At 40.3% G+C, this 72,089-nt stretch overlaps 1 protein-coding gene across 1 annotated transcript; it reads right to left on the reverse strand.

Moving 5' to 3' along the window:
* Window positions 1-10,301: 10,301 nt before the first annotated feature.
* MASP1 (MBL associated serine protease 1) lies at window positions 10,302-59,824 on the reverse strand. Its single transcript, XM_075268513.1, has 11 exons — window positions 59,730-59,824; window positions 48,848-49,070; window positions 39,265-39,442; window positions 37,072-37,203; window positions 34,033-34,229; window positions 29,849-29,996; window positions 29,471-29,589; window positions 27,818-27,896; window positions 18,532-18,669; window positions 17,626-17,700; window positions 10,302-11,158 (listed from the first exon to the last, which is right to left on the reverse strand). Exons 1-11 carry the CDS (start codon window positions 59,732-59,734, stop codon window positions 10,302-10,304), a joined length of 2,151 nt encoding a protein of 716 aa, XP_075124614.1. The 5' UTR covers window positions 59,735-59,824.
* Window positions 59,825-72,089: the final 12,265 nt, after the last annotated feature.

Genomic DNA, 72,089 nt, shown 5'->3' on the forward strand with positions numbered 1-72,089 from the left:
GCAGCATCATGCGGTATGCTAGGATAAAGCGCCTCTATGTCACAAGTAATCCAACTATAGTCGGATCTCCATATAAATTTTTGAAAAAACTGAAGAACCATCTTTGAGTCTTTTAAGTAACCTGGAGTTCGCTGTACTAATGGTTGTATGAGTGAGTCCAACCATATGCATAATTTTTCATTTAAAGAGCCTATACCTGCTACTATTGGCCTCAATGGAGGAGGAATCCTCCCTTTATGAGTTTTGGGAACTCCATGTAGTATAGGCATAATAGGATGTTCCGGTATTAGGTGTTTCGATTGGGATTCCGAAAAGATGCCCAATGTAACACCTTTATTGACAAGTTGTTGTAACTTCACCTGAAAAACAACAGATGGATCTTTGTCAAGTGGTCTATAGGTGGTACCATCTCGCAAGATCTCCAGACAACCAGTGGTTGGGTATACCCTGATTTCAAACCTGTTTTCTATATTACTAGTATGTACTTTGATAGTTCATCTTTTTCCTTTTTTGGTTTTGTGGACACTGTTTTTCATCTACTTGCGACCTCTTCCTCCCCCAGTAGGGATCACTGTGGCAGGTTCACGTGTGAGATTAATGCTAAAACTCCCTCTACTTTCTTTCTCTTACACTCTTCCTCCCATCTGTCTTCTCCCCTTCCAATCACTCCCTAATGGAGCTTACTATTGCCACCCTTAAAGAGGACCTTTTTATGACTTTGGGCACAGGCAATTCTATATACTGCTGGAAAGTCGACAGTGTGCTGAATTCAACACACTGTCGGCTTTCCCGATCTGTGCCCCGGGTAAAGAGCTAGCGGTGCTGGTACTGTAGCACTTTACAGTCAGAAGGGCGTTTCTGACAGTCTGTCAGGAACGTCCTTATCCACAGCAGCGCCTATCGTGCTGTACAGTGTGAACGGGGAGGAACACCCCCTCCCTCTGCTCACAGTGCTTGTCCATAGACGAGTACTATCAGGAGGGGAGGGGGGCACAGATCGGGAAAGCTGACAGTGCCCAAAGTCATGAAAGGCCCTCTTTAACATAAAAGGTTTTAATATCTCAGAGAAGAGGTCCTACTTACTCTACTCCCTTCGTAGACACACAGTTCATACTGCATGTTTTCAGGAAACCTATTTCCACACTGGTCACATCCCTCCCTTTTAGGAACCATTACTATCCAAAATGTGCACTATGACCGCTGTGTCTTCACCAACCCTCTTGTCCGATCCACGATAGGCCAAACCCCAACACCCGGAAGACAACAAATTGTTCAATAGTCCGAGTCTTTGTGGTAGATTGGCCTATCTGTACCCCTAATAATTGAATTTCCCTCTACCATCACCTATCTGGTCTTTCCTACACTCCCATTTCCCTTATACTGGAGCAGACATCTCTGGTTGCTGGCGAGGAAGTGTCCTGATGATACTCATCCACCAACTTGGCAAACTTATTGTGGTTTTCCAAGGTCAGGAGTAGCATCAATGACACTGTTCATTCTATTCCTCTTGCTCTCTGCTCTTCATCTGTCCATACCAAACCTCTATGCCTCTCTCCCCATCTGCCCCAGTGAGTGTCTGCTCAGTGAACAGCTGACTTTCTCCATGTTGAGATTTGCTCATTTATATTCAGATTTTGGGCTTCCAGATGAGCAATTCTTTTACACCCGGAACACCAATATACCCCTCACACAACTGTAAACTGATCGTGATGGGAAGACTAAGGGTGTTTCAGATTATTTTCATGAATCTCTCCCACATAAGATTTTGGAATCCCACTCTGACCCGGGGGCACACTAACTAATGTGAAATATACAGCCATATTTATACAATTGCCACTCTATATACCCCCAATACCAACCAGATTTCCTTTTTCACTAGGATTCTAGACAACCTTTTAATTTCCTTGAGAGATGCTCTCATCTTTAGATTTCAACCTCACCCTTAACTTGTTAGATGATACATCCTCGGGCCAATCCTCAATTGCTTAAAACAAACTCAAAATGAGGAAGGTATTCAAGGTAGCCAAATTATGCGATGTTTGGAGTTTGGAGCATCCTAGCAACAAAGATTATATCTTTTTCTCACACCTACCTTCTACATACAGTAGAATAGATTATGTTGTCCTTCATCATAGCATGGTCCCTTGGGTGTCTTCTACAGACATAGGTAACATTCTCCTTTCTGATCCTTTTATATGACACAGCACTCCAGATATGAGTTTATTTGGAGGCCTAATGAGTCTCTTTTACAGAACTCTCAATGTCTAGAACACCTTGTGAAAACTATTGTGAACTTTCATTTAGATCATGTTTCTAACCACACCAATCCCATACTTCAATGGGAAGCTTTAAAATATGTGCTTCGTGGTGTGTTGGTAATGGGGCATGTATCAAGGTGAGAATAGATCCAAGCTGATGTCCCTATTTGATTCCCTGGCATGACTTGAAAACCAGAATCGAGCTTGCAATCTCTTCCATAGTAATATAAAAATATGAATGGGACAATAAGTTGGGTTGCTTCTTGGCTTGGGCTCTTAGGGATAGGAGAATGGCCACCTATGTGTCTGTGATTAAGGATGCTAGGGGAACCATTCAGTATTGTACCTTGGAAATTGCATCCATATTTACTGATTACTACCAGGCACTATATCAACTTCCCAACTATATTTGGTTGTTCCTTTTCCCACTTACCCAATTTTCATTGTCTCAATAAGTCTGTAACATTTGGACATCCTGAGTTACCTAATAGCATTATAGGATCTCTCAAAGCCCCTTTTACCTCTGAAGAAATTGAGTTACCAATTGACCCTTTACCTTCAGGGAAAAGCCAGGGCCCCGATAGTGCACCACCAACTTTTTTAAGCAATTCATAGCCGACCTTCTCCCATCTATCTTGCTTGTCTTTAATTCTGTCACCAAGGGTACTGCCTTCTCTCCATCCTTTCTGCGCGCTCATATTACCCTTATACCGAAAGAGCGAGGGGATCCTCAGCTCTGATCAAACTATCGTTCCATCTCCTTAATAAATACAGATGCCAAACTTGCTTTACAACTGAGCCCCCTCTTGGGTTGCCTGGTCCACCCTGATCAGATGGGCTTTGTCCCCCACCGTGAAGGTCTCCTGTATTATTTACTATGCTAGGCATCAACAAATTTCTCTATTCCTACTTTCGCTGGATTCTGAGAAGGCCTTTAATCGGGTGGACGGAGGTTTCCTGGAGGGCTTTCTTTGGCAGATTGGATTCGGTGACAGAATGTTAAGTAGCAAACTTGCTAGGGGCCTTGCAGCGCTGGAGTACCGGTGTTCAAATCCCGCCAAGGGCAAAAAACCATCTGCAAGGAGTTTGTATGTTCTCCCTGTGTTTGCATGGATTTCTATCCCATACTCCAAAAAGACATACTGATAGGGAAAAATGTACATTGTGAGCTCTATGTGGGGCTCACGATCTATATTAAAAAAAAAAAAAAAAAAAAAAAGAATGTTAAGTAGCATTCTAGCTTTGTATCATTCTGCGTGCACACTACATCATATGCCTGTCTATTATGGGCACCATGAGTGAGTGCTTGTTTGCAGTGCACATGCGTGCTATTGCACAGGTGATGTTAGTAAAAACAAATATGAAAATAAAGTGAAAACCAGATACATTTCCCCTTCTCTTTTTGTTTACATTTTCTTGGATATTAAAATAAAGAAAAAACATGGTAGAATAAAACAACATAAAAAGCCCTATTTACCAATGGAAAAAAAGTCTCAAAAATTATTTGAAAAACCTGAAGGAAATTATTTTTTTATAGCCCTCAAAACTGCACGTATGGTTCTAAACCAGGGAAAATGTCTTAGCACTAAAATGGTTAAAATATGTAGTCAAATTAAACAATTTGTTAATATACGTCATTTAACATTTTGCTAAATTTTAAAGATTTTCTCTAAACATCTTAGTGGTGACATTCTGCTGTCTTGATCGGTTGACAATGTACTGGTATACGACCATAAATGTAGGAAGTTTCTATGGTCTGGGACTGGTCAGAAAACCAGGCCTGATTTCCTTCAGTGGACAGGTTGTCAGGCAGGACTCTACATATATGATAAGATAACAGATATGAGATTCTGACCTGGAGTGAATCTATATCTGGCCCAGTTGACTGTTAGTCTGTACAACATATTGGGTACTTGTACAGTCTCCAGTGTCACTTACATGCAGTGTTGCTTCCTTCAGTCGCTACCATAGGGAAATGGATTTTACAAACATTATAGAGTACTGTAAAATAAACACTTATTTTGTAACAAGAGATGTAAATAATATACATATCTCAGAGAATTGACTTCACTCTCTCAAGCCTCTATGCCTCTCTACCTCAGTAAAATTCACCAGACACCAGATCTTGAGGTGGAAATATCTAAAGCAGATACTTGAGGGATGGAGCTGCTGTGTCCCACTCACAGGTCAAGGAGGGGCTGCAACCGCTGCAGGAGGTCAGTAAGGGTCTCTGCGCAGAGAGAGAAAAGTGCTCCTCATGATTTATACTTAATGTACATGTTTTCTTTGTGGACAGGGGTCGGAATTTCAAGTATACTAACACATCTGTGAAGACAATATTCATTATAAGCAGAATTTAAATAATACATGGGGTTAGAAGTTAAATATATGGCCAGTCCTCCGCTTGTCCAAATCTAATCACATGTCTCTTTGTGACAGCACATCCTGTAGTTTGTGTGACTATATGCTTCATAGTCCTAGGCATTTCTAGAGTATACTTAACTGGTGCACTATGGCCGCATTTGCCTTATTTACCGCAGACTGATCATTGGCTTTTCAATACATTAGACATTTCTGTCATTCTACTGACTAATGTGAATAATGTTCTCCATTTAGGAGATTTTCTGACTTTGTTTTGCTGCACACAGTGTTTGCATACCTCCCAAATTTTGAAGAACTGAAAGAGGGACAAAATGTGCGGCGCACGTAGCGCGCCGCAGCAAATTTAGCTCCACCCACTTTTATGTTGACTCCGCCCATTCTCATTCATTTTTCATGTACCCCCACACAGTATAATCCTCCTAGTCACCCGTAAATTATATGTCCCCCCTCTATCTCTCCCCCAGTTTCATATACACCCTTCATCTGCCCCCAGTTTCATGTCCCCCATCTCTGCCTCCAGATTCATGTCCGCCCATCTCTGCCCCCAGATTAATGCCCCCATCTATGCCCCTAGATTCATGTCCCCCCATCTATGCCCCCAGATTCATGTCCCCCCATCTCTGCCCCAGATTCATATCCCCACATCTCTGCCCCCAGATTCATGTCCCCCCATCTCTGCCCCCAGATTCAAGTCCCCCCATCTCTGCCCCCAGATTCATGTCCCCCCATCTCTGCCCCAGATTCATGTCCTCTCCATCTCTTCCCCCAGATTCATGTTCCCTCCATCTCTGCCCCCAGATTCATGTCCTCTCCATCTCTTCCCCCAGATTCATGTTCCCTCCATCTCTGCCCCCAGATTCATGTCCTCCCATCTCTGCCCCCAGATTCATGTCCCCCCATCTCTGCCCCCAGATTCATGTCCCCTCCTTCATCTGCCCCCAGTTTCATGTCCCACCTCAATGTCTACACACAAAAACCACTTAAACTCACCTTTTCCCTGCTCCCCCGCTGCTCTCTCACTAATACTGTTGTAGGCGCGATGTGACGTCATCACATCGCGTCTACACAGCCACTAGCCAGAGTACAGCGGCAAAGCAAGGAGCTGAGCTGTGACAGCTCCTTGCTTTAGTCGCGTATGTATTCAACTCAGATCTGTGTCCTCCAGACGCAGATCTGAGTTGAAATCGGGACACACCTCCCTCCAACCGGGACTGCGGGACACGTCACCGAAATCGTGAATGTCCCGCGGAAATCGGGACGGTTGGGAGGTATGTGTTTGACAGTGGTTCCTTGGACCCACTATAGGAAATGATTGCCCACCTCCACCTATACCAAACATGTACACATCCCCCATTCCTTTATAGAAATCTTTGTTGTTGGAGCTATACACACAGGATACCATTAACTGTTTACTGGACAATTGAAACCAGAATTCTAAATGAAAATTATACCCATACCTTCTGAAAGAAGACATAGGTCACATTCTGGTCCGGACAAATAGCACTTTATAATTATAGATGCTATAGCAGCATTATGAAAAATGCATAAAAATTCATGTCTGTGGGTAAAAAGGTCTGACACTGGTATCTATGATTCTAAACACCTCCCGAAAAAATCAAGATGTCTTCATATTCACCCGAACTAAACAGATAAAAAACCTTGCTGATCCAGATGCTGGTAAACATTTTAGTCACAAAGTCAACAAGTGTACAAAGTGATGCTCATTCATCCCTACAATAGAAATAAATATGACCAACAGAGAGCACATATCCTCTGGTAAGGGAGGTGATGACATGAAGAATCGCTCCTGTACCTTGGCTCACTATATTGTAGCTGTGCCAATCATGCCAATGACATATTTCCTTGACGGCAAAGGAAGGGTTAATGTAATTACTCTTCTTAAATCTTTAAATAGAGTATAATAAAATGTACTTTATTTCTCTGTTTTACATCCTTTATTTAAAGTGATATAAAAGAAGTTACACACTAGCTTTATGGGACATGATAGACAACAGAAAATGAATTTTTTTTTATCAGATCTCTTAGCTATTGGCACTTTTACCTTCATATGTTTGACCTTTTATTTTACATAATGAAACAATAATAAAAATGAATAAATAGAAGCATTAATTATATATAAGTACAAAAACATACAAAATTGGAACACCACTATAGTACATTGCACTATAACAAGCTGCAGGCACTAGCGCCTTTTGGTACTAATGGTTACAAGTGTATTAATGGTGCATGGATAATTATATTGTAAACAGTGGTGAAGGACGTCACTACTTTTTGTGACAATATACTCTACTTTTCTTATGCTAATCATAGACAATAAAAAAAATGGCACTGCCTCTATTCAGCTATATGAATCAGTCACAAGCTATACCAAGAAGTGAGACACTTATAGAAACTGGCACTTTGTGCAATGGTCTTATTCCACATGATATGCCACAATTATTAGGAGTCTCTGGTCAGTTTCTGTATAAGTTATGGTAAATCTGATGCACCTTGGCCCGCCTACATTCTTGCGCCATTCTGGACAAGCAGGAGAGTTAATTCTGATTTTCTTATGCCAGAAAGACATGATACATCAGATCCATTGTCCGCTTTAGTAAAAGTCGTTCCTGTAAATAATGTAAATCTTATTTATTTCTTAGTACCCCATCTATTTCCACCTGAAACCTGTCTGACATAAGATACATCAATGTAATAACAGACATAACATTGTTATAATTATATTTTATGATAACATCCTGGTACCCTGAGATATGCATTGCAAGTTTTTTAGTCATACATCTCTAATGGTTGTCTGTGATGGTGTCACAAGATTATCAGCAATTATTTATGTAATGTAAATAAATTAGCGGTGTACAGTCTTGGCAAAGTGGATGGGATTCTAACCTCTGCAAACTTTCTGTCTAAAGCGTTGTGGGAAGAATCACGATGCATTTTTTCTCACAACGCTTTTTTGCTGCAGGACGCCACACGGGGCCTTGGCCTTAAAGAGGATTTAAGGCGCCCTTACATGGGGTGCCCCAGTTGATGGGACGCACCTACATTTTATATTAGAAGCAGTAACAAGTACAGATGATGCTCAACAATTAACAGTAATTACAGGCGTTCACTAATTCCTCAGCTGCCTCTGTATTGTTGCTGTTGCTTCAAATGGAAAGTCCAGGAACACCATAGGAAAGATCACCATTTCATACTACACGTGCTTGTTTACAGTGAATGAAGAATCTCACTGGTTCCCTTCACGGCTAAAGCCCCTTTTTGTGGAGATACAGAAGAATATAAATGCTATAGAACCAGCAAAGTGAATGAGATTCTGGCTAATCCAATTCCTATATTGCGGAAAAGAAACGCTGCGGAAAAGCTACATTTTCAAAAACGCATGCGTTTTCGAAAACTGCAGCATGTCAATTTTACCTGCAGAAATGCTCTCAACCATGAATGCAGGAACTTTCTATGATCTTACACTTGTCATTATTGCGGCTGGGTTATTTTGTCATTCACGTAGTGTGTCTACCTGCATCTGTGGAAGAACATTTGTCATCTTAAATCTCTCAACCCTTCACTTCCATATTTCTTTAATAACAAAATGTGCTTGTGACCATGTGACCCTTCTGTTAATTCCACTTCTGAGTTTGGCTCAAAAAAATGCAAGAAATTCTGCAACAAAAAAACGCTGCATTTCTGCAATGTAAGGCCTTAGCCTTAAAGCAAAACTGTCTCTGTTGCACATTACAGCACAGTTTTAATTTTCGAGAGCACTATAAGAAGCAAAAACTGTACTGATATTGGATGACATTGGCAACATTGACTGTTTTTTTTTTTATGTTAGGCCTGGTTCACATTTGCGCATGGGTTTCAGTTCGGGGAGTCCGCTTGGGGACCCTCTGAATGGAAACCTAATGCGCATAAAAAAACGGTTACCTAAGGAAACCCGCAGACCCCATAGACTATAATAGTTGTTTCCGCTCGAAAAATGCAGAGAGAAAGGTGCTGCTTGCAGGACTTTTCTCTCCGCATTTTTCATGTGGAGAGGGGAAAGGAATGGCCCGAACGCAAATGTGAACTGGTCCTTACATTTCATAAATCCCTTCCCCTGTTGTCTATGTGTGAAAATGACAACTGAAACCAGTGGTTGTAATGGGCAGAACATTCAGTTTTATTTGCAATGCATAGTGGTAAACTCCATTGTGCTCTTACAGATAACACCTTTGACAAACACTGGACAAAAGATTCTGTTTTGTTTTGTTTTAAATTTATTTCTAATGACAAACTAAATTTTTGCAAATAAAAATAGTAAATCTGGCAAATCTTGTTAAGACTGTCAGATTTCATTTACTGGAGTCAGCACCACATTCCACATTACATTTGCGGGCAATTATATTCCTATTTATTCTGTCTATTCTAAATATTTCAGACACATAAAAAATAGAAGGAAATTATTAATGTTGAGTTGTCCAATAAAGGTTGAACGCCTTCAATAATCCCTACATCACAATTGAAAACATAAAATATAGCAGATTCGGAAATTAGGTTAAAATGAATGCGTTTTTCCAGATTTGTGGTGTGACAGCGTTCAGACAACATAATGTACAATAATGGAATGAAAATCAATTATATATGTAGGATAATTTTGCTTGTGTACAGTACAATAGGATTAAGAGTACTTACTTTATACATAGTTTAGATATCATATAGTGAGACTTACTGATCGAAGAACTGAAAACTAAAACATTAGTCATTATTCTGATGACATTTTTCCTTACTACTATTTCATTGGAATTATGTTATGTTATGGAATTAACTTTTTCTTCACTGAAGGAGAAGAGGAAAGTGAATCACAAAGAAATGAGGAATGAGAATGGTAGGGTCTAGGCTGGAATCGCACATACAGTTTTTCTGTTGGGGATTTTAATGCAGTTTTGGTGTCATCTTGGTTTTGGTAATGTAGTAATGAGCATTTGTCATTCAGTCAACAACAGACACAAGTGTGGTCAGTGACTAGCAGCCATGTCCATGAGGTGAATGTAAGTCACATTCAGCATTGTAAAGAGGACTGGTGGGACCATCTGCATGGACGCAGTGTGGAATTAGAAATGGAAGCAAATCTTTTTTATTTTTAACATAAATGCAGCTTATTTTTTAAAAAACCTTAAAAATGCAGTAAGTCACCAATATTAAATCAATATTGTGATTGTAGGAGCAAAGGCAGGGCTGGAGAAAATACAGCTCTGTCTAGTGTAAGGCCCGGGACCCCTGTGGTATAAATGCTGCAAAGGTCTAGGAAATTCCATCCACACATTGCAGAAAAATTGGTTGCATTTTTGGAAATTGCAGCATGTCAGTTATACCTATGGAAGCACTGAGGAAACCTCTGTGGACTTTCTGTAAAAAGCATTGCAGGAACAATCACACCAGCTACATGGGGCCTTGACCTCAATGTGAGAAACATCAATAGGTACTTGAATAACTGTATAGCAATGTACAGGTATAGGGCCAAAACAAAGAGTTCCCATGTGGCACTTACTTGTAGTATCCACAATATAATGTAATCAGATGGTTGACCCATGTTTTTATAAATGGGATGGAGGCCTTCTAATGTGGACATTTTTTTAGCAAATTTTACATTACACGATAACATGTTCTTTATGCATTGAGTTGATTATCCAACCAATTCACATAATTTGACACTTTGGTATATACACCATATACTTGTTTGCTTCCACATTCTTCTGGACCTCCCCATGATACCAGCCCTTGTGCCACCCACCTTTTTGAATCAGGGTCTTGAATTATGAAGGCACCGCCACTATCTCCCAGACAGGTATCCTTCCCACCTTCATAATAACCTGCACAAAACATGTTCTCGGTGACACTATAATTCCCAGAGCGGGACTCATAGCTCTCCTTACACTCAGCATGAAGTACTACAGGAAGTTTCACATACTGAAGCACATCAGAAGATGTTCTCATACCAGAGCTAATGACTTCATCTATAGTATTATTAGGGTTGGAGATACCCCATCCAGCTACAAGACCAAGAGTATTGGACTGAGGACCTTCCAACTCATGATCCAGCTCTGGTAGACATATTGGCATTATGAATTGGTTCATCACTACCTTTTCTTTCAACTTCACCAATGCTATATCATGGTTATAAATCTGTGGATCAAAGGATTCATGTAGTATAATCTTCTCTATTGTTCTAGTGATAGCATCATCTTTATTTTTCACATCATGCAACCCCAAATAGATAGTGACATGTTCCTTTGAAACAGGAATTACAGTGTTATCACGGCGTTGAGATTTCAGCACATGAGCAGCAGTTAGCACCCAATAGTCAGACAATAATGCTCCACTGCCAAACCACTTGTTCTCAGGAACTCGAGACATATCTTCAACTACTATTAAAACCTGCCAAGGAAAAAATCCAGGTTCTGCATTGCGCCCACCAATGATCCGTTTCACTATTCCCGGTAGTGCTTGTGTAGGCCTTCCACAGACTGCCAAAACAAAACATAAAGTAGATAGTAAATGATAGAGCATGTATAATATATTGTCCAGTAGATTAGGACAGTTTGCTCTGTTATTTTTTAAACTAATTTTGGTATGAAAATTTATACTCATTGGGGGATATATATCAAGCCTCCTATACCAAAGTTCTGGCTTAAAAAAGGTTTCAAACTATATACTTTATATTGTACATTACTTACCACATTTCTGAATAGTGGGTGAGTTTTAACAGAAGGATTTGGCCTCCAACAACCTGGTCTATTTGTGCAAGAAGCCGATGGAAATTATAGCTTAAACCTATGCCAGCTTCTATCTATCTATCTATCTATCTATCTATCTATCTATCTATCTATCTATCCTTATCCAAATGTACCCATAAGCACTATATTAGAAGACAAAAGATTGTGCAATTCCTTTCAGAAGTATCCAGTAAACCGTATACCCTGCACTATGGTTTTTTTTTAATTTTTAACATGGATTCTTATTAGGAAGTTTTTTCTGCCCATTTCCATCCCATGTGGGGTCTTGGACTCTGCACGGCTGAGAATCTCAATAGTCTGCTAGAAGCTTATTCTCCTTGCAGAGGTCCACTTGTAAGGAATCTTTAGGGCAAAAAGCATCTGGGTGAGGGTTATTTTTCAAGGAAGAAAACTGTTTATCTACCCTGTCAAGGCCCCATGTAGGTTAAGGCCTCACACAGAGCTTTTTACAGAAAGTCTACAGATTTTTCCTCTGTCCCTACAATACTTAAATGGAAAACGCGAGAGTTTCCAGAAGTATAATTGACATGCAGTTAATTCTAAAAATGCAACTGTTTTTGAAATTGCATTTCCGCTGTGGATATCTTTCTGCAATGTGTGGATGGGGTTATCTAGAATCCCATCCACTTTGTAGGTACTGTAAAATGCGGTGTTTTCGGAATATGTGGGCCCTAGCCTCAAAGAGACTTGCAACCTTGGTAAGGCACATTTATCTTAAGTCATGTTTAAAGTCATTTATAGAGTTGGACAGGGTAGTCACTCGTAGTTTTCACTAAAGAAACTTTCTTCTTCTTCCAAGCTAAGCTATTTTATATGTCATGTCTATCAGTCTTTGCAATCATATAACTATGTGAGGGTTATTGTGTTAGAATATGTATAACTTTGTTTGTTTTGTCCAAACATAATCCACTATCAGTGATCAGAATTATTTCAAGATTTAATGCATCATTGCACATTGGAAACCTTAAGTACCTGCCAATGGAAATATTAGTCCATTCCAGCATGACCTTGATTTTTACTGTCATGCCTCACAGTACCAGGAAAAGAGCAATACAAGTTTACAAAAGAGATACTTTAGTATCATGCGTGAACCGAAACTCATATTGAGGTGAGGTAGATCTTCATTCATGCATGCATTGTGCAATTTGACTTTCTTCGTCACAAGTGTGACTTAAAGACAGAAAACCGTGACAAAAGACTGATACAGGAAAGAAAGCGAAATATGGCAGAGCTGGTCTAACTGTCAAAAGCAAATGAAGAGCAGCAATATAACCATGCAATAAATGTTAGAGCCTAAATCTCAACCACAACTATGTTCCAAAATTCTTGGCTTCACGATCACTTATAAACAGAGATCTCTATGGAAACAGGAATAGCTGGAAATTACGGTCTCTTAGCTGTCTGGGGCACAGGCATGTTTGGATGTCTCCAGGAACCAATACAGTATTGTCAGAAGTCACAAGACACCATGCTATTGTACATTACTAATGGTTTTAAAATAAAAACACCAGAAATATTGGCAGCAATATTAATGAATGAAATGTGCAAGATGAATTTAGTCTAAAAGGAAAAGCACATTATGGTTTCCTTTCAATTATCCTCTGTCCGTCACAAGACAAAGTGGAAACTATTTAGTACGCTATATTATATTAAAGTATATGCAACTACTGTACTTTTTGATTCTACCCTTTCAACTTACACATTCTCATTTAGGCCAGAACTTTACTGAATGTTATATGACATTTACATAGCCAGTGATAGGAATCTCAGTATCTTTACTTTGCCGGTTTTCGACCTTAGCTTATATATTTCCTCTTTGCCCGCAGGAGGGTTTCTGGTTTTGTCCTTAGCCTGAAGGTGTACCTGTGTTCTGAGATCTTAGTGTTGGGTTGTAGCTTGGGTTTAAATACATCCTGTGGCAGATTCTGGTGAATACCTCAGGATAACCTTAGACCAGAGCAGTGTTGGATTACTTGTAGCTTATTTACTAACTGCTTGCCGGTCTTGTCCTTTACCTGCTGCATATTAGTAAATTGTTTAAATCACAATTCCATTATGCTTTTTTCTCACATCACTCTTTTGCTGATGCCCACTACGTGGGGCTTTAAGCCTAAGGGTCCATTTACACGGAGTAAACGCGCTCATTTTGGCAAAATACATGTGTAAAAAACACGTCAAAATACATGTCAAAATACACATCAAAATACACGTGTAAAATGTCATTAAAGTCAATGGGAGTCTTAATTTTACATGTGTATTCTTTACACATGTATTTTGCCAAAATGAGCGCACGTTTATTCCATGTGAATGGACCCTCAGGCTGGGTTCACACTAGCGCTTCACTTTTGTTAGAGGATTCCGTCCCCAAATCCGCTTGAAAAATGAGAGCAGGAATTTTTTCTTTGCATTTTTCGAGCGGAAACCTGGCGGACCCCATTATAGTGTATGTGGTCCACGGGTTTCTGCGGGTAAGCGCTTTTCAGGTGGATTGGGTTTCCATTTTTCAGGTCACAAAGCGGACCCGCAGAATGGACAATCACTAGTGTGAACCAACAGACAGTTTTACTCCACCTTGTGCAGCACTATCATGAGGCAGGCTGAACATTTAACTTAAGTAGTAGAGGAACCTGTATGTATGTTAGAAAAAATGATTCATCTCAACACTCCCTTTCCTTTAAAGTGTAACTGTACGTAATTTACCTGATTAACTTATTTCAGTTCCTTAAGGGTGAAAACTTGACGTAAAGTCTCCTCTTAGCAACACTCTTAGCAACTGAGCATTGCCAAGGGGAGTTCATACCGTACACAGTGTGTATAATGTCTATTATTCACATTTTGAACAGCCAGTATTCCATCTAGAGACAGGCTGTCTAGCCTGCCTCTGTGCTATCTGCTATCTATAGATTATGTATTGTTATGCTACAGCTCAGCTAAGATTTATTTTACTGTCCTTGTCCTTTGGCTACACAACTCTGCATCAGGTACTACAGCTGACTCCTGCACTGGCTCCAGTGAGTGACGCATTGTAGTGAAGGAGACTGTTGGGGGAACTTTACCAGATTTGGAAACTGACAACATCCACCCGGAGAGTTCCCCCAGCAGGGGCGGAGTGCTCAGCTGTTAGACAAAAGGCAGACAGTAACAGGGTCACAAGGCCTCATGCTCTTGAGCATCAAGAGGAAGACGTTAAAAACACATGGAACGTCCTCTTTTTTCACATATATTTTGCATCTATGGTGCGTCCATTCTCATGGATCTCTCATAGGCTTGAGTCTATTGACTGATCCATGATTATCTGTTAAAATGGGCAGTCAAAAAAAGACATGTATAAAAATATTGAAATCAATGGGGCAGATTTATTAAAATTCTGCTTGTGAGAATGCATTAGGATTAAATGATATGCTCAATTAAGACCATTTTAATATATCTGTGCCACTGTGTTCTAGAAATGTGCATTACAAAAACAGCCATCACACACCCATTCTTCTGTTGTGCACATGAGGTCTCAAACTTTCTAGCCTAAGGGCTAGTTCACACAGGGGCAAGGAGGTGGATTTTGACAACGGATTTCTCCTCAAAATCCGTCTCCATACAATGGTGGTCTATGGAGACCACGAACGTTCTTTTTTTAACATGCTGCTAGCGGAAAAAAGTAGCGAGCTGCCCTTTCTCCAGGCAGATTCTGATGCTCACTGAGCTTCCGCCTGGTGGCAGCGACCTCCGGAGTCAGCCCATTCATTTGAGCCAACTCCGAAGAGGGAAGCTGCGACCGCGACAGTCATGGCAGGTGGCTCCCCACTTCACTCTCAGTGCCAGAATCCGCCCCACCGCCCCCCATGTGAACGAGCCCTAAGTTTGTACTGTGTAAAACTTAGACCATATCAGTTTAGCTGCCCCAATGTGTATAACACACATTACAGACACCGGGGAAGATTTATTAAACTGGTCTAAGGCTGGAGCCACACAGTGACTTTGGCCATAACTCCTATTGGGTGGCCAAAAGATTGCCATGTTTCCACGACTCCTTCACATATGTTAGTGAATGGAGTCACACTGTGACCCCGAGGATGGCGCAAAAAAAAGTCTAGCAATGTTCTACTTTTTTGCGACTCAAAGTAATGGTTGCAGCTCACTTGTGGTGACAAAGCAACTCCATTCACTAAAAGTGAAGGAGTCGTTGGGTAGACATGGTAATATCTGTTTGCGTGACAGGAGTCGAATCCAAAGTCACTATGTTGCCCTAAGCTGCAAGCAAAATTGTCATAGGCCGGGGCCCCATATGGTGTAAACGTTGTGGCTAAAAAAAAACAGCGTTTTGCAGTCACTGCAAAGTGGATGGGATCTAGTGAGTCCCATCCACTCTTTACCGGTTTTCTGACGTAGAGGGAATGATAAAATTCCCTTCACCGTGCCCAAAGTGGACTCTCATTGGCAATGCAAATTTAGAGTCTTTCTACAGAGAGACTTTACAGTTAGTTTTCTTCGAATAAAGAAAATTACAAAACTGTTCCGCAAACAGCTCCTACTTAGTAGGAAAACAAAAAAAGGGTAATGACAGCTACGCTTTAAGGCTGTTCCAAATATCATCTGATTAATGTGGGTCTGTGTAGAAAACTCCAGTTGTTATCTTCCAGGAAGCCTCTACTGGTCACACATTACCAAAAATGTAGTAGAATTTCAATGCCCATTGTTAATAGTTCATCACTCTGACTCATATAAGGCAGACCCAGTTAGGGCCCTTCTTTGTGACTTGCACATACCCTATTTTGATACAAGGAATGAGTTGTCAATATTTTCTAACTACCTAAGGGTTAGTTCACACGCAAATCCGCATGTGCATATGCGCGGCTTTCTGTTCCGGATTAGGCCCAAATGAATGGGCCTAGTCTGGAGGGCGCTGCCGCGAGGCAGACGCCGAGACTGATTCAGCTCCAGTATCCACCTGAAGAAAGGGAAGCTTGCTTCTTTTTTCCGCTAGCGGCAATATGCCACTAGAGGAAAAAAGAACACTAGTGGTCTCCATAGACCACCATTGTGAGGGGGTGGATTATGACGTGGATTCCGAGCCATAATCCGCCCCCTCTGTGCCCGTGTGAACTAGCTCTAAGGCTACATTTACACGACAGACCCCTGCATTCTGCTGTGAAAAAAAGTACTTTTTTCATGGCCAAGTGCACATCCGAATGTAACTAGATTTCAAGGACTGTGGACCAACGAACATGTATGACCATCAACACTGACCGCAATAGGTGAACATTTTAAGAAATAATCAATATAACACCAGGGCAGCAATATTGAGCCATAGAGAAAGCTTGGTCTGTTTTGTGTGATTTAGCTGAATAAATTTACCGTATATACTTGAGTATAAGCCGACCCGAATATAAGCAGAGGCCCCTAATTTTACCACAAAAAACTGTGAAAACTTATTGACTCGAGTATAAGCCGAGGGGGGGAAATGCAGCAGCTACTGGAAAATTTCAAAAATTAAAATGGTCGGAGTTTTTGGGTGCAGTAGTTGCTGGGTGATGGGGGAGGGGGTGTTTTGGTTGTCTGTCTGCCCCTTCCCTGAGCTTGAGGACTGGGTTTTTTTTCCCCCACACTTAGAATTCAGCCTGGCTGAATATAGGGTATCTGCAGTGCTCCTATTAATACCCTCCCAACGTAACATATACCCTATATTCAGTAGACCGGGCACTTTCAGACACAGGGATACCTAATGTGTATGTGTTTCACAGTAAGTTTCTACTTTTATATGTATGCTAGGGAAAGGAGTGATTTACAACTTTTATTTATTTTATTTTTTTATTATATTTTTTTAAAGCTTCTTTTTTTTCACTATTTTATGGGAGATTCTATACATTACTATTGTGGCTGGTCATAGACCCCCCCCCCCCCCCCCCACCACACACACACACACAACAATTAGCTTGATTTGTGATCAGGCAAAGAACTCATTGTAAATCAGGCACATCATCCACCAGGCAGTGCACCAAGCTGAAATCTAAGCCATCTCATAGCAGTACATATCGGGCATCATTTATGCCAATTGACTGGAGTAAATGACGATTAATCCGGGGTGATCAATGGCCGGGCCTGCAACAAGCTAATCCCCCGGCTGCACAAGGATCATCAAAAGGCACTTACAACACATTGATAATGAATTCTGCACACTGTATAACTGTATACTCACTACTGACCTGGCTGGCACAGTGGAAGTTTATCTCCTATTTCAGAATTTGTCCAGACTCCACTGGGATCACAGACATATTCAGCTGCATGACAAGATACAATAACCCATTAGATTCTTAGACATTTTCAACAACATCAAGGTTAACAATTATTTATATTGTGTCTAAATAAATTGCGACTCATAATAATAGTCTTTGGGTTTCCCAATGATAAATTTATTCCAGTTTAATGGAAGGCCTCGGTTTGAGTATTGTTTTGGATTCTTCTTCTGTTTGGGAAGAAAAAAATAAAATCTGACTGCACTAGAAATTCTATTCTCCTGCAATAACCAATACATCTTCAACATTTGCTGGGAACTAACCTGCTAAAATATTTTCATCATCATTAAGATTCATGTGCAGTGTCGTATATTGTGCCACGAAAAAGAATAAGGCTATTGTTACACAACTTCATGTGACATTAGTAGCATAGAATTCACACAACAATTCCAACTTTTCTGTGATATACTGTCATGCACTTTTTTCTAGATAAGATTTGTCTGTAAAAAAGTTGCAAACATGTCACATGAGTGACTTCCATTATGGTATATGGTTTAAAAAAAGTTGTATGTGCAAAATCCAATTGGATTCTCTGTCACTTTTATGTCTCAATGCAACACCATAGAGATGCAATGACATTTTTTTTGCATGACTTCTGTGTAATTTCTTGTCGCAAACCTCAGTCTACAGTATAAACCTTTATAGAAATACACCAATCTACAAAACTTTTTAATATCTTGAATATAATAATTTTATAGAGATGACTGTTTTCAATACTCGGCAACATATAACTAGTATTTCTCCAGAAAAGTATACTACTTTTACATACAATATTATTGGTTTTATTTACAGCATAAAATATAGGCACATACATACCAGTAATGTTTGGGTTCATTGAGTAGTAAGGGTCTTGGCATAAATATGTCACAGTTGACTGATAGGTGGTGGTGTTTTCTGATGTAGAGAACGTCACATATCCATTTTCGAGCTCTTTTGGTGAGTTACAGTCAACAACTAGAAATGGAAATGAAATTGCAGTTTAATGTTAGGTGGTTGTGTCTTTTAGTCTTACACATAGCAATCTTATAATAATAACCATGCTAAGGCCGGCTTCACACAGACATATCGACCATATGTTGGCCATACTTCCTGGACTAAACACTGAGCAGGAACTGGGACTCCAAGCATCATAGTCATTTTCCTTCCCATGGGACTTCTGTCCCATACTGTAGTTATGTTTTCAGTACAGAACCGTAGTCCTGTGAGAAAGTAGGGAGTAGGGACTCCTAGTATATAGATGACTATGATGTTTGTTCCTGCTCCCTTTTCAGTACAGGAAAACCAGCTGAAACACTGTTATATTTCACTGTGTGACTGACCACACTGTGTGAAACTGGTCTATGGCCTTATACATCTAACTATTAGGGATCTAGTTAACCCATTTGGCATTAAAATGATTCTGTAAAACTATATTGTATATATGGAGACCCACCGAAATGTCATTGACTAAAATGGTCTCATGTTCCTTTGAATGTGTTATAGAAAGATTTTTCTGTATTGTGATCTTTTTTAATTGTGACTTAGCTCTATAGTGCTAATATCTATATGTCAATGTATACTACTTACGGCTTATCTTGGCTCCTTTTTTGAAGCCAGAACCAGAAGTGGATTGAAGAAGGAGAAAAATTAGCATTTGTATTGAATATGTTTACCCTCCTGTATGATTTACACCTGAATTTGACTTTAAAACTGCATGAAAAAACCTAAACAAGTAAACCCAACCTAAAGATACTTGCTGAATGAAAATTTCATGTAACGCGTTTTTTGGGGGTTTTTTTTGTATTTTACTTTGTGTTTTAATTATTAATAAAATATATTTTTCCTCTCTGCATTTCTCCTTTAATTTCATGGGCTTAAAGGGTTTGGCCACTTTCAGACCAATATTGACAAACAAATGTACAATAAAAAGATATACAATTTTCCAATATACTTTCTGTATCAATTCCTCACGGTTTTCTAGATTTTGGCTTGCTGTCATTAATTCTGTTACTTCTAGAGGATAAAAGTCTGACCATGGTCATGTGATGAGCACACAGGTGCCGCTCGTTATAGTCACAGCCCAGTAATCAGACATCTGCCTGGTAATCAGCTGTGCACCTGTGTGCTCATCACATGACCATGGACCATAAATCACATGACCATGGACCATAAATCACATGACCAGAGTCAGACTTTTATCCTCTAGAAGTAACAGAATTAATGACAGCAAGCAGAGATCTAGAAAACTGTGAGGAATTGATACAGAAAGTATATTGGAAAATTGTATATCTTTTTATTGTACATTTGTTTGTCAATATTGGTCTGAAAGTGGCCAAGCTCTTTAAGCTACATCCACACTACCGTTGTAAAACACGTTAAAAAAGAATGAAAAATGGTTATTTTTCATCTGTGTATGACATATTTTTCATTCACTTCTCAGCCATCTGACCAGTTTTAATGTCCATTTTTCATTCATTTCTAATTGTCCATTAAAAATAAATAAAATGGATGAACTTCATTGCTCTTTTTTTTATCCAACCAGCAGATTCATTTTTAACAGCCATCACTTGGATGCAAATCCATTTTGATGGATATTAAATATAGACCAAATGAATTGTATAGGTTCCTTCAAGCCATGAAAATGGCTAAGGGCTAGTTCACACGGGGACATGGACGCTGATTTTGACAGCGGATTTCGCGGCCAAATCAGCGTCCATACAATGTATCCCTATGTGAACTGCTCGCTTTTTTTTTTCTGCTAGCTCGCTAGCAGAAAAAGAAGCGACATGACCTATCTTTCGGGCGGAAGCCGCTCGCGATGAGCCGCGGCTTCCGCCCAGCCGCAGCGCCCTCCATGTCGGCTCATTCATTTGAGCCGACAGCAGAGGTGAAAGCCGCGACCGCGATGGTCGCGGCGGGAGCAGTTCACATAGTGTGGACATTGTATGGACGCTGATTTGGCCGCAAAATCTGCTGTCAAAATCAGCGTCCATGTCCCCATGTGAACTAGCCCTAAAAATGTCTTATTGTTTGAAAAATGTTACTCATCACATGTCGAAAAACAGACGTGTGAATACACCAATAGGTTTTCATTGTCCAGAAAATATGTAGATTAAAAAAATGTCCATCGGATTTTTCTTCACTTATATGTCCTAGGCCTTACTTGAAGTGATAAAACAATATCTTTCATATAGTAACTTTGACATGAAAGAATAGGGACTGTTTTAGACCCCATGTAGTATCCCCTAAACGGTGCGAGAAAAACCGCAGTGGCAACACATATACCTTTAGGGAAACCTCAGGCATTTCCATAGGTATAATTGACACGCTGCGATTTTCAAAACTGTGATGGTTTTGGAAATTACAGCATGTCTGCAGCGTGTATTTTCCAGTACTGTGGGGATGGGATTTGCTAGAATCACATCCACTATACAGTGACTGTATAATGGCGCGTTTTTTTCTGAGGTGTTTCCACCTTGTGGGGGCCCAGCCTTAAATGTCTCCAGTATAATAATTTTTTTTATCCTCTTCTTCTAAGTTAACTTTTATACATGATGTTCAGTGTACACTGAACACATTAATAAAGTTGGCCAGGATTTTAACGTATGGCTTATCTTTAGGATAATAAGTGGTCATAAATAGCGACAAAATCTATTGATGCTGAGAAGGCTTTTGATCGCGTCCATTGGGGCTTCTTTCGAGCCACCCTGGAACAAGTGAATATCGGCCCTGGATTTTTGCATAAGGTCCTGTCTCTGTACGGCGACACCTCGGCACAGGTTCGTGCTAATGACTTATTGTCCGCTCCCTTCCCCGTGAGCAATGGTACGAGACAGGGTTGCCCCTTATCCCCTTTGCTCTATGCCCTTGTTATGGAGCATCTGGCGGTTGCTCTTCGGTCTCGCGCGGATATATCGGGCCTCTCGGTGGGTCAGTCCCAGGTTCGTTTAGCTCTCTACGCTGACGACCTACTACTGTATGTTGCCCAGCCGCATGATTCTTTCCCTGCGATCCTTGAGGAATTCTGGCGCTATAGCAAAGCCTCTAATTTCAAGGTTAATCTTTCCAAGAGCGAGGCCCTAAATATTTCCCTTGCACAGTCGGAGGTCCTCTAGTTGGCCGCCAGTTTCCCCTTTAAGTGACAACCCAGCTCTATTAAATATCTGGGTGTCCAGATTCCTACCGATCCTGCTGACCTGGTTACATTGAACTACCTTCCCCTGCTCGAGAGAACAGTTGTAGCCTTGCGGGCGTATGGGTCCCTTGGATTATCTTGGTTTGGTCGTATCAATGCTTTAAAGATGGACGTCGTGCCCAGGTTTCTTTACCTCTTTCAGACCTTTCCAGTCCCCGTACCCAGGCGATTTTTTAAAACCCTCCAATCAATGTTCAGTAAATTTGTCTGGGGCTCCTCTCGTAGTAGGATTAAATTCCGAACCCTTACTCGTCGTAAGATTTGTGGGGGGGCGGGGCTTCCTGACCCGTTTTTGTATTATCGCTCGGCGGTGTTGCTACGACTTTTCGATTGGCGTTTTCGGCCCTCGGGTAAACAATGGGTTTCCATTGAGGCTGCGCTTCTCTCTGCCCATCTCGCCTCTCTTCCGTGGATCCCCCCTCATTTCCGACCGGCCCTGCCACGCGCCTCACTTCTTTCTTCTCACTTTCTGTCTACCTGGGATTCTGTCCGCTCTTCTCTTTCCCTGGCCGTGGTCCCGGGCCATCTGACTCCCCTATTTCGGAATGACATGTTTCCTCCCGGTCAGACCGCCCGCCGATTTCTTTGTTGGTCTGTTAGCGACGATGTCAGATTGGGGTCTATTGTAGGTTCCCCCTCCCTGCCCTCTCTTAGTTTACTACAGGCATCTTTTCCGGACCTTACTCTTTCCTGGCTTGAATATAACCAGCTCGCTGCGTTTCTTCACCGGTTTTCTCTACAACCCATTCTCTCCGCTGCCCCGACTGCTTTGGAGACAGAGTTTCTTCGCCCCGTGGCGCCATCCTGTGTCCTCTCCTTGTTATATGATATTCTTCTTCAGGCCTCTGCCCCGGGACTCCCTCCATTTACTAGGGCCTGGGACTCTGACCTGTGCTCTCGTTTATCTGCTGCTGACTGGGAACGCTCCTTTTTGTTGACTCACAAACTGCCTATGCCCTGTAATGCGCAGGAGAAAAATTATAAGATCTTGTCTCGCTGGTACCGTTGCCCGACCCTTTTGCACCGTATCTTTCCCTCTGTGTCGGCTGACTGTTGGCGCTGTGGATCCGCGGCGGGTTCTCTCCTGCATATTTGGTGGGACTGCGCAAAGATTCAGGAGTTTTGATCGTCTGTTTTCTCTCTGTACTCTAAGGTCAGTGGTCGTTCTGTGTCCCCCTCCCCCCAATTGGCCCTCCTCTCTGTTATTCCTGGAAAGATTTCTAGAGTAAAGGGTGACTTGTTACGCCACTTCCTTACAGCTGCTAGAACAGTCATTCCACGCCATTGGCGCAGCACTGTGGTCCCCTCTTTGTCAGAGTGGCTTCATGAACTCCTACTAATTAGGAGGATGGAAGCTTTGGTCGCGGAGGACCTTGTAGACTCCTCTAAATTTGAGACCCTCTGGCGGCCGTGGATCATATTTCAGGATTCGTCTGAGTTCTCTTCACTTTTTCCTTAAACTCTTTTTGGCTTGTCCCTTTTTGGGGTTTTTCTTTCACTCTTTTTCTTTGTTTTATGTTGTTTGTCTTTTTACGTCCATGTCTTTTGATGTTGTCTGTCTTCCCTTTTGTTTCCTGTCTGTGTGGCGTATTGTCCTACCTCGGCTCTGTGTCTTGTTGGTCCCGCTACTGGGGCCGTGTTGAGTCTGTGGATGCGCCTCCTGTGTTGCCTGGGGTTGTTTGCTCTTGGTGCATGTCCGTCCTATTTGACCCACTTCAGGTGCTGTTCTGTTGTTTCCAGAATATTGGACGTGCCCGTAGTTGGCTTTCTTTTGGCATTATTGTAATACCCTGTATTTTTCTTTGTTTGATCGTTTGTCCCTTGTTATTTTTCTCTTTCTTTGAAATTTCAATAAAATTCAGTTTACACATAAATAGCGACAAACAAACCGCACATGGATCAGTTTTTCTGACGCTCATACTGTACACTGTACAGAGCTGGAAGCAGACAACACTGTTCTCTGTATAATGGTCAAGTGCCGGTACAGCAGCTAAGCTCCCATTGACTTCAATTATAGTGCATAGAATGGGTGTCAGAAGTGGCCTTGAACAGCTGATGGCCCCTCACTAAAATGATACTTATGGCCTGTTCAAAGTATAGGCCATAAATAAATATATCTGGACAACCACTTTAATTATCAGTTTCTAGCAATGTAATGCACATTCCTCTACATTCTAAACTAGTAGATCTGTGCTATAATTTGTTATATACTCCTTAAGACAGTTTAACATGGCTGTTGGGGCTGAGAAATATAACCCTTTAGTATGCCACATTTATCAGGCAGAATGCAGCTCGGCTCAACATTAGAGATGAGCGAACACTATTCGAAACAGTCGTTTCGAATAGCATGCTCTCATAGAAATGAATGGAAGCGGCCGGCATCCAGTTAGTATGTTTGGGTTGGTAAATGTGGGCCAATACACAGACCAAATTTCCTGACCTGAAGTCGGCATGATTTAAAACCATCCTTGCCAAGTTATACTGAACACGATTTGGCTGCTCAAATTAAAGCTATAAAGTAATAAATCCTTTTGTGAAACTTATATAGCTTTTTTGGCTAAAGATAACCATCAATTTTATTTTCTTTTTTACAAGCATTTTGGAGTGGCTTTTCCATTCAATAATAGATTTTAAGGTGTTTCTCAAAATATGCAGTAAGGCCAGGCCCAACATGGCATAAATGGCGAAGAAAAAAATGCAATGTTTTACAGTCACTGTGTATTGGATGGGATTCTAGTAAATCCCATCCCAAAGTGCAAGATAATACCTTGCGGACACGCTGTGATTTCCAAAACAACTGTGATTTTGGAAATCTCAGCATGTCAATTATACCTACAGAAGTGCCGGCGGTTTCCATATAACTGAAGCAGAAAGAGAAAAGCAATGATGGAAAAACCATAATGCCTTGCTGCCACAGTTTTTCTCGCAGCTCTGGGACACTACTTGGGGCCATAGCCTAAAAGTGGAAAAAATGCTGCAAACAAAAACATTGCAGTGCATTCATGTATCAGTATTTGGTTTCAATGGAATGCAGGGTTTAAAAAAAAATTAAAATAAAAAAATTAATGAAAAATTCCAGTAAAATATGCAGAAAAAAACTCCAAATCTTCCTAAACTGTGTAAAGCCAGCCTACATAATTCATTACTTTTAAATGCTAATAAATAGAGATGAGCGAGTAGTACTCGAACGAGTAGGTGTTCGATCGAATACTACGGTATTCGAAATACTCGTACTCGATCGAGTACTACTAGCTGTTCAAATGTAAAAGTTCGATGCAGAACCAGCGTTGCTATACATTGCCAAGCAACGCTGGTTCTTCTCCTACCTTTAGAAGTCTTCTTCCTGCGCAGCGCTCCCGCGTCCTCTTCCGGCTCTGCATTCACTCTGCCAGGCATCGGTCCTTGGCAGAGCCGACTGCACATGTCCACTTGTAGTGCGGGCATGCGCAGTCGGCTCTGCCTAGGCCCGATGCCTAGTAGAGTGAATTCAAGGCCGGAAGAGGACGCGGGGACGCTGTGCAGGGAGAAGAATCCAGCCCGACCCTCACTCATGGACTTGGTAAGTAGAATTTGATCGAATGTTGCCTACCCCTGAAACGAGCATTTCCCCCCATAGACTATAATGGGGTTCGAAACCCGTTCGAACAGTCGAACAGTGAGCGGCCGTTCGAATCGGATTTCGAACCCTGAACATTTTAGTGTTCGCTCATCTCTACTAATAAACTATTGTTTTGTATGGACATACTGTGAAGCCTACTTTTCCTTTCTATCTTGTGCAAAAAAATGGGCACTGGACCTAAGAAGATCCCTGCAGTGTAGTTGTGTGGCCCCTTAGTGCAGGAACTATCTTGCAGGCTCTCTTGGACCTGTCACCTCATGACACGTGTCTAGTCAAGAGAAAAAGTAAGGAAGGGACTGTATCTATGGAAATATTCTCCCAAAGAAGCAACACCTCCATACATAGACCACCACACATTTGATCAAATTTGTATGAAAAAAAAAACCTTCCCATGAAACTTGAGACAAATGGAGTCAGGTAGTCAAGCACCATAGCTATGTTCCATATATTATTTTCTTCTCCTCGTTCACCTCATCATGACTCATACAACATAAAAATATCACTCTCATATGGTCAGTATTTTGCATCATTTGCAAGTCAAATCCAGAATCGAAACTTACAGAGAAATAGTGTGAAGAAAGCACTGCACTTCTTCTGTGTTATGGACACACTCATGGTTTTGGCTTGGGAGTACTGGCCAAATACTGCCTAAGGCCATGGCATAAACAATGCAGTGGAAATGCAGCAGTAAAAACCGTGGCATTTTTAGAGAATCCCCTCCACACATTGCAGAAAAATAAGTGCAGCGGACACACATGTCAATTATACCTACGGAAACACCGGCGGTTTCCCTATAGGTATAATTGAAGGTGAAAGTCCACAGAGGGCTTTCTGCTAAAAATGCGCCTGCAATGAACTGCAATGCATTGCTTTGGCAGTTTTTCCTGTAGCGCTTTTTTTGCTGCGGCCCACTATGTGATCTAAAAATTGCACGAGGACAAGTTTTAGCAAAAGCATGTTGTGTCACAAGTCAAGGCTTTCTAGAAAAATAAGCGTACCTCAAACAATCTAATTTATTTATTCATATATAAGAATATTTCAGTGCCCTATATGCTAGCTGCTTGAGTTTGTAAGACTAGCTGTATTCACATATATAATTGTATTTATAATGCTCATATAAACAGTACAGTAGAAGGAGCTGTATAACATGTATATGATAAATAAAACAGCACAATAATAATAGCAATAATTAACATAGTGTAACATCATTTGTGTATATGTGTTATACTTCGGAGTGATATTTCCCAGATAAGTGTTTAGCTCTGTATCAGAAGGAATGCTCTTTGAATATTAAAGCCACAGCTAAGTATATGCAAATGATATTTTAGCAGAGCGGGGAAGTCGGCAGACAGGCTCCTCAGTCTGGGTAATAAGAATTGTTTCCTCTGGCAAATGTGCTTTGAGTAGTTAATGAGAGCAACAGGCTGAAGTGGAAGAAGGAGCTGCCTGCTTATTGTATACATTGACTCCAGTCTGAGACCTCCAGTAGAAAGTTGTGCTTTTCACACACTCATCTGTCTTGTGCAGTTAATATATGAAGTAAACAAAGTGTTCTTTAAGATTGGGACAAATGACAACAGGCCCATGGCAGCTTGTTCTCATTCCAGTCTTCAGCTCATCCTGACATCCTTCTCTGTAGTTTGGTGAAAAGCAGGAAAGCAACAAAGGAGTAGAAAAGGATTGCAGAAGGGAGACAAAATGAGAAAAGAGGAAAGGCAGATTAGTATTCATGCAAACAAGCCCCATGCCGAAAACTGACGCCCAGAGTACAGATATCATGACCCCTCTACAGACAGAAATGAACTGATGCTTTCATAGGCAGCAGCAAGGAAAAGGGTATAGGTTGCATTACCTGTTTGTGGAAAGTCATTTTGCAGAATAGAAATAGTAAAAAGGGTGGTTAAGAAAGGCAATTCCATTCCAGATAATGGAGAGTCCTATTACATGGTAGTATAAAAGGGAAGAGAAGTACCATACGCATGCTACACAAAAGCCGAACATTAAAGCAGCACAAATATGTACAATCCTGTGGAACTCCCTCTGTCAGAAGAATCTTACATGCCCTTGCAGGTAGACTTTTTGTCCTATGTTTTAATAGGTATAATAAATTAAGAGGAATGCACTTGAAAATATAGTCCTATCATCTTAAATAAAGCTTACAAAAACCTAAAGAAAACAGTAAGCAATTCTTGGCATCAAAAGTTGCGCTTTGCTGAAGAGTTTGTAATGGTGCTGAACAGCCTTCACAATAAGATATAATGATGTATTCAGAAGATATTTTTTAGTTCTATCAGACAGAAGGTTCTTACTTTGACATCTTGGAACCTCATTACTCCACGTTCCATCTTTCCTGCATTCAATCTGGGAACTTTCTATTTCCATGCTGTCCTAATAAAGAAGAAAAACTTTGAATTTTAACTTTTGTTGATCGTAGAACCTTCAATAGTTTACCATATTAGGACGGAGCCCCACTCGGCGGAAAAAACGCGATTTGGGCGTGATAAAAATCTCAGCATTTTACAGTACTTGCAAATTGGATGGGATTCATGTGAATCCCATGCCCACTTTGCGGGAAAAATCGCAGCGTAAACACACTGCGATTTCCAAAACCGTTGCAGTTTTGAAAATCGCAGCATGTCAATTATATCTACGGAAACGCCGGCAGCTTTCCTATAGATATAATTGTAACAGAAAGTCCGCGGAGGAAAGCTCTGTGAACTTTCTGTTGAAAGCTCTGCAGGAAGAATCGCAATGATGCATGCCGCAGATCTTCCCACAGCGTTTTAGCGCTGCGTTTCTGCCCAGTGGGGCCTGAGACTTAAAGAGAGCCTAAGACTGGGGTCACACAGAGGATTATGTTGTTCTGAAAACTGCTGCTGGAAAAAAAAAAAAAAAAGAAATAAGGTGTTTTTTTGTGGCAGCGCACCTGCTTGAAATGCAGCAGGGCCCCCAATGATTTCGACCTTTGTATTGCAAAGGCTGATATTGCTGCAAAACCCACAGCAATAATTGACAGACTGTGGCCTGAAAATCTGCAATGCAGGTCACTGAATTAGGAAAAAAATATCTTGCAGCTTTATTTCTATAAATATATTAAGACCACTGAAAATCATCACAGAAAAAAGTCCTGCATAGAGGAATTTTTTTCTTCACCACTTTCCGTTTCTAAACAACGGACATCTGATGGACCCCATTATAGTCACCGCCATTGTAGTGGTCCAGCTATCTATCATTTGGGACCCCAATAGATATGAACAACGGAGAGCCTGACGCTCATGTGAACATAATGTAACGCTGCAAGAGATTTTTTTTACCTAACTTGGTAGAGTGCTAGATTATCTTATGTGAAGAAGTCCGGTGCATGTTTAATAGTGAATGTGCGCCACCGTATTATTTATCTTGAATTAAAGCCAGAAACCTTGAAAATGAATCTCCGAAGTGTAATTTATAGGCATCCTAAATCAGTACACGATGTCATGCAATGTATTTAACAGTCAAATTGTATGCAATTTACATGTATATATCAATCACTTAAATGGTTTTTCAGTGGATACTTATGACTGTCACCACCATGTTATGGAGCACATTACAGTGATAAGTAACAAACCTTTGTTATATATGTCACTTTTGTAAATTTGGAGAAAAACAACTTCGAAGTTTTATACAAAGGAGTCGGTGCAGTGGTGGAGGGCCCCAGCCTTGGGAGTACTGCTCTTGCTTCTCAACTAGGATTGAGGAGAATGAACTCCCATTGCACAGATCTGAATGGTAAGAGCAGTGCTCCCGAAAGCTGTCTACCAGCTCTCAGTGCACCAACTGTGTCATTTGCATAAGACTTCTAAATTTTCTATCTCCAAATCTACAAAAGTGATATATGAGAGATTGAGATATGACAAAGGTATGTTGTTTATCACTGTAATGTGTAACAAGGTGAATATGCTTGGGGAAGGTGATAGACTTACCTTTATAATTCGATACCCAGGGTTACATGTGATTACTGCTTGGTCTTTGAAGGTGTATTCTGATTGAGAAGGTTCAATTTTTCCATTTACGGGTGGCCGTAGATCAGGGCAAGAAACACCTAAGATGACATTCTATTAAAAATATGATATTCCTTTTATTTACTCTATGCAGGAAAGAGTAGATGAGAAAGAAATTAATAGATAAATCGTGGCATTTACAGATTTTTTGGGATTGTGATATGTCATATACATTGTGTAACTAAATGACTCACAGGCATATGCATATTTTATCAGGGAATTATTGAATATTGCACATTCAGAGAGTAGAAAATACATTGGAGAAAATTATCATGAAGATAAAAGCACTCATTGGGTTACCTGTGACCGTGTAAGACAATCTCCATCCTCCATTCTCCCCAGAATTATCACTATGGAACAGAATCTGAACACTGTTACTTCCTGTTTCTATTCTTCCTGGTGATTTCTCTCCACATATTGGACCAAATTCTTTTCTTCCAGCTTTGATCTACCAGATCATGAATGAACACACTTATTATAGCTATATGTACAGGGTCACTTCTAGCTTTTTTGCTGCCTGAGGCAAACATTAAAATGACACCCCCTTCCTTATCAATGGCCTCAGTGTTCACAGGGGTGGTGGGATACCAGGGACTGAGGCATGGAGTGTGACAAAACAGGCTGTGGTGGCATACACTGGAGAGCCAGAGACGGGCAAGTTCTATTTTATGGGGTCCGAAGAGACCCCAGAGTACAATACTAGCAGTTCTGGTTCAGGCATGTTCGGTCTGAACGAAACTGCAGACCAAACCTCACAAGACAAATCGTGCAAGATTTGTCTAGCAAATACTTTCACTGTTGCCCCTCGAGGCACTCAGCAATCTGCTGCCTGAGTATATGTAACATGCAGCCAATAGAAGCTAGTTATATTTTCTTTCACTGAAGTCTGATATTAGAAATTACAGATGCGATTGACACAGCAGACAGATTAAATGATCTTAAATTCAAATTACTGTATGCATTTCTAAGGATGCATACAATTCTTTAGGATGCAACGTATTTGCTCTACGGATGGTAGTTTTGAAAAGTTCTCTCAGGATCTGAGTGAACGTTTTTCTGCAAGGGAATACAGTAATAGACTGATAAAGAAAGCATACAGGAGGGCTAAACTCACCCCACGTAGCAATTTAAGGGGCTCCTTGGCTAAACAAAAAACTAACTCTAATGAGACCCGTTTTGTCACCCAATACCACTCACGATAGGATGAGATGCAAAAAATTCTAGAGAAGTATTGGCCGATTTTACAGAGTGATCCTATCCTTAATAGATATTTAACATCTGCTCAGTGACATTAAAAAGAGGTTACTCAAAGGAAAAAACAAGAGACAACACCGAGCAGCCTATAGTGTAGTATTACTGAATTCCAGTGGCAGAGGATACAAAAGACAGGTTCTCACCAGATGAGGTTGTGTACACAAAACCCTTTTGAAAGCATTGGAACCAATCACTAGAGGGTTCCTCACTGTGTGGGGAGGGTTACAGCTGCAAAATTCCAGAACACCCTGAGGTGTAGACAGCAATAGAAATACGGACCAGACAAGGACCTGCTAGGAGGACCACGTCTCAGGAATTGCGCTTCCACCACAATACGGATCAAATCGGCTTTATTTGACAAAACACAAACACTATGCGTTACGGGCTTAAAACAGCCCTTTATCAAGTGTCATAAGCTCCCATATGGTTCTCTTCAATAAGTTGACAAGTAATTCCCACAGAGCTAGTTCCTTGTAGGGCTGTCAGGATGGGTTTAAAGTGACGTATTTCTTATTCTGGATAGCTGCTCCATTCTTGTAAAAATCGTCCCTTTATCCCTGAAGAACCGCTGGGCGTCCTCTCTCCTGTTCACTGCGGGCGCTGATGACTTATGTCATCACGCCCGCGCCGGTGCAGAGGTCACTCTCTGCAGTTAGACACGCTGCCTACACTAACTGCAGAGTGCGACCTTTGCACCGGCGCGGGCGCGATGACGTAAGTCATCAGTGCCCGCAGTGAACAGGAGAGAGGACACCCAGTGGTTCTTATGACACTTGATAAAGGGCTGTGTTAAGCCCATAACGCGTAGTATTTGTGTTTTGCCAAATAAAGCCGATTTGATCCGTATTGTGGTGGAAGCGCAATTCCTGAGACATGGTCCTCCTAGGAGGTCCTTGTCTGGTCCATATTTCTAGTAAAAAGAGGTTGACTCAAATTGAAGCCAGATGGATCTGGACTTTGGGAACCTTAACACCACATGGCCTTAATGAAATGCTCAGTTTTAGTGTGTTTCTGTGACTCCCCAGAATCTTCTATGATTCTGATTGCTTTCGTTCTCAGTCTCCTGAACATTGCTCGGTACCTTTTTTATTATTTTTTATTTTCTTTTTGACTTTCATATATATTTTTAATTTTCCATAATCTCCTTTCCTTATTTGTTTTATCTTCACCGTTATTCTTTATGGGTTTTTTTTTTTTTGTCTCTTGTTTGTTTCTGTTTTTGGTCTGTGCTTAGGTTGTTTGTTAGTATTTTTGTTTTAATTTATGTTATTATTCTATAGCTGTAGGTCAGATTGGTTACATCAGATACCTGAGCATACATGCAACTGTCGCCTTTCCTTAGGAGATGACTTTGTGTGAAGAAACTAGTGCAATCTTCGGTTCTTACTATCATACAGAGGAATCCATCTATATATGGACATTCCAACTGCAGCCTCTTCATATATTTTTATTTTATTGTTTTTTCATTTATTTTTTGTATTTTTATTTTATTTATTTTTTATTATTTTTTTATTTTTTATTTTAACTTTCATTTTTAATTATTCTTATTTTTATTTTTATCTATTTTTTAGTCTCATTTTTTATGTAACTAGTACCCTTAATTTGCATATATACACTATGTTATTATTTGATAACATTATCACTTTGTTCATATTCATATGTATGTCCATTATTCTTTAAAGCTCACATTTTTTCACACTAGTGAAACATTAGTTGTGTATTACACATTTTACTGTGCTGATGCCTTATTTTACACCAACACTTTGTTTCCTTTATCACTTAAGTTGTCTTTCACCTTTTGTAGTACAGGTACTATATATCTGATCCCTCTTCTAAGTTGTTCGTCTTGCATGTAGCTGTCACATGATCTTAGTTTTTTCTCTTCAGTTGTATGTTTGCGGAGAGCACATGCTCGCGCTCACTGGGGGGGGGGTGTCATGTGATGCGGCCTTTTGAAAGCGAGGCTTGGTTGTTACTCGCACAGCCATGCCTCACTATTCGGCATGCGGTCACGTGATCGCTCCAAAGTTTCGACGTTGAGCATGCGCCGTACTATGCAACTACAGCATCACTTTAGCTGCAGGTGTTCGTGATAGGAGTCCAATGGGACTAAGCCTTCGTGGCTCATCTTTCTCCTTATTGGTAGTCGCCCCTACTACACATTTGTATAAATACTCCTCCTATATTGTACAAACTCTACCCCCGGAAGAAGGCGTTGCCGAAACGCGCGTCAGGTCCCCGTAGCCTGCACACCTAGGTCCTGTTACTTGATTTTAGCCATAATATGGGTAAGACTTAACTTTCTTCTATTACTCATTGTTCTAAGTTTTGGCTGTCTATCCCAAAGAGCAACTATGAGTGTTACTTGGTGAGTGTTCACACCTAAGACCCTGTTTGTGTAATGGAATGTATGGTAACAAACATTTGACTCTACTTTATTGGTCTGCTTTACTATTTTGATTGCAGACCTTATGGGGGGGGGGGGGAAACAAACCCCTCCCCTTTGTGTTTGTGGGCCATAATACTGAGACCTTTATGTTACTCCTATGCATGTGCCACATCTTTACTCCAGTATTGTTATTTATTAAACTATTGTGGTGGCAATCATTGCATATGGTTTGGTCTCATACATTTACACTTTTTATGGCTTTATATGTATGGACATTTGGTGTGGTGGGCTATTTTTGTATACAGTTTTGTGTCGCTATCTTTGAATGTGTTTGTCCATGTATTTTATATGTGATATGGAAATAAATTTGTATTTTTATATTGATTTACGGTTTTTCATGTTTATTTTGAGTGTCATACTTACCTAGTTTCTTGTGTAGTTCTATGCAAGGTAACAAAGTGAAAATACAACTTCAAGGTGTACCTGGAATAGAACTATCCAACAAACAAATGGGTTTGTATAATAAAAGTATTGTATATTTTATGAAAAAACATGCTATTAAAAGTTTTGCATCTGTCATCCTCTGCAACCTCATGTATAGCCACCACTGCATGTGTACATTGCAACTATGATCCAGCTCTTATACAGCTAAACCGCTTGTAGACGTCCACCACGTGAGTACATTAAAAAGTGGTTCATTGGTTCTCTCAAAGGAGATGGTCAGTATTTATAATACATAAGAAAACTTAAAGTAGATAATAGGAAATCCAGTTTGGATAGGGGAGTTTTCATCATAGATTGTTTTAACAATTAAGGAGATGTAGTTAAAAGAATGTGATACCTTAATGTAATCATATGGACATGACACTTCTGGGTGGTCTTCAATATCAAAATTATCATCAAATTGAAGATTAATAGCAAATCCTTCCTCCAGCTCGATTCTGTACAGACAGTCGGAGCTCTTTGGATATGGGCTTGGATAATCTGCACTGGAAATGATCCCACTCCTCTGTGTGTACAAGTTGTCACTGCACTCCACTGTGAAAAATGAAGAAGGAGGAGGAAAGAATAGCTATTATAGTAGATAAGATTTACTATGCTTCTCAAAATAGTTCAATACTCTCTGACATAAGAACCTATCTTATATCAACAAGCAGGGGCGTAACTACCGTGGTAGCAGCAGTAGCAGCTTCCACAGGGCCCGGGCAATTAGGGGGCCCGGTGACAGCCGCTACCGCTGCGTTTTTTTTTTTTTAAATAGTCCGTTACGGGCCCCATTCACTTGCTGATCCTGGCTGGGCCGGGATCGGCAAGTGATACCATGGGCCCCACAAATACTATCATTATACTCGGGGGTCTTTGCAGACCCCCGAGTATAATGATCAGCGGACCGGGAGACGTAAGGAACATAACAAACAGTGTTACTTACCTCTCCACGATCCTGCCTCCGGCCTCCCTCATTCGTGTCTGACGTCTCTGACGTCACATGACCCGGGTCTGCTTCCCGGGTCATGTGACGTCCGACGTCATTAATGCAGGACAAGAGCGGCAGCCAGCAGCCTAGGAGCCGGGCACAGGTAAGCAACTGTTTTTTTTTTTTTTAATATTTTTATTCCCCCGGGTCTCCGATTATTATACTCTGGGGTCTGAAAAGACCCCAGAGTATAATAATTGTTTATGGATGTCCACAGTGGGACATAATACTGTGTGCAGGGGACACTATTGGGGTTAATTCTGTGTGCAGGGGTCACTATTGGGGTTAATACTGTGTGCAGGGGCCACTATTGGGGTTAATTCTGTGTGCAGGGGCCACTATTGGGGTTAATTCTGTGTGCAGGGGCCACTATTGGGGTTGATACTGTGTGCAGGGGACACTATTGGGGTTAATACTGTGTGCAGGGGCCACTATTGGGGTTGATACTGTGTGCAGGGGACACTATTGGGGTTAATACTGTGTGCAGGGGACACTATTGGGGTTAATACTGTGTGCAGGGGACACTATTGGGGTTAATACTGTGTGCAGGTGACACTATTGAGGTTAATACTGTGTGCAGGGGACACTATTGGGGTTAATAATGTGTGCAGGGGACACTATTGGGGTTAATACTGTGTGCAGTGGACACTATTGGGGTTAATACTGTGTGCAGGGGAAACTAATGGACATAATACTGTGTGCAGGGCTTACTAAGGGACATAATAGAGTTCTGAGGAGGGGGTCGGTTGAGGTCTTCGGCGTCGGTTTTGGGGGGGGGGCCATGTCAAAAGTTCGCCACGGGGCCCCGCCATTCCTAGTTACGCCACTGTCAACAAGCCAGAGTTTCCTACAAAAGGAAGAGATGCCCATCTGTAGACAGCTATTTTGAGGTTCTTGCTCCCTCTCAGTACAGAACAGAGTACTAGTTGGGTGGATGAGATGCCACTGACACAGTTTGGAGTTTAGTGGGTCTCAGTGACAAGACCCAGGTGATATATGGAAACTTATTTATAGGAAATAGTCCATGGTAAAAGTATGCAAATCAGCTTTACTCAAAAATTCTCTCATATAGTTGTAAGATAGGTATGCCAATGAACATACAGGCCAAACATAGTGAATACATAGGTCAAGAGAGCTCTTTATTTTAATTAGACATATTTGCTGGAAACATTTATCAATGGATATGCCAGAAGTACTGCTCAAACTGCGAATTTAGCCTAACCTACAAGTAACATCCAATACAAAATGACCTTTCAACTCAGCACTTAATCTTGCTGTACAGACATTTATTATAGTTTCACACATTACTTTGTATGCTGGGAACTAACTGCTGAGATTTGTAAAGGTAAGTATGATGGTAAACGTAAACTGTAACGTCTCTGCCCCACCCTCCACTTGCACACTGCGGCACAGGAGGCATGTTCAGTTATAATGCCCTGCTTTAGTTTTTTGTTGCTCTGTCTGAACACTGCTCTGTTCTTATATCTCTAATTGATTTTCCACCACAACCATCTCCTTCACCTCTGCTCCTGTAATAGTTAATCTTAGCCTTACCTTCGTGATTGACAGTCTATCTGTCCATCAAGTCTAGGGAGGGTTTTGGACTTCCTATATACAGGTCATCAGCTCACACGTATTTACTGGCTATTGTGAGTTTGTCCTTGCTAAGCTGTTCTCTTGCTATTGTATTGCTGACTTCTGACCTTTAGCTTCTCTTGTGACGTCTCTTTTGGCTTTTGTACTGCTTTGTCTCTCTGGCTTGCTGACTCTTCTTTTGCGTTGTCTTGTCCTGTTCTGTGTACATTTATTCAGAGAAGGGACTGTTGCCCAATTGCCCTTGTCATCTGGACAGTTGTGGCAAGTAGGTAGGGTCAGGGGCTGGGTCAAGTTAGGACTCCCTGTCTCTGCCTGCTCCTTCCTCCCTGGTTTCAGCAGCAGCACTAGGGAATTGCACAACTAACAATTCCCTTACAGTGAACACAGTAGGAAACATTGAAGAAAACTTTGGCGTATATTTGGGATGTGACTAGAGATGAGCGAGTACTGTTCGGATCAGCCGATCCGAACAGCACGCTCCATAGAAATGAATGGATGCACCTGGTACTTCCGCTTTGACGGTGGCCAGCCGCTTAACCCCCCGCGTGCCGGCTACATCCATTCATTTCTATGCGAGCGTGCTGTTCGGATCGGCTGATCCGAACAGTACTCGCTCATCTCTAGATGTGACCTAATGTTTCTATCATATTCATGTTTTCACATATATCTTTACAACATAGAGATGTGGCTCATAGGGGCTATTTTATGGCCAATGTTTTAGTCATCAATTTATTTTCACATTGGGCTGCAGGACACTGACAATAAAGAACATGATACTGTAACTACTGTACATATGAGAACATGACAAACCTTTGCATGTCCTGTTATCAGAGTGGAGAAGGTAACCAAATCTGCAAGAGCAGTAGAATCCACCAATATAGTTATGACAATGATGGTCGCAGACCATGTCTTCATCATTTCGTTCTGCACATTCATCAACATCTAAAAGAAGACATTATACAAAGGTATTAGCTGCCACCTGTGCAAACATTCACAATAATAGTAGCTCAAGCTCACTGATGATATATAGACTTTGGTGTAAATTCCTTTATGCATGCTTTAAAGTATCAATATTACATCACTTGAAGTGATATTTCCCATGGTTATAAAATAAATACGTTTTGAGTAGTTTTAAATTGAGACTATACGAACAAAACTACCATGTACAAATACAACATAAAAAATAGATTAAAAAAACAATGTATGATTAAAGATTATCGATAAATGAAGTGTAATTTAGTCTATTTAGTACATTCTCAGATAATATACTGTACTATATGCTGTATGAATCACCTATTCATAGAGATCAGTGATTACTAGCTGATGACTGGAGTCCCTACAGTAGGAACCCCTAACAATCCTGGGGTCCTGTGCCCCTAAAAAATACAATGGTGGCAGTGCATATCTGCTGCTACAAAATGTAAAGTCTATGGGACTGACTAAGATAGTGAAGCGCAGTACTTTGCATGGGATCCTATCCTACACATAATGCTAATTCTTCTTGATGGGACCACCTTTTTAACAATTGCTTAAAAACAGTTATGAAATAAATTATGAAAATCTATTTACCCATATTCCAAAATAATATGTAATTTGTGAGAAGAACATTTTATTACATCATTTCTTAAAATACTCATATCTACAGAATGGACATTTCTTCAATAAAAGTCTCCCATGATTTATATATGTAGCAGCCTTTAAAGGAATTTACCCATTTGAACAAATTACTATGATCCATAGGATATGTGATAACGTCCAGATCAGAGGTTGTCCAATTACTGAGACCCAAACCAATTAGGAGAATGGAGTCGTTGGGCTCCAATCCAATCCGTACACCAATCCATTCACTTCAGTGGTAGTACTGGAGATAGCCGCTTTGGGTGTCTCCGGTACCCCCACTGAAATGAATGAAGTGTTGTGCACAATGTCCGATCACTGTTCTATTCTGAATAGAAGACGAAACATCCTCATTCTTCTGATAAGTGGGTCTCAGCAGTTGGATCCCTTGGGATAGGGGTAACTTGTTCAGATGGGAAAACCCCTTTAACTTAAATCTGATAATTTTCTGCAGCATGATACCCACACAATAAAAGCTATTAAAAAGTCATTAAAACAGTGAAGTTAAAGTTTGCAACATCTCTAAATAAAGATTCAGGGTAGGACCAGCTGGAAAGGACATTCAGAGCCCCACTGACATGCGATATACAATGTCTATACATATACATACAAGACATTTACTTTATTCTGGCCACATGCGGCAGCTGCTTCTCCATTTGTGTTTGTCCATATGGGTATTAGGTATTGGGATTTAAAGGGGTATTCCCTTAACTCTTGTTCTGCAGCCAGAAGGCTCTGTGCTCTCTTCACTTCCTGGATTTCTCGGCACATTGCTGGGCGGGGTTTCACTTGCTCTGCTATCTGCTATGCATTACCACAGTATGAAGCTGATGTGGAAACTGATGTAGCAGAGCTGGATTTGAGTCAGCTTGCATTACATACAGAGGTAACAGACTCCTTATCTCAGTCCTTATCAGCCAAATTAAATTAAACTGGCTGATAAATGGAAAAGCTGAAGATAGACAGCACAGTAATCCCGGAGCTCTCACCTTCCCCCTCCCCTATCTGAGGAGTGCCGTTGCTTGTCAGCCGCTCCCTCCCCCCCTGAGAGCAGGCAGCTAAGTCACTTGGGAAACGAGCAGATAAGCCCAGTGGCCATAGAAACACAGTGTCAACAATGAAGTGAATAAATTAAGATAGCGGGCAAACAAAGCAGTTTTGATAAAGCAAAGTATTTAGGAAAAGTCTTAAATCCACAGAAACTAGCAGTATAGATAGGACGCTTTTCATGGGATAACCTCTTTAAGAAAGGCTATTCTTCCCCTACCCTTAGATGTCTTGTCTGCGCCGCAATATCCCAGTTTTCGTCCATATGTTAATTTGTTTCCTTGCAGCACTGAGAGCGGTCTTGGAAGGGTGAGCATTGCTGAAATATGACTAACTTACCGACTGCACTATAATGAGCATCAAATCCAGTGTAACGTTCTTCGTTGGAAAAGTCTGACCTAAAGGTAAGGCTCAGAAAGTTTCCTGGTGATACAATCACTTGCTGCCCCGGAGCCTGCTCAGTATCAGTACTTTCCCTTCCGCAGAAGACAAATAATATTTGTTCATCAGTTTCCACCTGTGATTGAAGCCATAACATATTTTCATTATCTATCCAATGTTCATTGTACATGGTGTAAACAATATAGTTAGGGTTGATTCTCTCATTTTATCACTTTTTTTTGTTTTTAACTGAATTTTTAATAGCATTTTTTATTTCATGTGGTCAGATGTAACTTTCAAGTCATTATGAGATGAGATCTAGACATATGACTTTTTTTATGGCCTTTTTGCTTATATTTTGTTTTTTGGGGGTCTTTTTTGCAAAACTCAGTACGTTATAGACATGGCATTTTAATGGCTTTTTGCTCATACTCTTTTGTATAGTACTTGAATAAATTTAAAAAAACCTGAAAAAAATCACTGAAAATGGTTAAAACAAAAAAGCCATTAAAAGCATTGCAAAATAATGCAGAAATTTTCAAAAACAGTGTGACGCAGCTCGTATGATGCTCGTATGTCAGTGTTGCCAATGGAAGTCAATTATGAAACTGTCAAAAAGGAAAACTGTCTTTGTTGCCCATAGCAGCTAATCATAGAGCAGTTTTTATTCTGTATTCTAGTCTTGAAAAATATACCACTGCTCAAATTGACACTCCAACGTATGGAACACTGCTGCTAAATGTGTGCCTCAACCATGAAATGAGGGATGGGGTGTAAGCAATGGCTCACCCTGATGAAGTTGGGGGTGGGAAATGGTCCAGTATGGAGGAACTGGAGGAAGCAAATGAGTCCCATCTGGTGTTGAAACTGTGCCTTAAACATCAGTGGTTTTTTAACTCTGAGATGATGCTTGGGGTGTAAGTAGTAGGGGAGACAACCCAGGTAATCATAGGATAAAGAACTACTGTATAGTCCTCCATGTTCTTAGTGCAAGGAGTATTTTATTTGGTACTCCACAAGTTCATAGTCAATTGCCAGGTCTTTTCTGTAATAGAATTATCATTTTATTCGGTAATCTTATCATTTTCCCCCCATTTTTGTGACTCATCATGGCAATGGCCCTAATAATTCCTGGGTTAAGGGGATATCGTCACTCCTTGGGGAGAGACCTCCATATAGGTGTGTGGAGACTTATTAAGCCTTTAGCACTCCACTTCGCAAAGGACCATGGGAAGAATATGCAAATCTGTCTTCCATGATGATCTGTCTTCCTAATCCTACATCATGGAAAACAGATTTGCATATTCTTCCCATGGTCCTAATAATTCCTATCAGATTTCCTCCTAGTGTCCCTACCAGCAGTCACACACCTCCTGCCACTACTACCTGCACTAACACTAATGTTATTTCTGCACTCCTCCCTCCTTGTTCCAGGTATCCTTCTTACACATTTATTGCTGTTAAAATCGAATCTAATCCGACACCCTCTGTCCTTGGTGCTCACCGTGATAGTACAACATTGTGCATTAAGTTACAAAGTTCCATGACATACCATTATTTGAATTAATCCAATGTGGTGGTGAGTTTATTTAAAAAATATATCTACAACTAGAAGTAAGATTTTGAATGAAAAATAAGCACATAAGAATACAGAATTCAGGCACAAACATAGTAGTACATGTCATCCTGCATTTTGGGGAATTTGCTCACCTATTAAGGTGTTTTCAATTTAAAAATAAGTTCACTTTAAATTTCTTTAAAAAAGCCAATTAAAAAAGCGCTTCTTTCAAGTGGTTTGTTTGTACCTTATTATATTTAGTAACGAGATACTGTAAATGAAAATACAATATTTATTTATACAGACTTGGTTCATTCTGCGTTCTATTTTTGGTAGGACATTAACCTTGAGGTCATTATCACTTGCTGTAAACAATCCAAGATAAACCTTTCTACTGATGATGAAATCCCAGTACAGATCAGTAAGTCAGCTGAAGACACTGACTAATACATTCATTACTATCCTATAAACAGGCAGCTCATAAACACTGTATGCCAAGTATGGAATATCAAGAAATGTGTATTTGATTTCCTATTGCTTAGATAGATCCATCCTTTTCTGCAGTGCTATGCAGAAATTGCCATCACATCAGTCTTTGTTTTTGATAGGATCCATAATCTAATCTCACATGCACTTACACTATAACTGGAATAGCCAAATATTGTAAAATACTATGTAGTTTTGGTGGTGCTTCTGTGTGGAGAATACAGATCAGAGGTTTTTAATCTTATGTGGATTGGATATTTCTGCGATATACATTTCAGGGGTCTTGCAGCACCTTCATTTAGGGTAGTTATAATCATGTCTATATGGCATATATGATCAGCTTCTATGTTATAACAGAGACAACAGTAATCACCTAAAGGTCTGGGGATTGGATATTGGGTTTATATATCTGTTACTACAGTAGAACAGGTAAGAACAATACTTCCTAGGTATAAGGAATTGAAGGGGTTAGACCACAAATGTAATATATCAATCACAAGAACGGGGGTGCCTAGCAAATCCATCTGAGCCCATCACACAGTCAAAAACTGCCACAATAGTAATTTTGTATAGAACTCTCAGAGGTATCCTAACCACAAGGCTCAGTTATCTCCAACAGTTCTACAGAAAAAAATAGAGCACTATAGCTGCTGAGCAACCACAGCACCATTCAAATGAAGTGAAAGGCACTCCAATTCTTATGAACAGTGGAGTGAGGGTTTCAGAGGGCTGACTGCCACTGATCTTTAACTAATCTCCTATCTTGTGGATAGGGAATAAGGTACATGTGTGAGTAACCCATTTACTGTAGTTTCTAGTATAATATAGCACTGTTTTCTGTATTGTTATATGCAAACTGTGTCACTGATGAAATGATTTATTGTGTCTCACCATTCCATGCATTTATTATTATACATATTTGATTGCACATCGAGTGATAGGCACTGAGCAAACATCTAATATCCATTAAGAGGTCCTCTAGAGCCTTGGATAAATGGGTCGCAATGAAACAAAGGAATAAACAGCAGCTGGAGCCCTGTACATCCAGAAGAGATGAAACAAATGCAGAGCGACGACCAAAGTGTTAAGGCACTGCACTTACTCCAAGTTCTTAAATCACATGCAACTTTATTCCAATAAATACCAAAACACATGACGCTCGAAAGTGTTTCAGGGTAAAAGCCCTTTATCAATTGGGAAGAGGTTACACAGAAGTGCCCTCTTAGGAGACGTGAGAATCCTCTAAGGAGAACCCTTCTGCTTGGAAGCTAGTGTGTGTATTATCTGTATACAAGTGCAGCATTCTATTTAATTCCTGAGCGCACGAGTATCCAACCCCTGCGCATGCTCAGTAGTCAAGTCTCCAATTAGGATAAATAAGCAGCAAGGTAGGCAGAATGGGCCAGGACTCAGACGCAGTTGATAGCAGCAAATTCTGGCAGACAGATCACTTTAGGAATCAGAGGAAACTGGAGCTTAAGGGGGCATTCACACGGAGTAACGCCGGGCGTGTATCACAGCCATACACGCCGGCGTTATGGCAGACTGCCGAACACTTCCCATTCACTGTTACGAGCGCTCCCATTGAAGTGATTTGGAAGTGTTCGGCAGTCTGCCGTAACGCCGGCATGTACGGCTGTGATACACGCCCGGCGTTACTCCGTGTGAATGCCCCCTTAGACTGTGCATGCACGGAGATACTCACGTGCTCTGGAATGAAATAGAACGCTGCACGTGTATACAGATAATATACACACTAGCTTCCAAGTGGAGGTGTTCTCCTTGGAGGATTCTCACGTCTCCCAATATAGCACTTCTGTATAACCTCATTCCACTTGATAAAGGGGTTGTACCCCAAAAGACTTTTGAGTGTCGTGTGTTTTGGTATTTATTGGAATAAAGTTATGTGTGACTTCAGAACTTGGTGTAAGCGCAGTGCCTTAACACTTTGGTCATCCTTATACATGTTTGATGACTGCATTGAACACCTTAACCATCATTCTGTATACTTAATTCATTGATAGGGACACCCTCATAAAAAAATAAACATTTTTTGTACAATTTTGGGTTGATATCGTAAAGTGGTTTCACTGGTAATTGTATTTATAGTTAGTGCATATACAGTATGTCATAGACACAGAGGATTGTTTTCAGTTCTATGGGTTGCTAGTCTGTTATTAACAAAAAAATATTGCATGTTTAGTTAGATATCATAGGTACATAGAATTGTACAATGGCACATGGAGTCTCTACACTATTCTGTGTTGTGAGCCAAAAGTCTAAAACTAATGAGAACATTTTGGCAGGATAAATATGGTGCATAAATGCGATGATATTTATGTCAGAATATATATTTCCACTAATGGAAAAGTATGGCTACTCCTAATTTATCGTTCTATGTTAAAAGTCATGGACTGTATTGTAGCTAGTTGTTTGTTCTAAGCCTGAGAAACTAATACATTTACATACAAGTGAAGGGAACTGGCTTAGAATCAAGGACATTCCACAAGACGTGCACACACATCAGATGCTCAGCCACTGAATGAAGGCAAAGGTACAATCTATCAATCCAACAAAGGGGATGCACAAACCACTCAGTAGGGAGCAGGGGCCAAAGAAAAAGAGAGAAATAGGAAAGGAATGGACTGATGGAAGGTAGGAATTTTGTTCTCATATAAATTATACATCTCCACTTCATCTACTTGAATCCAAACTTATGTTTTAAGGGCAAAGGTTATGCAAGCTGCAAAGGAACAAAAAGAGACTGCATTCAAGCAGACAGCAGTGCAGACTATTGTGACAAATCAGCAGGGAACAGTTCACAAAGTCCCTGGCTCCAGTGAACAAAATGAACAGAGATGTGTAAACTGCTGACACAGAGTGGGAATGATCTTATCACAAATTGTGATGAAAAATAGTAGCTGTAGATGTGAAGATTTATCATTAAATCCATCCATCATTGTATAAGTACAGTGTTTGCCAAAAGTAATAATATAACAATAATAATACATTTTATTTATATAGCGCCAACATATTCTGCAGCGCTGTACAATTTATAGGGTTCAGATACAGACATACATAACAAAGAACGTCATTTCACACAATGGGACTGAGGGCCCTGCTCAAAAGAGCTTACAATCTATGAGGTAGAGGGGGTGACACAAGAGGTAGCAGGGGCGGCATTGCTTATATAGTGTTCAGACAATTTTGTGCATTAGGAATTGTGATAGGCTTGTCTGAAAAGATGCGTCTTTAGTTTGCGTTTGAAACTGTAGAAGTTGGGAGTTAATCTTATTGTCCGGGGTAGAGCATTCCAGAGAAGTGGTGCAGCTCGGGAGAAGTCTTGTATACGAGCGTGGGAGGTTCTGATAATAGAGGATGTAAGTGTTAGGTCATTGAGTGAGCGGAGAGCACGGGTTGGCACCCCTGCAATTCTGTCAGATAATACTCATTTTCTTCCAGAAAATGATTGCAATCACAAATTCTTTGGTATTATTATCTTCATTTAATTTGTCTTCAATGGAAAACCACAAAAAAAATTGTCAGAAAGCCAAATTGGATATAATTCCACACCAAACATAAAAAAGGGGGTGGACAAAAGTATTGGCACTGTTTGAAAAATCATGTGATGCTTCTCTAATTTGTGTAATTAACAGCACCTGTTACTTACCTGAGGCACCTAACAGGTGGTGGCAATAACTAAATCACACTTGCAGCCAGTTGAAATGGATTAAAGTTGACTCAACCTCTGTCCTGTGTCCTTGTGTGTACCACATTGAGCATGGAGAAAAGAAAGAAGACCAAAGAACTGTCTGAGGACTTGAGAAACAAAACTGTGAGGAAGCATGAGCAATCTCAAGGCTACAAGTCCATCTCCAAAGACCTGAATGTTCCTGTGTCTACCGTGCACAGTGTCATCAAGAAGTTTAAAGCCCATGGCACTGTGGCTAACCTCCCTAGATGTGGACGGAAAAGAAAAATTGACGAGAGATTTCAACGCAAGATTGTGCGAATGGTGGATAAAGAACCTCGACTAACATCCAAACAAGTTCAAGCTGCCCTGCAGTCCGAGGGTACAACAGTGTCAACCCGTACTATCCGTCGGCATCTGAATGAAAAGGGATTGTATGGTAGGATACCCAGGAAGACCCCACTTCTTACCCAGAGACATAAAAAAGCCAGGCTGGAGTTTGCCAAAACTTACCTGAGAAAGCCAAAAACGTTTTGGAAGAATGTTCCCTGGTCAGATGAGACAAAAGTAGAGCTTTTTGGGAAAAGACATCAACATAGAGTTTACAGGAAAAAAAAAGAGGCCTTCAAAGAAAAGAACACGGTCCCTACAGTCAAACATGGTGGAGGTTCCCTGATGTTTTGGGGTTGCTTTGCTGCCCCTGGCACTGGACTGCTTGACTGTGTGCATGGCATTATGAAGTCTGAAGAATACCAACAAATTTTGCAGCATAATGTATGGCCCAGTGTGAGAAAGCTGGGTCTCCTTCAGAGGTCATGGGTCTTCCAGCAGGACAATGACCCAAAACACACTTCAAAAAGCACTAGAAAATGGTTTGAGAGAAAGCACTGGACACTTCTAAAGTGGCCAGCAATGAGTCCAGACCTGTATTCCATAGAACACCTATGGAGAGATCTCAAAATGGCAGTTTGGAGAAGGCCTCCTTCAAATCTCAGGGACCTGGAGCAGTTTGCGAAAGAAGAATGGTCTAAAATTCCAGCAGAGCATTGTAAGAAACTCATTGATGGTTACTGGAAGCGGTTGTTCGCAGTTATTTTGTCTAAAGGTTGTGCTACCAAGTATTAGGCTGAGGGTGCCAATACTTTTGTCCGGACCATTTTTGGAGTTTTGTGTAAAATGATCAATGATTTGACTTTTTTTTCATTCTCTTTTGTGTTTTTTCATTGCCAGCAAAATAAATGAAGATATTAATACCAAAGAGTTTGTGCTTGCAATCATTTTCTGGAAGAAACTGAGTATTATCTGACAGAATTGCAGGGGTGCCAATACTTTTGGCCAACACTCTATGTACATGGTATGTTCTTCATTAAAATGAACAGTATGTGAATGGATTACCCTTCCACCCAATCCTTATTTTGCACAAGAGGAATGGTTCACTTGTCAATCATATTAACATGTTTACATCATTATCAGGGTTTCAAGAAAAAAAACCATGTCATTAGCAAGAACCTCTCTCTGCTTATCCATCAGCCAGTGCAATGAGATAGGACAGGAAACAGCAAATATTAACTCAACCAGAGACCACTGTGTTTATCCAAGGGCAGAGGACACTTCTCTGGTTTGTATTCTCAGCAATGAACCCTATTACAGATAAGATCCTCTACTACACTTTTATACAAACACACATTCCTGGTTGTTTCCATAATAATTAGTATTGATTTATGAAGCAACAAGAGCCGTGAGATATCTTTCCATGTGTTCAGGGTCAGAGTGGTCCAAAAGACTGCCAAAAGGTCCCATGTTGGGACTAGGTTTTAATGCAATAATGGGTCCCAAATGCCTAGCAGAAAACAACCTTATTTGCAGCAGAGCCTGGAGCCAATCACTTACAAGTTACTATTAGAATCTATATTTATGTGTTCTTTGACATGTAACCTGTTTCACCTTATTGATATGTCCATGGGTGCAATGATATCTGCAAATTCACAAGGCAAATAAAAGTCAAGATGCATATATTCTGTATCAGTAGAGGATCCTTACCTCTTCTGAACTTAAGGAACCCCAAACTCAACCCCAAATGCCAGAATTTTCAAATGTCTGCATTAGCTACAAAGTGACAAATAAAGCCCTGAAGGTATTTGTTTTGTACTTTAGAAATGGTGCAACAATTCATAAAGTCTGCGTAGAAAAAATGTCTTAATAAGAACATGTTGCCTTAGCCTTTCCCAGTTCTAAGTAAATACATTTGCACATTTATGTGATTTTGCCATTTTTAGTAAATTTCTCTACACATACTCTAGATGTGGCTGCTTAGCTATCTTCCCATTTACATCTAAAATCCAAAAGTAAGTAATAATAATATATATGTATGGAGTTAATGTGGAGCCTACACAGGATAACATGCCGTTAAGATGTTTGTACTTTTCCTTTAATTTGCAGACTCCAACTGCAATGCTGTGGTATAAACAAGGAAGTTTAGGACCAGGAGGAGTAGGTCAGCCACAGACTGGCTAACCACAATGAAGTGGGGACACGCAACACAGAGACCATATCAATCACAGAGGCGAAGTTAGAAAAAGGTACCATTTTGTGGGAATTCAGGGCTGATAGCTGAATAACCCACAAAGACCTGGATAGGAAGGTGATATAATGGTGGGAATTCCACCACACCAAGGTCTGTTCATCTAGGAGAGTTTCAGGTGCAGTGCTGCTGGGAGGAACATACCAGTACAGAGGGATCCATTCTGTTCAGCAGTTGGGAAGGATTGAAATAGAACCATTACAGAACTATGGGCAGTACAGTCAGTTGGAAGTCAAAAATCTCCATTGCATGTTGCAGGCATTCTCCATTTCCTCAAAAATCATTGACTAGGCAACATAGTTTTATGGTGTCATTCATTTAGGTTTTGTGAAGGTGCATAGAGCTTCAGTAGTATTTGACTAGAACTTTAGGAGTAGTTCACACGGAGTAAACTGGCGTGTATTACAGCATTGTAATTTTACACGTGTAAAATAAGACTCCCATTGACTTCAATGACATTTTACACGTGTATTTTGATGTGTATTTTGACGTGTATTTTGGCGTGTTTTTTTTCATTGAAGTCAATGGGAGTCTTATTTTACACGTGTAAAATTACACACCAAAATACACGCCAGTTTACTCCGTGTGAACTACCCCTTAGGGCTCGTTCACACGGAGTAAACGCGGCACGCAATGTGCCGCATTTACGGGACGTTTGCATGCCGCGTTTACTCCGTGTGAACGAGCCCTAACAGTGTAATGGAGCCGATAAGAGTCAAAGAGAAATTGTGAGATATCTACAACAATGCATTGACATCAATATTTCTTATATCAAACTTTTTGTAATGGACGTCTGTGCTTTTATGGGGCTCTTAAGTGTCGCTGTGGAACCCAAATCTTAGAGGGGTTTTCCCACGGAAGATATTTATGGCAAATCCACAGGAGATTGACTTTAATGGAAGTTACAGAAATGGAGTTACTCAGAGCTATGCTGTTTCTGTAAAGCCCAACCATGACTGACAGTCATTTTACGTTCAGATTTTAGTCAAAGCCAGGAGTGGGTACATTTCCCATTCCTATTCAAGCCATTCTTGACTTTGGTTAACAACCCCAGCGATGTGTGACGTGTAACTTCACCCAATGTGTTTCATCTGAATCCATTTTCAAAACTTCTGCATTTGTTCACCAAGGATAACTCGACAAAGCAACATCTACAACAACCAGAATGTAAAATGGATGAACATTTATGAATAGCTTTTGTTCTATGTCATGGGCTCTAGTTTACCTTGGCATAATCATACTCGCAGAGGTAAGATGGCTCCAAATCAAAATGAATGAAGTATAGCTTGATACGGAATCCCTCCGGTACAGTAATATTCCAGGTCACCTCTGTTTCACTTGGATAAGAATCTGGAAAACTGGGTGTTCTGATTTCGCCATACATTTCCCTGAGCACAATGACATCTCCTTTACAAAGCAACCACAGAAAAGGAGTCAAAAGAAAAAACCTGAAAGACAATTATACAATATTACTATACATATACATTATGCATATATTAAATAGACACAAAATCATATGGTTAAAAAATTAACAATATCTTTTTAGTTTTTGTGTCACATTTGCCTGTTCTTCCTCCATTTGGGGAAAATGCACACTATTAATGTCTCCTGCCTGAATTAACCAAGCTACTGTGGAGTGTCAGGGGATCCCAAAGTCTTTCTGTGCTCTCCGGTTATTGAGTATCACTAAAGAGTCATGCTTATGGCTGATCAGGAAAATCAGTTAAAATAGGATTCTTTCACTCTACACTGCCTAAAAGGGGCAGATTTATTAGCCTCAACATATTGCTAAAAATCAGTCCATGCTCATGTGATTAGCGATGAGTCAGTAGTGAAATATTCGAGATTCAATATTCATTTCGAGTAGATCCTCAATATTCGACTACTCAATCGAATATCTAATCCCATTATAGTCTATGGGAAAAAATGCTTGTTTCAGGGGAAACCACTATTCGACTAAAGGAGAGTCACCAAGTCCAGGAATAGCAGGAGGAGAGTGTTTAGGAGGAGCACTGTGCAGTTAAAGCGCATGGACCCCATTATAGTCTATGAGGTCTATGCGTTTTAACTGCACAGTGCTTGCAGTTGCGCTGATAAAAAGTAAGCTAACTCGTAACTGCAAGCTGCTTGCTCTCCCGACTAGCAAAGACGAGCCTGCGGCAAATCAACGCTGGTTTTGCAGCAGGTTCGTCCTTGCTAGTCAGGAGAGCTGGCAGCTTGCTGTTAGAAGGGAGCTTACTTTTTCTCATAGGAATGCATTGACCAGCATTGATTGGCCGAATGCTATACAGTGTACAGCATTCGGCCAATCAATGCTGGTTCTGCCGAAGGCTCGTCTGTGAGGAGGAGCAGTCTAAGATCAGACCACAATGGAGACGTGATGAGGTGACCCCGAGCTCAGACAGTGTCAGATCTCAGAATCCCACGCCATGTCTGCTCCTGCCTGACAATCCTTTCTGACAGTAAAGACACTAAATAGTATATCAGGCACCAAAACTAACAGCATTGCTTGCTCGGGTACAGTGGGGGCTAGAGGAAAAATTCTACATGTTCCAGAATCAGTGGAGTGCCACCTATTAATTAATGCAAAGAACTGGACTTTTTCGGGGTGAAAGGTCCTCTTTAGGCTAAGACTCCACGTAGAGGCCAAAAAGTGCTGCAGGAAAAACCATGGCTAAAACATATTTGTTTTCCAGCAGCACTTTTTACAGAAAGTCCACAGAGTTTTTCTCTGCAATCATTCTGATTCAATTATACCTATAAGGAAACCACTAGCATTTCCATAGGGACTGTAAAACGGTACAGCCAAACCACAGCATGTACACCACATGGGACCTCGCCCTTAAAGAGTATTTCCATTTTTTGACTTTTATGGAATATCCACAGGAAGTTGGAAACACCACTTTGTGTAGCCAATGACCATAAGATGAATGAAGCAATCAGGCTAATTCCTAACATGTACAATTTCAAACTTAACCTTAAACAAAAATTATACAATTCTATTACATTCAATATTTAATGTTCCTTTGTTGACTCCCTTGTTGCTAACTGTTCCTCAGATCCTGATCCCTTCCTCCAACATAAACACTGCACATGCTGCGTGCTAAAACACTTTATTGTATACTGGCTGGTGACTGGCCATGCAGTTTTATATGTATCACTTTGGGTCCCGCTCTATTGTTTTGGATGTTAGTCTACTTGGTAATATCTGATTTTTCTGTACATATTGTATACCCTCTGTTTTGTAAAGTGGCACACAATATGATGCTATATAGATAAAGATTATTGTTATGGCGAAGATTGGGTCAATCTATATTGGTCATACCTCCAATTCACTAAAGGTAGATGTTGGCTTTTCTCCCTTTCACCTCTTAAATACACTGGCATGTATCTGTTCTTTTACTAGATTTAGGGCTGTATTGTTGATAAAAACAATGTAAAAAAATGTCAAATTTACCCAAAACATTTTTTATTCAAAGCACTCTAGCACTCTTCCAATCTCTGATTCACAAATATAGTATTTTTGCTATTGCAAATGATAATGCATCCTATTCATTCTGAATAGTGCTGCTAATGGCATCATTCATTACATGCATGTAAAGTACATAATTTACATACATGTAATAATTCAGGGTCATTCATGTGAGTATAAGAAAGAGAAAATGAAATGCTGGTTTTAACCATTTTCTTGCTTGAGAAATCTATAAATCCTGGAGAATAAAACATGGTGTGTTGCACCAAATAAAAGAACATATATTTCTATTGTTCCATTTTAGTAGTACTTGAGATACTCAGGCTGTCTGAAACTTATGTAAAGTAAGTCACTAATACAACAGCAGACACAGCACACAAAACATCAAACACTGTCTGTCTTCCAGCTACTCTTAGAGGTTTCATGTTTTCTTAAATCACTTTGACAGGAAAGAACAAGTCCAATATTTAATAGAGACACCATAAGCCATGTATGGAAATGTTAATGAACATGTTCTTGTCATGAAAAGACTATCCTTACAAGGTGCCCATGATTTTCCAATGTATAAGTGGACAGTCCTTTCTCTCTTTTTTTTACCAATGGATTTTCTGGACTCTAAAGTTGCAGATACATATTACATGAAATCTTGGTTAACTATCTAATGTGTTTGGGTTTCTCCCAACTCTCCCCGGACAGCAGATACAAGGATAATGAGGGATTGGGCATGTTGTATTTTGGTTACCAAAGGAGATAAATTGCTGCCGGAGGTGTCAGGAAACAGATTATTTCTTAGCTCTCATTGAATTTATCTTGAACACTCTTGTGAGTTTATGGGGGTCTTGGAGCTGTATGTAAATGGGATTGGCAGTTCAAGTGTTAGGATGAAAAACACATAATAAGTAAGGTGAGTATGAATGTTTTTTTTTTTTTTTTTCCCTCTACCTTGGGCTTCCACCTATTATACTCTAAAGTCTGAAGAGAACTGATTCATTCATCTCTAAACATGACAAACCTTATGTAACTACAATGATTTAAGGAATAAACCAGTGATTATTTTTATTAACTGTAGTTTTGGGTCTTTTCCCTTCTCTTTAAATGTTCTAGATGCTGGTATATTAAATTATCCATAAGAACCCAGCATCAGTTCAATAAACTTGTCATGTACCTGGATGAATGCTTTATGTTTTTGAACAAGGTGAGTTATTTTTTTTTATGGGAATATATGATTTAAAGGAGTTATTCAGGATTGGTAAACATGGCTGCTTTCTTCTTCTCAGGAAGTGACATCACATCCAATTATCACATGGCAATGCTACAGCACAGTCTTATGGATGTGACCAATTGATGTGATGTTCCTTCCTAAGAATAAGAAAGCAGACATGTTTTCTAATCTTGGATAACATAAGGAAATAAGATATACAGTAGTATTCATATTCACCTATACTATGCTACTTACATAGTTACATAGTAGATGAAGACATGAAGACATCAGTCCATCAAGTCCAAACTATAACCCTACAGTCCTCTACAGTGTTGATCCGGAGGAAGGAAAAAAAAACATGAGACTAATGCCAATTGCCCCATTTCAGGGGAAAAAAATTCCTTCTTGACTACAATTTTTCAATCAGTATAAAACCCCTGGATCAACGTGTCCTTAAAATCTAGAATTAATAACCCGTAATATTGTTCTCTTCAAGAAAGGGATCCAGGCCCTCTTTGAACTTGTTCAAAGAATCCACCACTTATTTTTAGTATTCAAAAGACACATTGAATATTTGGACCATATTTATGGATTCCCATCTCACCTGAAAGTACTTAGTACTTGTTATTTTTGCAGTTTCTGTTTAATTTACCTTATCTTCCTAAGAGTAAAGAAATAGATAAGACGCACTGGGTTATGAAAAAGTCATGCATTAATTTACATGTCATCATCTTCTTTAAAATTGAAGAAATTACAGTATATTGTGGAGTAAAAGAAACTGGTAAATCATCTACCTCTTTTCAGCTCTATCTATTTCTATAAGATATTGATCTATGAGTCAAATCAATGAGAAATCTCCTTACTTATTCCAGAATGTGTCTAATGAGGATTCACTTAAAACGTGCCATTAATATCAATGGATATTTTTCATGAAGGGTACACAACATAAGATTTAGGATCTGACACTTCTTAAATGTAAATAAATTGTATATAAACTATTACAAATTTATAAATTCCAAAGCAAATAGATTTGGGACAGGATATTTAGACTTGATACGACTGAGCGTATCTGTGAGAATGATTTCATTACTGCGGCATTTTGCATTTCAAAGATTTTCTTCTAAACATCAAGACATTTGTGAGAATGATTTCCATTTTGTGCATGAGTGTCAATCTTGTTTCACATAATTCTTATGTAAATGAGTTTATTCAAAGCAATCTTAAGAGTAAGTCAAGTGATTTAGATTCACATTTATATGTAGAGAAATAAACTTACATGACAATTAGAAGCTTGTAGAAAATAAAATTATACATTTTAGTAAATTGACACTGCTCTTATTAGAATTCTTTGCATTCTTTGTACCACTGCTTCATTGTTTGCTGCTTTTTTATTTTCTATATTTTGGATTTTTTTTATGATTAAAAAAGAACATTTCTCACGTGTTTTCAGCCTGTATTGGCAGTTTAAATACATGTTGTGAGATACAGCAAAATGTAGCAGACTTCACTGTCCCTGGCAAACAATAAAAGGAATTCATACACCTGAAAGCTCGGGAACATCAAGTTGTTTTTCCACTTGTTTAGTTCACTAATCCACATTTAGAAACAGAAAATGGATTATTGCAAAATAAACTTCAGAGCATCTTTGTTTAGTTAACCCCAAAAAGTCTTTAGTCAAATTCCTTGGTATTTGACTTGTGATTTATAATTCTGGTCAGGAATTGACACAGGTGGTCATTCTATTGGATATTCTAAAATCATGACCTATTAGGCTCTGTTCATTGGTGTGTACATCAGGAATACATATATTCCCCTCCATATATCTCTGACCTAATCTCCCGCTACCTGCCCACACGTAACCTCAGATCTTCCAAAGACCTCCTACTCCGCTCTGCTCTCATCCACTCCTCACACAACCGCCTCCAAGACTTTTCACGTGCATCCCCCATACTCTGGAACTCCTTACCAAGACACATAAGACTGACCTCCACAATCACAGGCTTCAAGAAGGCCCTGAAGACTCACCTATTCAGGAAGGCCTACACCCTCCAATAACACTGTCACCACACCACCATCTTTACAGCCTCTCCCCTCACCTTCTGTCTCTCCCCCTTCCCTCATAGATTGCAAGCCCTCATGGGCAGGGCCCTCTACCCCACCGTGCCAGTTGGTCATTGTTAGTATTATATTTGTTTGGATATTTTGTGTACTGTATGTAACCCCCAAATGTAAAGCACCATGGAATTAATGGTGCTATATAAATAATAATAATAATAATAATAATAATAATAATACTCTATATAGTATGCATAGACATTATACTGAGACGCGTCCAGTCCATAGAAGTTTCTGGATAAATTACATTCTAGGAATATGCTGGGAGATAATGACAAAATAGACACTGGACATTCACATCAGACATGGTGTGAACGCGGTTTTAGAAACATTAGTTTAGTTGTATAGTTTTATTTTTGAGTGGATTATCTGCAAAATGAATCATATTACCAATGACATGGAAGTTTGCAGGAACATTCAATCTTCATTATGACATGTAAACATGCCAGTGATCCCGTGACACATTAGTCAGCTGATCCTATGGTTTCTTCCTAGTTAGTGGATGTGTCATGCATGGATTATTAATGATTCTTTATATATCCCTATTGAAGCATAGGAAAGTTTATTTATTACTGGTGGTATAGATGTAGTTATAGGCAGGGGTGTAGTAATAGTGAAGAGGTAGCATTCACTACTGGGCCCTGCAGTCTGTGGGTCCAAAAATCTCTCTAAAATAAAAGTCATCAGGATTATAGACAGCACATTGTTAGTGGGGGCCCCATTGTAGGGGCTTCATATTCCATCTCTTGCTTAAAGAACTGCTTGACTCCACTAATAACATGGAATAAGAATGATAGCCATAGAGGACAAGAGTTGTAGGCCGGATTCACAAATGCAGTTTTGATGTAGTTTATGATTTAGATTTTTTCAGCAAAAGCCAGAAGTGGATTTCAAGATAAGAAAAATCACAGTCTGCAATGAGACGTGCAATATTGCAGCAATTTTATGAAGCCAAACACAAGAGTGGATACAAAAGTAAGGAGATTCCTTTCTCATGCCTTTCCTTCTTGTTAAATCCACTCCTGTTTTCGATGTAAATGAAACTCAATAAAAAGGAACTGGATGTGTTATTCCTATGTTACATTGTTTTCTGTTTTGGATCTGCTTTTCTGTTTTACCTCAGAAGGTAAGATGTGGTTTTACATTACACTAAGGCCACATATAGTGAAACATAGGTGCACAATAAAAATGCAGCGGAAATACAGGGAGGGAAAGCAACAAAAATGGTTGTTTGTCACCGCTTTTCCGCTGAGTTTTTCATTTTTGCCTCACACCATTTAAGTCTATGGGGAAAATACTATTTCTGTAGGTAAAATGAATGGCATTTATATAACACTGCATTTTCTGAAATTTGCGGATGAGATTAAATGAAAACTATTTCACGTTGCTGATTCTTGTACTCGAAATGCTGAAATTCTGCAACACACAGAGTCAGCCTCAGACCAGCTTCACACACATGTGTCATTTTTCACAGCATTTCTTTGGTTAAAGTGCCATGGCCAGATATTAAATATGTGTCTACACTCATATCCAGTGTATTCTTGTAGGATTGTTGGGGCAGTGGCCTTTTTTTTATTGACACCCTGCAAGAATGGAATATTTCCCTATCTTCGCTATATAGATTTCTGAATAGAACAAACACCAGATCAGCACTTGTATAAAATGAACACTTACAGAGACTACAAATTAAAAACGTCACTAAAAATGTATTTAAGAAATATAATAAAAAAAAGTTTGAAATGCGTGGTATTCTGTGTGCAGAAAGCTTAAGAAGAAAGCACATTTTGAAATCAAGGACTATATAGAAGAAATGCATCATGGGAAAAAGCCTGGAAGACAAGCAATGATTTCGCTATATATAAGGATGCCTTCACATGTGGCATTTGTGCTAAAATGAATGGCTACATGGAAATGTCATCCTTCAATTCCCACAAATTTACCCCCTTGAGTCATGCTCCAATAGAAATGACTTGCAATTGTTCCATGACATTTAGCATTCAGTGTGACTGAAGAGCTAGGTAGCAGCCAATTGCAGCTGCAGTGACCCGGAGCGAGGGTCTCACTAAGAGGCTTATATTGTGTGAATGAATGCATTTAGATTAGTGCAACAGTTGGGAAGCTTTGCACGATTTTCTGTAGCTCGCTTTGGGTACCACTGACCTAATAATTGAAAACTATTATTGTTTTACTTTAGTTTTTTACAAGTACTTGCATATATTAAAAAGTCACTTGTACCACAGTGTGATATGAAATATCACACCTTGACTTCTGAGTATTGCACTAGGCACCTGTTAAACAAAGCAAAGTGAGAGTTTGGTTAATCTCACGCATGCATTGCCGAAAAAAGATCTATGGAAAAACTGTTTTTTATAGATGTGGAATCAAAAGTATTTTCCCTATAAATTTAGTAGGGGAAGGGAAAAAAGCAGAGAAAAACACAGCAAAAACCCTGCAGAAAAACCCTGCAGAAAAAAGTCAATGTATTTTTGCTGCACTTTTTCACTGTGTTTCGCTGGGCCTTTGCCTTAGAAATGTTATTTCTTTTCTATTCAGATGAGTGTCTGTGTCAGTAATAGCCATGCACATAATAAAAATCCACCTAAGGCTGAAGACCCACTTTGCGAAAAAGCAGCGTTTTACAGTACCTGCAAAGTGGATGGGATTCTGGCTACATCTACACTCTACAGAAAAAAATCACAGTGGAAAGTTGTGTTTTCAAAAATTTCAAAATCACATCCACACAAATTCTGCAATATGTGTATGGGATTAGCCAGAATCGTATCCACTTTGCAGTTAATGTAAAATGCAGCTTTTTTTGCCACAATGTTATTGCCACAGCCAAAGCATTGTCTGTTCGCCACATGGGACCCCAGCTTAAAAGGATATTCCCATGAACATAATAATATCTATATTTGTAGATAATTAAAAGTTAAACATTTTTGCAAATATAAAATAATTCTGCAGAATTTTAGAGATTTTCTCTAACCATCTTAGTGCTGACAGTCTGTTGTTTTAATCGGTTGCCAATGGACACAACCACAAATGCAGAAACTTTCTATGGTCTGGGTCTTGTCAGGAACCCAGGTATGATTTTCTTATTGTAGCTGGGTTATCAGGCAGGGACACTACATGTATCACAAGATAACCCGGCTACGACAAGGAAATCATTGCTGATTTACTGACGTTAGAAAGATTTTGCATTCAGTGACAGTGGCCAGACACCTGTAATGGTACTGATAGCTTTTGCCCTGGGGCACGTAACGGGAAAGCCAACAGTGCTCGGAATTCAGCTCACTGTTAGCTTTCTAGTGGTATATAAAATCGCATGTGCCCCAGGACATAAAAGGTCCTCTTTAAAAACACTCCTGCCTTTGGCTGAAAAAAAAAAAATGCAGAAAAACCTGCTACAAAAATTGCTGCTTTTCTGCAATGTGGGCCTCAGCCCAAATCTTCAATACCACACGAAGATTTCAATGCAGTTCCAAATTTTAGAAACTGACAAAATCAGAGGTCACCCAACATTTTTACTCACTGACACCACCATGGGTAACGCTTTGGAATCAGCTTGAAAAACTCCTCAAAACAGAAAAATGTAATGTGTAGAGAGTGATGGAAAAAATCAAGTTGAGAAGATACTACTTCTCTAGGAGCCTATTAAAAGACATTGGACTTTCCCATCCTTTGCCATAGGACTATGGGGTAGAGACTATTATTATAAATTTTCTTATATTCCTTCCTCTAGCATGCATATAATATTAAGATCTGCCACCGTATAGGCATGGGGCATGGTATGTTTGGTTGTATAGATTTCAAACAATTGTATGAACAGCTATAGATCGATAATGATAAAAACATCTTTTATTAAACTAGCACCAACAATTACTAAATATACTATTTTAGTGTAAATATACTGTTGAGTAAGTATTAAAATTTTCCTGAAAAACACGTTTGAATTACTGTTGTAGAACCAAGTATATCTAGAATATAATCCTTACAATTGAGACTTTTAGTTATCTTATATGTTACTTTATGTGTTATAATGGATAGTATTAATCATACTGGGTATTGCTACATAGAATATAGAAATAGACTTCCCAAGTAACAGTTGAGATTTGACACCTAAACACCTCCCATCCATATGACTAGCTATATTCACACACATACATGTCATACATGTCCCATACATGAACCTTGGATGGCAGTCATAAGACACATTTAATCCTTACCTGAACATTGAAACTCTTACAAAAACTTATCTGGGCACATTTATAAAAAAAACTGTCACAAATTGGGATATGGGGTAGACATAGTATTGAAAATAGTACAAGCATCCAAATGAAATATTTATGAAACCTTAGTTGTGAAGCATTCATACAAATATACATATATTGTACATTAGTGCAACATTTTAGGTTCAAGTAAACATGCTCCAGAACTAAGAATAACTCACTATTATTTTATGAAAAATACTCTAGAAATTATTCTATTTTGTGATCTGTTTATAAGTTTGTTACATTGAAGGTATGCTCTTGTAACTACTATTGTGCCTTATAATATTATAGGAAAATAAATTACATAAACTGATGATTTTTTATATAATTGATACTGTGTAACTCATTGGCAAAAAAGAATAGTAGTGCACAGTAGTTTATGCAACCTGTTCCTCTAAGGTACCATGAACTGAAGTAGCCCTAATTCATACAGATCATTTTGCTTTAGGTATAAGGGCACAGAGTCTTGTTTTTGTTTGGTGCATGTGTGTGTATGAAGGAAAGTATCCCTTACTTACAGTCATATCATTTCTATCTACCATATTGCATTGTTTTTTGTATTTGTTATATTACTATTATTATTACTATTATTTTAATGTTTTACTACGTGAATTAGAGTAGTATTACGTATACAGGCTTGTATAGTCATTCTGTGGCCTTGGGCATGTGAATATCACTTCTGTATATGATTCAGTGACTTTTTAGTGACATTACTTATACTACAGTAATGTACTTCAGTGACTTAACCGGAAATGTATATTAATTTTAACATAAATGTTTGTCAACTTTCTCTAAGCTTATAAATAGATAACATTTAATAGAAGAATGCAGTAATATGATGACACAGATTAACTAAACAAACTGAGAGACTGTGCTACATGTAAGCAACTACTGTCAAGAGTATATATAAGAAATATAAGAGATCCTTAATAACAACTCTTTAGAACTTTCTATAATAGTACCCAAGGAATCAGAAAGTCATAATAAATCATCACCGAGTTGTGATTTGTGAAAGTTTGGTGTGCACCCTGTGACTTTTCTTACTAACCTCATGTTGGCAGCCTGTGCTGTTCTCTGCTTTGTATCTCCTTTGTGTATGTGTGTGTGTGCCTGGTTCCAATTGCTGCTCTGCTTGGGTCTATCTTTGTTGTGCGGCTCCTGTGTTGTGTGCCTGGGAGTGAGTGCTGCTATTCTGTACTCTGGTCACGCCTCCTGCTCTGTAACTGTTCCTCAGCAAGAGTAAAAAGAAAAGCCTGACGGGACTTTAAAATAAGTATTTAAGTTGGAAGGGAAGAAGAAGAAGAAGAAGAAAAAGAGTGATTTGTACAAAAGTGCTACAATTAGAAGACAATTACAACGTCTAGACCTTCACCAGCTATGAAGCCACATTAGGAGACTGAATTACAGTATTAGGAGTTCTCAGCATTACAGGCCTTTTCTAGATGTATTAATCTTAGTGTCCTATGCATCTCGTGCACCAGTATCTCTCCTTTAAATAACCCAATATCACAAAATGGTAATACAGATGGCCTCACTCACTTGTATAAGGTCCTGCTAAACATATCGAAGCAGGCACTTATAGACCACATTGATTTTATGACGTTCATCTGGGTTTTACTGGGGCTTCGGTAATTTTATGGCAATAATGGCGCTGTATGTGCTGTAGTTATTTTTGGCATCAAATATTTCAGAATGACTTATTAATGTGGGGGTACTGTAATTCTAGAATCCCCTGTCTCAAGTCCCACTTCAAAGAAGTTTGGCCATTAGGCAGATAAAGCAGCATTCTAGAACTTTATTCAGGCTGACGTATAGACTTGCCAAGTAATGTATCTACACAGAATAAATTTATTTTACCACCACTACTATCTTCATGATCTTTTTGTGAAACGCCTCTAAAGGTACTAGAAAAAAAATTTGGTATAAACAAAAAAATTAAAAAGTTTTAGCTTTATAAATGCAGTAAGGCAGAAAAAAGTAAAAATTCATGTGTCCTCCAGGCCAAAACTGAACGTGTCCTTAAAGAGGTTGTCAGACAAAATTTTTTTTTTTTTAAATAGGTTGGGGGAGGTGAACACCCCCCCAGAAAAAAAACATACTCACCTTTCTCCAGTGCTTAGGTGCCTTCTGCCGGACCATTGTTGTCTTCCAGTGGAAGTCCCCACTGTCCATGACAACTGAGGCCAGTCAAAGGCCTCAGCGAAGGACAAGTGAAGTCAGTACCTGTGACATCCCAGGGTCACTTACTGATGCTGCTGGGACTGGCGATTTTTTTTTAATTTAATTTTCACTTCCCCTAGCCTATTTTAAAAATAATGTTTTGCTTTTAAAGTTATTATTACACAATTGTATTAGAATTATTGTACTGGTATAATATTCAATATATGTGTAAAAGTATTATTAGTAATAGTGGCTCATTTGGCTCATTTTAGATGATAAATCTGGTGCACTGACTGCCTGCTTAAAAGTTTACACCACCTATTAGTCACCTAATGTGACCAAAAAGTCACATTTCAAGCCACATCTATTCTGCTTGTTTTTCACATAAACGATGACCCTTTATTAAGATACAAGAGAATACTGAAACACCCGTGCTTGTAGCGCCCGTTCCCGTGCCAGAGTGAATGCTTCAAAACAGAATCCCACTGACTTCAATGGGTTCCGTCTTACGCGCGCTACACATTGAAATCAATGGTAGGCTTTCTAACCCATTGATTTCAATGTGTTATGCGCGTTAAACAAAATCCATTGAAGTCAATGGGATTCTGTTTTGAACCACTCAATCTGACACATGTTTATGTGTCAGAATGAGCACAGCATTACTCCATGGGAACGGGCCCGTAGATTGTAAATCATGAGTGTTGGATTACCAAAGGAGTGTTTATGAGCAGCAGGAATCTTTGCTTCCTCACGAGAAGGATGAGTACGTCAAAGAAACAAGGACCACAATGGCATATACCTCCTGAGACAGATCACCCAGCCAGGATCAGGAACCGCGCACACTCCCGTTTCAAAGCAAATGTTTCTTTATTATCACACAGCAGGTGTGAGGGTTTGTTGCTGAGTAATAATAAAGAAACGTTTCCTGTGAAACGGGAGGGATATTCAGGAGGTATATTCCATTGTGGTCCTTGTTTTATTGAGATGGGCTAAACAAGATCTGCCTTGACTTCAGTCTATATTTTGCTTCTACCTTCACCTCTTTTTAGTGATGTGTGAGCTTCTATAGATCCTTAGGGCAGTTTGCTCTCTACCTATGGAAATGCATTTTCTGTATGGGTATAATAGGGGCATAAAACTTTCTGTGAACACTATGGAAAAAAGCACAATGAGTTTCCACCACAGTCTTTTCCGCAGCATATTACTTCTTGCAGTGATTTGCTGCATGAGGCCTTTGCCTAAAGGGGTCTTCTGAGAGTTATCAATTAAAGATCAGCAAGGGTCCTACACTTGGGACCCCGGTCAATCAGCATTTGTGTGAGTGCAGCAGCCACTTCAGTGTTTACCAAGCACAACACCATTATTTTTACGTTCTTGCCCTTTTTTGAAGCAACCTGTACAGTACCATTAAGGTAATGGCACTATGGCAATGAATTCAATGCTAGAAATATTAACAATCATGATAAAACTAGTATTTTCAGAAATAAAACCTCACAATCAACTTGATCTTTTAACTATCCAACCTGAAATGTAAAGTAATGGGGAGTCTCGTACCTCTCAGGCCACTGCTGTTTTCAGAACATACACTTATTTTTATTTTCTAAGGCTACAATAAAATTGTAGATTAAACAGTTTACAGAGAAATATGTTTTTGCACTGTTCAAAGGACTCTTTCAATGAAGTGTATATCAAAGTATCAGTGTCTGTGATAAAAAATAAATAAACTGGAAACAATCACTAGGAGCCCTCAGGTGGTGGAAATGCAGATGCACAAGCGGAGACGATCCCGGCACATCAGCATATGCAGATCCAGTGCAGCTGTGAGAGCAGAGGCAAGAGAAGATAAGTTCTGCTTACTGTTTATGTGCGTCAAAGCCTTTGGTGCTTAACACACCACTTCAGACAATTTTGCCTGGTGAATAATTTTAATGTCTAAAAGAAGAGTTGCCTTCAATCACTTTCAAAGCAATACAACCCCGGGCTGATCCTGTACTGAAATGTGAAGTCTGAATATGAGAATGCATTGTTAAGTAGTACGATGGCAGATTCCTATACAGCTTGTTCTAGTGCTGGGGACCAAAATCATACAATTCCTTCCAGTATAGTATCCCTCTGCTCTGTCATTATTTTATAGCATATTATTTTAGGTATTTTTTCATTGACAATCATAATCCATATTCACAGTATTTTTGTTTTTTGGGTGTGATGTTTAATGGTCCCTGTACATGGCGTGAACTGCTCACGGTAATTATATATGATTCCACTATTTGCTGGACTATAACTTGCCATAATGTGCTGCACCTGTATCTGCCATTCATCCAAACTGGAGATATAGGTGTAAACATGGCAATCAGTGGTAAAAGATTTAGGGGGCATTCATATGGAGTAACGTGGTGCTGATTCTGGCATGATAACTCATGTAAGAATCAGCGTTGCAAAACAGAAGCCCATTGACTTCAATGGGTTCTGTTTAATGAGCGTAACACATTGAAATCAATGGGAGGCTTTTTAACCCATTGATTTCAATGTGTTACACGCGTTAAACGGAACCCATTGAAGTCAATGGGATTCTGTTTTGCAGCGCTGATTCTTATGCAAATTATCATGCCAGAATCAGCACCACATTACTCCGTGTGAATGCCCCCTTAGGCTAAGGCCCCAAGGTCAGAAACACCGCGATATAGCACTGCAGGAACAACCGCAGCAGTTACGCAACGTGGTTCTTCCCGTAGCGCTTTGAACAGAAAGTTCACAAAGTTTTCCTTTGCGGACTTTCTGTTACCATTACATCTACGGGAAATCCACTGGTGTTTCCATAGACATAATTAACATGCTGCGATTTCCAAAATGGTGCTGGTTTTGGAAATTGCAGCGTGTTCGCGCTACGGTTTTAAATGCAAAGTGGGCATGGGATTCCCATGAATTCCATCCGCTTTGCAAGTACTGTAAAATGCCGTGATTTTTCCCACAGCGTTTACGGCCCGTGGGGACTCGGCCATTGCTATCGATTTGAGCATCCTTATTGCAATTTGTAAATATTCTATATGTATGAAATATATTTAGCAATCCCTATGGTTTTAAGGGGTCAGTCCATTTTTAATAAGCCAGATGAAACCCTATCCTTGGCAATTTTTTATCATTTTCCTATTTAACAATGAAAAAACGGACTGATTTTCAAGGCTGGGACCCCATGTGGTGTAAATGTTTTTTCCGCGGCAGCGTTTTACAGTCTAGCAAATCCTATCCCCACTTTGTGGGAAAATACACAGTGCAGACAGACATTGATAAACAAAACCTTTGCAGTTTTAGAAATCGCAGCATGTCAATTATATCTACGGAAATGCCAGTGATTTCCCTATAGATATACAGTGGGGAAAAAAGTATTTAGTCAGCCACCAATTGTGCAAGTTCTCCCACTTAAAAAGATGAGAGAGGCCTATAATTGACATCATAGGTAGACCTCAACTATGAGAGACAAAGTGAGAAAACAAATCCAGAAAATCATTCTCTGATTTGGAAAGAATGCCGCCAGGGACTCAGATCCTGCAGTGCCAGACGTGTCCCACTGCTTAAGCCAGTACATGTCCGGGCCCATCTGAAATTTGCTAGAGAGCATTTGGACAATCCAGAAGAGTATTGGGAGAATGTCATATGGTCAGATGAAACCAAAGTAGAACTGTTTGGTAGAAACACAACTTGTTGTGTTTGTAGTAGAAAGAATGCTGAGTTGCATCCAAAGAACACCATACCTACTGTGAAGCATGGGGGTGGCAACATCAAGCTTTGGGGCAGTTTTTCTGCAAAGGGACCAGGACGACTGATCATGAAAGAATGAATGGGGCCATGTATCATGAGATTTTGAGTGCAAACCTCCTTCCATCAGCAAGGGCATTGAGGATGAAACATGGCTGGGTCTTTCAGCATGACAATGATCCCAAGCACACTGCCAGGGCAACGAAGGAGTGGCTTCCTAAGAAACATTTCAAGGTTTTGTAGTGGCCTAGCCAGTCTCCAGATCTCAACCCTATACAAAACCTTTGGAGGGAGTTGAAAGTCCATGTTGCCCATTAGAGCCCCCAAACATCACTGCTCTAGAGGAGATCTGCATAGAGGAATAAGCCAACATGAAAAGTAACAGTGTGTGACAACCTTGTGAAGACTTGCAGAAAATGTTTGACCTCTGTCATTGCCAACAAAGGATACATAAATTATTGAGATGAACTTTTGTTATTGACCAAATACTTATTTTTCACCATAATTTGCAAATAAATTCTTTCCAAATCAGATTATGTGGTTTTCTGGATTTTTCTCATTTTGTCTCTCATAGTTGAGGTCTACCTATGATGTCAATTACAGGCCGAGCTCATCTTTTTAAGTTGGGGAACTTGCACAATTGGTGGTTGACTAAATACTTTATTCCTCACTGTAGTTGAAGCAGAAGCAGAAGTCTTCATAAAAAACTTCTGCAAACCTTCTGTGCAAAGTGCTGCAGGAAGAATCACAATGCATTGCTGCCATGACTTTTTCTGTTGCACTTTTTTGCTGCAGGACACCACATTGGGCCTTAACCCAAAGCTCAGCAATACAAAGTTCATGGAATTATTTTGCACATTTTTATAGACTTAAAAGCTTACTGTCATTTAAAAAAAAGCTCTTCTGACAAGTTCTAGATTCTTTCTACTTGTATGTATTGTCTGCGCCCATTGGTGTGCACTCTCATCTGAAACACAGTTACAGGCTTGCCTCCAGTCCACACCATGTGGTTTTTGACATTCCCTGCAGTTGTGTGTTCTATTCTGTGTAGCACCTTATCCAACCCATAAGGCATAATAAATTTGCCGGTGACCGCTCCTGAGCCAATTCCTGACAGCTTCCGCCTACATTACTCAGCCATTGAATCTGTTGCCTCTGAATCTGTGAGGGTTCTGTTCTACACTGCATTCAGATTATCATTTATTGATCTTAGCTTTTTTATTTGAGCTTGCTTTTGATTCTGTGCTGCTGTCTACCATGTATGACCTGAACCTGAGCTGCCCACCCTGACCCTGTCTTGTCTATAACCTTGTTTGTCTGCCATCTGCAACTGAACTGTGGCATGTTCCCAACTATCCCTCACTGTACCCTCTGTTGTATAATACCAGAATCCCTGGTGAGCAGCCACCTATACTAGAGTCCACACATACATTACGCTCCTGTTACGTTTGCGTCTATGACCAGACACAGTATACGGAATGCATCGCTAAGGGAACAGGGGAGGGAGACTTTCCCTGACGCTACGGTGGCTAGCCAGGCCCTGCCTGCGGGTGGTGGTCAGCTGTTCCCAAGCTAGCCTTGGCCCTGACAACTCGTGGCTCTCTAACACAAAGACCTAGCCGAAAGATAGGGGAAGAGCTACAAGAGAGCTAGGGACTGGGGATACTAAGGTGGTCACCCCTACAGAAACCAAGGTGCAGCTGCAGACAAAACAGGATGGGAAGTGCTGGACAACAGACACGCAGCACAATACAATACGCAACAAGAGAATGAGGAGAGGGATAGTGGAAGGGTGAGGAAAGGCTTAACACAGGACTGGGCGAAACAAACTGGAACCTAAACTTCCTCACAAACACCAAGACAGTGACAGGCAACCAGAACTGAAGAACAGGGCAGAGTAGAAGTGTGGAGAGTAAAAACCAGACTCAAACACAAGGCAACACTCACATCGCTTCCAAGTCGGCTTTAGTTTCCACAGACAATCCTCCTCCCTGAGCCACAAATTCTATTTGGTTTACAACGAAAACCGGCAACTAGTGGAGCCAGCTCTATTCTTTATACAGGCCCCAGAACCATCCGATAGGATCAGGGGTGAACCATGGCTTTCTGCCGCCTGAAGCGGACGTCAGAAAGCCGCCCCCCGCCCTCCTGGAGGAGAGGGCGGAGTGGAGGGGGCGGGCTGGGCGGAGGGGGCTGGGCCGAGCGGAGCGATCGTCTTTAGCAGGCAGAGAGCAGGCACGGAGAGAACCTGCTCTCTGCCTGAGCGTGAGGGGCGGCCGCTGGAGCAGCGCTGCTCCAGCGACCTCCCCAATCCACCGCTTGGTGACGGTGACCCTAAACCAGTCCAGGACAGCTTGTCCTGGACTGGCTTAGGTCAGCAAAAATGCCGCCCTCCCCGTGGCCCTGGCTTAGCGCTGCCTGAAGCGGTCGCTTCAGGTCGCCTCATGGGAGGTGCGGCACTGGATAGGATGATGGTAATGACCAACACCTGAGGCTCAATCCAAAGAACCTCAGGTATATTCTGAAGGCCAAAACATTATGCACTAACAGATGGCTCAATGGCAAGGAAACCACCAGAAAAGCACAGAACACCAGATCAAATCCCCACCAGAAACACACACAAATATTAAATAAGTATTCAGGTCCCTGTTATAGCTATAATCTATTTGCTCATGTATTTAAATCTAGACTAGATTAATATGGGTGACAATAGAAAACTGATCAGGTTTAAGACTAAGGCTGAAGTCATACTACAGTGAGTTCTGTGTTTTTTTAATGGACGTCAGACAGCAGCATTAACTTAATTGTCAGTGAATGGGAGCTATTCACATGACAGTTATTTTGCCAGTCTGTTTTCTGTAGATCATGTCTTATGTCTTAAGTACACCCGGCCCCGCAAAAAAAGACGCCCTATGCATCCCCGTACACAGACGTATAGAAGATTTACGGGAGTTAGAATATGGTGACCTTTAGAAAAAAAAATTTTTGGGCAGAGATTTGGATTTTTTTAAAGGGGTTAAAATGTAAATGAACTATATAAATTTGTTATCCCTGGAATCCTACTGTCACCTGTAGGTGACATGTCATTTTGACTGCACAGTGAACGCCATAAAAATGAAGCCCCAAGTCGCACAAATTCACTTTTTCTTCAAATCCACTCCATTCTGAATTTTATTCCAGCTTCCCAGTATATTATACAGGGTAATTATTAGTACTATCATGAAGAACAATTTTTCACGCAAACATTAAGACCTCCTATGACTCTGAGAGTGGAGAATTAAAAAGGTGCTGTCGTGTGAATGTAGCCTAGAATATTAGAAGCAACCAGAGACACTCAGAAATCATTCCAAACCTTGCTAAAGGTATATGGGTTCTCCTGAATCCTAACACACTGAGAATAGCCATGGGAAGAGGCCAACACAGAGGCTCTCTCACCTTCAGATAGAGACACACCCAACTTCCTCTCCCAGGACAGGAGGTATACAGGGGTCAAAAACTCTCGCTGAGTAATGTATAGACAGTATAGATTAGAAACTTTCCTGAGTTTGGGAAGAGGAGAAGCTATGAGCTTCTGGCCGGAGCTAGTGCTGGGATGTGAAGAGAGAACAAACTCTATTCAGGTGGGAGTGATGGAGGATAGAGGGTAGAGATGAGCGAGTACTATTCGAAACTCCCGTTTCGAATAGTATGCACCCATAGGAATGAATGGACTCAGCTGGCACGCAGGTGGTTAAGCGGCCGGCCGCCGGCAAAGTCAGCGTGCCGGCCGCTTCCATTCATTCCTATGCGTGCGTGCTATTCGAAACGGCCGCTTTGAATAGTACTCGCTCATCTCTAATGGAGGGCATTAATGTTAGACAGCCCACTCCAGGCACAAACCTGACCCCTGGTCAGGGGGTGGGGGGTATGAAATCAGGTCTTAAGAGAGACACTTTCCAGTATAGACCATAAGTCAGTCGGAGTACCAATAAGCTCTCAGAGGGAATGGGGGACAAGGGAGGAGGTCCTGAATAAAGGAGGAACCTGTGAGGCACGAATGAAGGCAGTAACATTTGGGTTCCTGACTGGTCGGACCAATTCCAACCATCTATTCAGTTGTAAAGCGTGTACGTTGGGGAGGCCCATCGCACCCTGGCGTTTCTCCTGGGCTAAGAGAGAATAAGCTAGTATAGGGCGCTTACGCTTCCAGACACATTGGAAAAAAGCTCTGCGGACATCTAAGAAGAAAGAATTAAGGAGCCAAACTGGTACCATCTGCATTGTGTATAATAGTTTAGGCTGTCAAGATGATATAAAACTCCTGAATTCTTGCACGCGCACAAACTTGCACCCTCCAATGTGTGCTGGTGATGCTCGAGTGCGGTTTGCTCTCTCTCCCACATGGTGCCACTGCCCAATTCTGGCCCCCTTCTGGTTCACGGTGGAATCTGTCATTCAGGCCGTGTCCGGGGAACCCTTCAAACTGTCTCAAATTGCTCTTGGTTTGGCGGATAACTCCCTGCGACCCTCTAGAAATAGTCTAGCATCGCACATGCTTTCAGGGGCAAAATTGCTCATACCCCTTAAATGGCTACATACCACACTTCTGTTGAGTCTGAGTGGTTCACTAAAATTAACGAGATATGCAGATTTGAGGTGCTTACAGCTTGGAACTCACACACGCGAGATAAGTCCCCTAGGTTGAATTTCCTTAGTGTTAATAACACCCCGGGTTAAGAGAGGATTCGGACCCTACCCCAATTTACTGCTAAGTTAGGTTGCTACCCTCATCCTGTTGACTTAGCCTCTTTTGACTAATGGTATTCCCACCTGTATCCACTTACTGATGCTATCATTGCCTGGCGACTGGCGTCCGCCTATCTCGCCCCCTGCCTCACAGGTTCTCCACTGACCCTGTCTTGGTTAAGAATGTCTTCCCCATTGTTTAATGAGAAATAATCTTTATGGGCATAAATATTCAGACGCCACATGCTCTGCTCAGATGTATTTGCTTAAAGCTATAGAATCTCATTAAAACCTAAAGCATTTGTATAGAATGTAACATGAATTGAATCACTTATATTTTCCGCATAATTGTATACGTTCTTTCTCCTGAAATCATGTTACAAGGACCTGGAAAACAAGAAAATGAATTCTGAGAACAGTCTTTAAGCCTAATTGTAGATAAATGAACATACTAGTACAAACACCACCTTTCGTGTTCCGCAGCCATCAGAGGGACGACATACTAATTAATTGAATTACTCAGCATTATAATGCAGATTATGTATGTGCAGGTTGTTCAGATACTAATAGATGCAGAAAAACTGTTGTGAGATATATTGCACTTAACAAATCCTGATTCACCCATATGTGTTAAACCTATTAGAAGATGTACAGGATGTGCAGCTTTACTTATGTGCAGAGCCATGAATCATTTCTTGGAACCTTTGTTATCAGAGCACAAGGTTGTTAACCTTTATGTGAAGAACAACTGTGATACAGCGGGGGTTTTAATTTGTCAAAATATGCCTAGATATCAGGATAAATTGGTCATAAAAATATTTTTTACATGAGGCCTTTTTTCGGTTATGAGAAATAAACCTCTGCCTTTCCTTTGTTCCCTTTTGTCTGTTTTACTACTTTTACTTTTACCACTTTTAGACTATATTTGCATGTGTAATGAGGATGAGCACTCACAATTTTGCAGTCTACATGGAGTTTACATTCAGTCTATAGTCTACATACCTTTTGAGGCTGCTTTCACACAACCAGGCTCGGACTGGCCCACCGGTTTACCGGGGAATCCCCCGGTGGGCCCCCGAGCCCTGACTTAAAGTTTTGATTTTTACCAATGCAGATGCATTGGTCGGGGCCCGATCGGGATGGCCAGGGGCCCCAACCGGGCACCTGGCCAATGCATCTGCCTCCACACACAGGGGCCCCCATTAGCTGATGCTGAAGAAGTACACATCGGAGGACAACGTGTCTTTCTTCAGCATCAGCTAATGGCTTCTCCCTTCACTTACCTGCAGCTGCTCTCCTGTGAGATCTCCCCTGCTGCACGCACGCACTTCCTCCCCCTCCTCCCTCCTCCTCACACTGAGTCCTGTTACATCGCAGCGTGTGGGGAGGACAGGGAGCCGACTGCTGCTGGAATAGGTGAGTAAACTCTTTGTAAAATCTGTATGTTTAATATGTATATATGTACATTTGTGTAAAGTATGTGTCTTGTATACTGTGTGAGTACTGTATGTTTGTATACAGGTATGTGTGAGTATATACTGTATGCTATAATAATGTGTATGTATATATGTGTGTGTGTGTATATACAGTCCTATGAAAAAGTTTGGGCACCCCTATTAATCTTAATCATTTTTAGTTCTAAATATTTTGGTATTTGCAACAGCCATTTCAGTTTGATATATCTAATAACTGATGGACACAGTAATATTTCAGGATTGAAATGAGGTTTATTGTACTAACAGAAAATGTGCAATATGCATTAAACCAAAATTTGACCGGTGCAAAAGTATGGGCACCTCAACAGAAAAGTGACATTAATATTTAGTAGATCCTCCTTTTGCAAAGATAACAGCCTCTAGTCGCTTCCTGTAGCTTTTAATCAGTTCCTGGATCCTGGATAAAGGTATTTTGGACAAACAATTCAAGTTCAGTTAAGTTAGATGGTCGCCGAGCATGGACAGCCCGCTTCAAATCATCCCACAGATGTTCAATGATATTCAGGTCTGGGGACTGGGATGGCCATTCCAGAACATTGTAATTGTTCCTCTGCATGAATGCCTGAGGATTTGGAGCGGTGTTTTGGATCATTGTCTTGCTGAAATATCCATCCCCGGCGTAACTTCAACTTCGTCACTGATTCTTGAACATTATTCTCAAGAATCTGCTGATACTGAGTGGAATCCATGCGACCCTCAACTTTAACAAGATTCCCGATGCCGGCATTGGCCACACAGCCCCAAAGCATGATGGAACCTCCACCAAATTTTACAGTGGGTAGCATGTGTTTTTCTTGGAATGCTGTTTCTTTTTGGACGCCATGCATAACGCCTTTTTTTATAACCAAACAACTCAATTTTTGTTTCCAAAATGAAGCTGCCTTGTCCAAATGTGCTTTTTCATACCTCAGGCAACTCTATTTGTGGCGTACGTGCAGAAACGGCTTCTTTCTCATCACTCTCCCATACAGCTTCTCTTTGTGCAAAGTGCGCTGTATAGTTGACCGATGCACAGTGACACCATCTGCAGCAAGATGATGCTGCAGCTCTTTGGAGGTGGTCTGTGGATTGTCCTTGACTGTTCTCACCATTCTTCTTCTCTGCCTTTCTGATATTTTTCTTGGCCTGCCACTTCTGGGCTTAACAAGAACTGTCCCTGTGGTCTTCCATTTCCTTACTATGTTCCTCACAGTGGAAACTGACAGGTTAAATCTCTGAGACAACTTTTTGTATCCTTCCCCTGAACAACTATGTTGAACAATCTTTGTTTTCAG

Source organism: Leptodactylus fuscus, chromosome 3, assembly GCF_031893055.1.
Source record: "Leptodactylus fuscus isolate aLepFus1 chromosome 3, aLepFus1.hap2, whole genome shotgun sequence".
Taxonomy (NCBI): Eukaryota; Metazoa; Chordata; class Amphibia; order Anura; family Leptodactylidae; genus Leptodactylus; species Leptodactylus fuscus.

What these genes read in the sequence shown, in the direction of transcription:
- MASP1 (XM_075268513.1), bottom strand. An exon ending in TGCTCATTATAGTGCAGTCG is followed by an intron (nt 37,204 to 39,264) that starts GTAAGTTAGTCA and finishes GTCTTCTTTTAG; the next exon opens with ATGTTGATGAATGTGCAGAA. An exon ending in TGAGGTTCCAAGATGTCAAA is followed by an intron (nt 18,670 to 27,817) that starts GTAAGAACCTTC and finishes TTCCATTTCTAG; the next exon opens with TTGTTGACTGTAACTCACCA.